Source organism: Solanum dulcamara, chromosome 4 (genome assembly GCF_947179165.1).
Source record: "Solanum dulcamara chromosome 4, daSolDulc1.2, whole genome shotgun sequence".
Taxonomy (NCBI): Eukaryota; Viridiplantae; Streptophyta; class Magnoliopsida; order Solanales; family Solanaceae; genus Solanum; species Solanum dulcamara.
Genome location: NC_077240.1, coordinates 68,288,223 through 68,360,311, shown reverse-complemented (window position 1 = coordinate 68,360,311; position 72,089 = coordinate 68,288,223). Strand labels below are relative to the sequence as shown.

Here is a 72,089-nt window from a genome sequence, read left to right as displayed (position 1 = left end):
AGTAGAGTCTTGTGGATCGGTACGTAGACGTCTGTACTTATCTTTGAGAGGCTACAAGATACTTAATAGGAAGATTTCCTTTATTTTATTCCCTTCATGCGATTTATTCATATAAAATATTGTATACCTCTGATTTATTCCTTTTGTGCAGATGGGGAGGAATAGAGCCATAATTACTGAGGGAGAGGCTGCACCTGCTGCCCGAGCCCCAGTACACGAGTGAGGTAGAAGAAGTGGTGGAGTCAGGGGATGAGGCCGAGCAAAGGGAGCGGCACCTGCTCGTGGATGAGCTATAGATCCATCACCTGAGCCTATGTACGAGCATGAGGATGACTTGGAGCAGAAGACTGAGGAGCAGAGGCCATCCTTGCCTCCTATGGTTCCCGATAGTGCTCCGATGCTTCAAGAGCTACTAGTTTGATTATTGGCTAGACTGGATGGTGCTCCTACCTCTGGTATTCTTCCAAGTAGCGTAGGTTATCCTATCATAGTTGATGCTACACCGCCAGTTTAGGGGCCTAGTGTAGGATTTTGTTTTTAAGGGAACAAACCCTACACGAGGCTCCCACCTCTCATGCACAGTAAGGGTTGAGCATCACCCCCAAGCCTTAACATAAATAATAAACAGAAAGGTACAAGGAGGGGGACATAAAACCTTACCTTCGATCCTATGTTGGTTCATAAGTTGGCCAACCTACTAAGGTCGGCTAACTCATCCCCGATACAGAAGAGGGCTAACTAAAAAATAGAAAGCAGTAAACCTATGAGAGGACTCCTCCTAGTACAAGTTGACTAAGAAAGAATAAATGAGGGTGACTCTCCCCTTCCATGAGAAAACAAGAAAGTAGCCTACACTAGTCCTATTCAACTACGCTACGTATCATACATAGCTAATTAAAGCAGAACAAGTATACGAACCTTCTATCTCGCATGGGGTGAGGAAGCTCTTTTCATCTTTGCCATTTTTAGTCTTGTTGTACCAAGAAAATCCAAAGAAACTATGCAACAATATCCAGAGCATGAATATCAGCTAAGGAGGGTGAAAGGAGGAGAAGTATATGGAATTTGAGCAGTCAGCAACCTTGGGATTTTTGAAGAAGAAAGTGGTGGGCTGAAAAGAAGTATCTTGCAAGTCCTAGCTTGACCAACTGCTTGGATGTTTAACTGTTGGTTCCTTGCACATTGGAGAGATACTTCTGTGCCTGCAATCAAACAAATAAACAAACAAGGAGCTCTAAGAATTTTGGATGCAAGGGGCCTGCTGCAAGTGTGAGACCTCTGCATGTATGGTTGTTATATCCCTTTATTTGAAGCTTTGTTGGCCTTCTCAAACAAGTAACCAAGCAAGGATCTCCAAGAATATTGTTACTAGTAGTGAATGCAGCCTGCTGCATCTCAGCCATGTAGTTGTTGGTGTTGTGATATAGCTTCTACATGTGTTGTCGTTGGGGAGTTGTGAGACTATATGTATTTGTTGGTGTAGGACTTCCAAAACTAGCTGCTGCAAGTCTAACACAAGGCTCAAAGTTGCATGATGCCAGCACAAAGAGATATACAACAGAAAACAAAAGTAGAACTGAAGATTCAGTTTTGATGTCTGCTGAATGGATTTCCATGTGTTGGAAGTTGTCTTGCTGATCTTGAGAGGTATTGCTGGAGGCTCCTGAATATTGTTTAAGGTTTAAGTTCTTGTTCTAGGGAAATGGAGTTTTGTAGAGGAGGAAGAACACAACCAAAAACTAGAGCAATTATTGTGGGGTTGCTGCTATGTGAGCAGCTCCAAGTTGCTCAGCTGGAGATCCATGTTGTTGCCTTTTATTTGCCAAGGTGCTGTGAATAGCACCACTAGTGTTGTTGCACCTACACAAAAACAATCAAACAAAGACAGGCAACCAAACAAACACAAAACCCAAAAGGGGCTTCTAATTCTGCATAATCCTTTTGTAGCACTGTTGGTGAAGATATTTGATTTGGTGGTTGTATCTGTGATGTACTCTATGTAGTTGTTGTTAATGTATGTTGGTGTATCACTCCAGCAACCTGCAACAATACAACAAACAAACAAAAGCAAGAAAGGACTTGCACAAGCTAGCAAAAAGGAAAGGACCTCTAAGAGTGCTTTGGAGCCTGTTAGCTTTTTCAAGGTCGCTCGACTAACGTCTCCAATTATCCGATTGAGATGAAACTTCTTGAACTTTGTACATATATCGTTTTCTTTAGTCCTGCAAGATTTGGAGGCTTTTTTCACAAGTTGTAATTTCCAAATTGCAAATTGCTCCCTCTTTAGGCTTAAGAAGTTGACTTTTTCAAGGTCGCTCGCCTAATGTCTCCAATTATCCATTTGAGCTGAAACTTCTTGGGCCTTGACACTATAGTATTGTCTGCAATCCTGCAAACTTTGGAGGCCTTGGTGCAGGTCCACATAATGCAAATCACCCTGCACATCATACCCTATTGTAGCTTGGTCTTAGTTCTAAATATTGCATAGAGGAAGTTGGCATGAATGGGAGGCTGAAGAATTGGTAAATTCCTAGCATGCCAAGCTGCTGTCTCTCTTCTGTTGAAGTACTTTGAACCTGTATAAACAAGTGGTAAAGAGACAAACAAGGGAGATAGGTACATATGCTGCTGCAGGTCCTTGTGCAGCTCCATGTTACTTCCATAGTAGAGGGGGTTAAGATGCTTGTTGTTGTAAGCTACTCCCAAGAGGATACCCTTCATTGTGAACAGGATCAGCTCCTCAGAGTACCTGCACCCATAAACAAAAAAAGAAAAACACACAAACAAATAATTCTTCAAGTTGTTGTAACTAATACTAATGACTTATAGATGTTCCTTAGGTGTTACAGGTTAGTGGAGCTATTGCTGAAGGATGTTGTTGTTGAGAAAGGTAAGAGGCAAGTTGAAGGTGTTGTACAAAAGAGTCCCTAAGCAGGATCTTGTGTTACTGCAACCCTTAGAGCAAATCCAAGAAGGGCCTACATTAAGTGATGTAGGCAAGCTCCCAATTATAACATGTTGCATCCTGTTACTGCTGCACCATGGAACAAGTAAGGCTATGCCTCCAAGTATAGATTGAAGAGATGCAAGTTTGTATGTACCTGCACAGACAACCAAAAGAGGAAGAGAAAGAAGAACTACCCTATTCCTTACCTCAAGAGGTAAGCTGTTATGTCTAGGAAAGCAATAAGAAGAGAAGACTCTCCCCTTTACAATGGTCCTAATTATAGGATCTTCAAAGTAGCTATAACTATACATAGAGATATCCAAGTTGAAGATCAAATTAGAAAAGCAGTTTGGGGGAGGTCAAGGGGGTTTCTTGATCTTTTTGAGCCTTCTTCTTCTGAAATTTGTCATTCCCAGCATGTCTATTTCCATGTGAGCTCTAGCTTCCCTGGGTAAGGTCCTACTTGGTGAAGTAGAGCTCAGGAGCTGTGCATTTATGACTGTATTTAGAAAGACTATCAGTTGTGGAGTTGGCTTATCTGAAGGCATGATTGCAGCTGAACTCTTGGAATTGGATGATGAGGCTATTGAGTTTGTCTAGAAGTTCCTTGATAGACCAAGAAGGCTTTGCTTCATGTTGCAGCCATCTGATAAGCAGCTGAGAATCAACCTCCAGTACTACCTGTGAATAACCAAGATGAAGACACCAAGAGAGACCAAAGATTGCAGCTTTAATCTCTGCTTGATTGTTAGTTCCAGCACCTAGAGGAATTGCAAAAGCAAAAATGAGCTCACAAGATGCATTTCTAAGGATTCCTCCTCCACCAATGTTGCCAGGATTGTTGAGAGCACTACCATCAGTGTTTAGCTTCACCAAATGATTAGGAGGCTTGGTCCAGCATATAGGGGTAATCTTGATATCATGGTAGCATTGTTCAAATAAGGGGACACGATCTCTCCAGTAGTTAGGCCACATAATATAGGGAAAAACACTGTGAAGCAAGTGGAAAATGTCCTTAAAGACGGAGAATTTGACTCTTGCAAGATTAGACTGCTTCCCTCCATACTTGGAAGCACGTCTATTCTTCCAAAGGTTCCAACATATGAAGATAGGGAGAGCCTGTAACAAGAGCCTGTAGGCCTCATTCTTATACTTAGCATTCCACCACCTCATTAGCAAATTTGTAAGAGGTGTGTACTCCTTGTTAATGCCCAATGAATCAACAAATACACTCCAGGTACTCCTGGCAAAGGCTCCTGCAACAAATATGTGATCTATGGTATCTTGTCTAGGTCTATAGCAGCAGTAGCACTGAGAAGAAAGGTGTCCAAATCTGGTAAGCTTGTCATTGGTGGGAAGCTTCCTTCTAATAGCCCTCCAAATAAGAAAGGAGTATTTGAAAGGGATGTGCTGGTGCCAGACATTGGAGTTAATCTTGGTTTTGGGCCTCTTGTCTCTGATGATATCCCAAGTAGAAGAATAACTAAACTCTCCATTATTGTTTAGTGTCCAACATGGTTGGTATTGCTTGAGAGGCTGATGGTTGATGTGCGTAGCAAGAATAATACACACAAACTATGGAGGAGCCTATTTAATGAGCAAATCAGCATTCCATTGTCCATTGTTCATGAAGGCTGAGACTTGGGTGTTATTGAGCCTGCAGCTGTGAGTGTGCTGAATTGAGCTAAAGGGCTAATTTCTAGCCAGTTATCCCACCAAAAGAAGCAAGAACCAGACTGAATTTACCATTGTATGTGAGCCTTAACATTATGCTTGTTCTTCATCAGATGCTTCCAGATCAGAGATTGTCCAGAATGCTATTTTTTGGTAATGGGATTGGACCTTTGACAATACTTGGCTTTGAGAAACTCCCCCCACAGAGAATGCTTGGTCCTAAATACCCACCACTATTTATATTAAAAGGACTTGGCCACATCAGATATTTGTCTCACACCAATACCTCCTTCATCATAGGGGTAACTAAGGTTCTTCCAGGAGGACCAATGGTACTTCCTCTTGTCATTTTTCCACCCCCAAAAGAAATTTGCAGTGATGCTCTGGATTTGTTTGATAGTGGTTGCAAGAGGGGAACTAGCTGAGAGAAGATAAATAGAAAGGGCTTAAATGACATGATTAATCAATGTGACTCTGCCTCTATAGCTGAGGATCTTAGCCTGCAACCCTATTATTTTATTCACAACTTTGGCAATCAAATCAGAATAATAAATGATCTTCTACCTACCAATATAGAGAGGGCATCCCAAGTAAGTGATAGGGCTGGTCTTTTGCTTGAAGCCAGTCACCCTCTTGATCCTTCTTATAGTATAATTGAAGGCATTAGAGGGGACCATGAAGTGGCTTTTATCTCTATTGATTAACTGACCTTAAGTACTCTCATAAGTGTACAAAGTATCCATAATGAGCTGCAAGGTTTAAGACCTCCCAGAAGAGAAAATAATCACATCATCTGGCTGAGATAATTAATTTGGGGGACCCTCTTTGCCATGAAAAAGCCATAATAGCTGGGATGATGGTGAAGATTATTCATAAGTCTTGACAGCACTTCAGCCCCAATGATGAACAAGGCAGGTGAGAGAGGGTCTCCTTATTTAAGGCCTCTAGTGGAGTGGAAGAAGCCATGTGTTGAGCCATTATTAATGATGTAGTACCAGTTATAGGACATAATCCTCCATACCATATCAATGAACCCTTCCCCAAAGCCCATTCTCCTCAAGAACAAACAGATATAGGACTAAGAAACTCTATCATATGCCTTGGCCATGTCCAACTTAATGACCACATTACCACCCATATTAGGCTTCTTAATCTAATGAATGATCTCTTGAGCAAGCATGATATTCTCAGAAATGCTCCTATTCTTGACAAATCTAGATTAGTTAAGGGAAATAAGATTAGGAAGAATAGGAGCTAATCTAAGGCAAAGAAGCTTGGAGATGATCTTGTTGGTGAAGTTGCTAAGGCTAATAGGCCTAAATTCAGAAAGCTTGTTAGGATGGTTAACTTTTGGGAGAAGAACCAAATAGGTATGAGTAAGGTATTTAGGCAGGTTTTGACCATTAAAGAAAGCAAGGATCACTCTGAACAAGTCCTCCGTAATGATCTCCCAGCATTCCTGAAAACTTTTTCCATTTATCCCATCAGGGCCAGCTGCTGAGTTAGGATTCATAGAGAATATAACATTTCTCAGTTCTTTTAAGGTGGGGAGAGCTTGGATATTCCTGTTCTAGTCATCACTGACTAGCTTAGGGATTCACTGAAGGGTATTTTCCTGGATATAATGCTCCTTACCTATGAAGATGTGCTGAAAATGAGCACAGGCAGCCTTGGCTATATCTTCTTCTCCCTGCAGCTATGTGCCTTCTTCATCTTGAATTCTATGAATGTAAAGCTTCCTCCTCGTTCCTCTGATGACAGCATGGAAGTACTTGGAGTTCATGTCTCCATCTTTGAACCAGTGCAACTGAGTTTTTTGGTTCAGCATAGAGTCCTCCATCTTCAAATATCTAATATACTCAGCATTGATAGCATGCAGGTTAGCTCTACATTCCTCAGAGTTGGATGAAATCAATTCCTCTTTAGCTTGTCTAGCCTTGTCCTCATACTCTTTCACCTTGGCATATATGTCCCCAAACTGCAGATTAGACCACCTACTAAGAGTAGTAGATAATCTCTTCATTTTCTGATGGAAATACCATATGGGATTGCCTTCAATAGGCTTGTTCCAGCAGTTGTTAACAATCTCCATAAAAGAGGGGTGATCAGTCCAGTAGTTCAGAAACTTGAAGTATTTGATATGATGATGATTGTGCTCAGTCATTTCTAACAACAAGGGGCAGTGGTCTGAGCCCATAGTTGAGAGGTGAGTAATGGTAGTCTGAGGCATCACTTCCAGCCATTTTTCATTGACCATATCCCTATCTAATCTCTTCCATATTCTAAAGAATATACCCCTCTGATTAGACCAGGTAAATTTCTGACCAGAGAACCCCAAATCTTGCAAGCCACAAGCTTCTATAATGCTAATAAACTCCAAACTCTTTCTTATATTGTATATGGCTCCCCCTAGTTTCTCTTCAGGATCTGTAATCATATTGAAATCACCTAAGGTGCACCAATGAAGGGAGGTATTGGACTGGTGAAGCATACTATCCCAAAGAGATCTTCTAAGGTAGTCTTTACACTTAACATATACAAAGAATACAATGAACTAATTTGGATTCATTACATGGTTAATTTCACAAGTGATCACCTACTCTCCATTATCCAGAATCCTGTAGTCCACATCTTTGGTCCAAAAAAGCCAAATCTTACCATTTGGATTGCTAAGTGCATGATCCATATTGAGCTGATTTCTGAAATGATGAATCTGAGAGCTATTAGAGAAAGGCTCCAAAATTGCAAAAAGAGAAACCTGATGGATATTCTTGAGAGATTTAAGTCTTTCCATGGCTCCCTAGGTATTAATAACCCTCACATTCCAACAGAGAGTACTAATCATTGGGAGATTTTGGAGGTGTAGGATATAGTTTTTGGTCTACCCTTGGTGGCAGAGTTAACAATATTACTTGGTTTGGAGTTGAACTTTGTCCTGTATGTACCTCTTGGAGATAATCCTTGAGAGTTAGTAACCAGTTGGATCTCATCTTCATAGACATTATCCCTGGATGGGCTGAAAGCTTTGATCAATTGTTCACTCACAGCATCATCCTCATCATACTCATTCATAGGTTGATTATCACTATCCTCTTCATTTTGAAAGACACACATCATACTCATCAATCTCAGGAGGAACTTTATTGTTGGTGTTGAGAGTACAACTGAGTTGGGGGTGAGCAGTAGTTGCTTTAGGAATAAGACCTGCTGAGTGGGGGGAGAAGTGAGGATATAATGGGCCTGAAGAGGGGTTATATCCATTCCCACTTGATCATCATCAATCATAAATTGTTGACAACTCTGATCCACATGCTGTAAAGATATGTTGTCAAGAAACTTACGAATTTCACAGTTCTCAGCATGATTTTTTTCATCTATTTTATTCTTTATAGCATCCTTCTTTTTTTACTCAACTTGTTCTTTTTTGCAGTAGAATGTTGGACACTAGTGCTGGCAATAGACCCCAAATCCTTAGATATAGAACCTTTGGGAGTTGGCATGGTAGGATCCTTTGCAAGATCCTTTTCTTCAGTGGTTGCAAGCTGGGCTGTAGCATTTATATCAATATGATCAGTGGTTACAGGGGCTCTAAGGCCACTCCTAGGGTCAGTGTTTTGGTTCTCATACAAAACATGAGACAAATCCCTTCCCCTTGTGGTTTCCCCTTCCTGCAAGTTAGAATGTTTCTCCTTTCCTTTTCCATCCTGACCCCCAATAGCTTTAGCATCAATAATATTAATACTTGGGGACAATCTGGGGATTGGGAGTATAAAGTTAATACTTGGGGGGCTTAATTCTTTGTTTATATCACTGTTGGTTTTACCTGACCCCTGTTTAGTGGTGCTATCCTGACCTGTTGGTTCCTTCCTGAGAGAAGTCTGTATTTGGCTATATTGTATCCCTACATTTTGGTTAGTGGGTTGATCTTTCTTAACAAGATCAACATAGTTATTGAGAGTAGGACTTGGAATAGAAATCTTACCTGGAACAGCATTGTTTTGCTGAATTGGGACATATTTACCTTTAGATGCTGTACCTATGGGTCTAGTGTCCTAGTTCTGTTGAGCATTGTTATGGCCTTTGTTTTTTTTCTTTTTTGAGTTTGCCAACCATTGTCATCCTTGCTTGCCTTATTTTTTTGGAGCTGTTGTGAAGCATTAGATGTTGGGGGATTGTTGTGCACCTATTAGTTAGCAGGTTGTGGATGATCTTGGTTGTTGTTGTCCCTCTCTTCTTGGTTCTTACTTTTTTTGGCATTTTTAGTTTCCTTCCTTTTGTTTTGTTCTTCATCTCTTTTCCTGATGTTACAGACATGCACCATATGCCCCTGATGCTTGCAGTACATACAATACTCAGGGACATTTTCATATAGGAGTTCTTGCCATCTCCCTAAGGTGGGATCATTTTTGTCATACCCAAGCCAAACATGATGAGGTCTCTCTTGAGTAAGGTTGATTTAGACTCTTAACTTAGCAGTGCTTTCTCTTGTCTTTTGGATAGAGGCTGCATCCATGAATAACACTTTACCAACAGGGGCAAGAAGTGTAGTTACAAACTCCTTCTCATAGCAATTCCATGGGAGTTCTGGAAGTGCTACCCACACAGGGACAATGGGAGTTTCCTCCTCAAGCATAAATATTGGAGTCCATGTCTGTATCCTCATAACTTGGCCTTCAATTATCATCCTTTACTTGGTCCACACAGTTATGTAGTCCATTTCATTATCCAAGTCAATGTACACATGCCTTGCATTGAAATGGGCAATCTTAACACCTCTTACAAGTTGTGATTGGAGGATGAAGCTTTTCCTAATTAGCTCCACTTTAGGCATTGTACTACTGAATTTCCCAACAAGAGTATATTTACACTTTGCAGCAAGTTTAACCATGAAGTCCTCTTTATCATAGATTACATCAGGTAATCCTTGTCTAGTAGTGTAAATAGGAGTGGATAGATCAAGAGGGACATCATTTTTGGCTTGGTTTAGTCATAACTTGGATGCAAAGGTTTGTATAATAGTGTAGGGGGTAGGGTGAGGAACCTGGTCCTTTTTGTGAGTGAATTGATTCCTTTAGGGGTTTTTGTTGGTGTCCTCGAGTTGTTAAGGTTGGCTAGGAATAGATTTAGGACCTTGGTTGTTTGGATTAGGTCTATCAATATTGGAGGATACTTTAGGGAAGTTATTAGGATTACTTGTAGGCTTGTGGTTTTGCTGCAGTTTGGTTGTGGTGGTTTCAGGATTGATAGTTGAATTGTATTGTTATTCTTAATACCCTACATATAGTTATGAAGAGTAGCACCAGGGAGCTCATTTTCTCCACTGGATTTCAACAAAGCAATATCAGTATTTATAAGGTTAGATGGCTGCCCTGCAGCACTAGTCTTACTATTGAGATAATTGTGGTACTTTTCATTAAACTCCAAACTACTTTTCAAATATGTCACAGGGTTATTACAATGATCAATAATAGTTGGATTTAATTGAGTGTCGTTGAAATAACAAGTATACTGACCCTGAGCAATATGATCAAAAGAGAAGGAGGACTTACCTGGTGCTCCTTGATTTGAATTATTGCTGTAAAGATCAGAGGCCTTTTGTAGATGGTCATTGCAATTCGTTTGAGTGTTTTGGGATTGAATGCCCTTGCCATTACACTGAGCTTGATCCTGAGTCAATGTGAATTCCTCAAACTAAAGACTACTGTGTCTGTGCCCATTACCTTTAATGGTATCTTGACGACTTTTAAAATTTGAACTTGTAGATGATGATTCAAGGTCAAGGAGTTGCCTGGGAAGCCTCACTACAGCTTTGGGAACCATTTGGCATTGGTCGTTCATCAAAAGGTTCACTGGAGATCCGGCGACCCCACCATGAATATCGCCTTGACGACTTTTCAAATTTGAATTGTTTGGTGGTGATTTGAGAGTTGCCATATAGCTAGGAGGCATCTCTACACTATCACGAACCTTTTGGCATTGGTCTTGTATCAATTGGTTCACCGGAGCTCTGGCGACCTCATCGCGATCAGTAGACAAAAACATATTCGAATTATTTGGAAGAAATTCGAGCTGATTCTTACTACCTGGGAGGTGCTCCTCATCAAGCTTAACATGTTGGCATTGATTTTGGTAAGAAAGAGTTGCCGGAGCTCCATCACCGATGTCGACCTTTTCGCCGGCGATTGTAACACTAGTGAAACTTATACCATTATGTGCATCTTAACTTAGAGAACAAACCCCAGTAGGTCCGAAGTCTCGAATATTGCCGGAAGTTGTTTGAATTTCAAATTGTTTTTCTGGTGAGACTGTGTTCTTCAGTTCCAAATTTGAAAATTCAGTGCTCTCAATTGGTGATGTATTTTGATCTAATTTTTGGACTGTATGCAGTCCAAGTGATGAGGAATTATATGCACCCACTTTTGTAACTCGAATCAATCCATATTTTTGCAAAGCTATGATTTTGTGTGCTACTCGTAGCTCCTCATTAGTGATGTGTACAGTGATCGCGTCAGTTTTTGGTGAATTGGAGGAGCTGTGGTTGGACTCTCGGGATGTGGTAACTTGCATTTCATTCATCTTGACAGGATCTACGATCCTATCTTTCGAATGAAATATTTCGATATTGGGAGGTGGGTGCCCCCTCATTTCCGTATCTATGACTTTAATGACCTTATTGGGAGCCTTTTCTTAGAGAGATATTGTAGAGAGAGAAAAAATTCATGAAATGAAGTTGTGATCGGCCATCATAATGTACATTAGGATTTCATACTCATGGTTCTTCTTTAGTGCCTTCTATTGCACCTTCGAGATTTGTAGCTCCGCCAGTTTCTGCTAGTGCTGCCATATCGATAGCTGAGCAGAAGAGCTTCAAGAGGTTTGTTCAATTGGCGCCTCCAAGGTTTAATGGTACAGCCAGAGAGAAAGCCTATGACTTTTTGACTGAGTGCCAAGACAGGTTGTTCAACCTAGGCATCTTAGAGGTACATGGAGTAGCTTACACTTCATATCAATTTCAGGAGTAGCCAAGGAGTGGTGGATGTCGGTTCTTGCCCGTGGACCTATTAGTTCTCCTATGATGAGTTGGGAACAGTTTACTGAGATATTTAATGAGAGATTTGTGCCTTATAGCCTCCGTGATCAGTGTAGGGATGAGTTTGACATACTAGAGTAGGGCTCCCTATCTGTATCTGAGTTCGAGACTTGCTTTCATATGTTATCTCATTATGCTATATCGGGTATTCCCACTGAGTTCGAGCAGATTCGCAAGCTAGTAAAGAGATTCGTCGGTTATCTCCAAGAGGCTACAACCTCTCTTGTACTGTCTGGAGGTACGTTTCAGAGTATTATTGATCATGACAGGATGATAGAGAGTATCCGACGTGCTAGATAGGGAAGGGCCAAGAGGTTCTGTTAGTAGGGTCAGTTCAGCAGTTATTCCTCTAAGGGCAGAGAATATTCAGGTTTAGGAACCCATGATTATTAGGGCAGACCAGTCCAGACAGCTATTCAGGGTTCTTCGGGCTCCAGAGGCTATTTTGACACTTCTGGTTATCCCCCACGGGATTTAGGTCCTCGAGGTTGTTATGTGTGTGATAAGTTTGGGCATAAGGCCCATGATTGCCCCAAACGTGCTCCTTCTATTGGGCGGACAAGGGCACTAGTTATTCGTTCTACAATTGCTCCAGCTATTCGGGGTTCTTTGCAGAATACTAGAGGTGGCACCCGTGGTGCTAAGGGTGGCGCACGAGGTGGTGCTCGTGGTGGTTCGCAAGGTAAAGGTGACCGTTAGTTATGCTATGCTATACCAAGTAGATATGAGGTAGAATCCTGTAATTATTATAGGTATTATTCCAGTTTGGCATCCTTCTGCTTCAGTATTATTTGACCCAGGGTCTACCTATTCTTATGTGTCGACTTATTTCGATATGGGTATTGATTATGTGATTGAGTCTCTTATTGTGCCTATTACTATTTCTACCCCAGTAGGTGAATCTTTAGTGGTGGATAGGGTATATAAGGGATGTTTGGTGATATTTTTGGGTAGAGAGACCCGTGCATACTTGATTGTATTAGACATGCTTGATTTTGATGTGATACTGGGTATGGACTGGTTGTCTCCTTATCATGCTATATTAGATTATTATGCAAAGACCGTGACCTTAGCTTATCTCAGTTTACCTAGCTTGGTATGGAAGGGTAATCTGAGTTTGTATCCTAAGGGAGTGATATCCTATATTCGTGCTCGTTGCTTGATGAATAAAGGTTGTTTGTTTTATTTGGCTCGTGTACGTGGTCTCACTGTAGAGTCATCATCTATAGAGACTACGAGGATGGTGAGAGAGTTTATGGATGTATTTCCTATAGACTTACTAGAAGTTCCTCCTGACCGTGATATCGATTTTGTAATTGATTTAGAGCCTGACACTAAACCCATCTCTATTTCTCCTTATCGGATGGCTTCGGTAGAATTGAAGGAGTTGAAAGAATAATTGGAAGATTTATTGAAGAAGGGGTTTATTAGACCTAGTATATCACTATGGGGTGCACCAGTTTTATTTGTAAAGAAGCAAAATGGTACTATGAGGATGAGTATTGATTATCGATAGTTGAACAAAGTCACTATCAAGAACGAGTATCCTCTCCCTCGCATTGATGATTTATTTTACCATCTTTAGGGTGCATCGGTGTTCTTAAAGATTGATTTGAGGTCGAGTTACCATTAGTTGAGAGTTTGGGAATTTGATATCCCGAAGACTACATTCAGGACTCGTTATGGACATTATGAGTTTGTGGTTATGTCCTTCGGGTTGACTAATGCCCCGGCTGCTTTTATGGAGTTGATGAACTGGGTATTTTGACCTTATTTAGACTCGTTTGTGATCGTATTTATTGATGACATCTTGGTTTATTCCAAGAATGAGGCGGATCATATTAGGCACCTAAGGACAATCCTTCAGAGATTGAAAGATGAGAAGTTGTATGCAAAATTCTCCAAATGTGAGTTTTGGTTGAGTCTGTGACATTCTTGGGTCATATAATGACCAAGGATGGTATTATGGTTGATCCAGCAAAAGTTGCAGCAGTTCGTGATTGGGTTAGGCCTACTTCAGTTATTGAGATTTGGAGTTTTATTGGGTTGGCAGGCTACTATTGTCGGTTTGTTCAAGGATTCTCTTTTATTGCAGCCCCATTGACTAGTCTAACTCAAAAGACCATGGCATTTCAGTGGACTGATGAGTGTGAGGCAAGCTTTCAAAAGCTCAAGGAACTATTGACTTCAGCACCTATTCTGGCCTTACCCGAGGAGGGCGTGGCCTTTATTATGTTTTGTGATGCTTTGGGAGTCGGCTTGGGTGGTGTATTGATGCAAAAAAGTAGAGTTATAGCTTATGCTTCTCGGCAGTTGAAGGTACATGAGAAGAACTATCCTACCCATGACTTAGAATTAGCAGCAGTGGTGTTTGTTCTAAAGTTGTGGAGACATCATCTCTATGGAGTGCATTGTGAGGTCTATACTGACCACCGTAGCCTTAAGTATATCTTTTCTCAGCCGAATCTAAACATGCGGCAGCGTAGGTGGTTAGAGTTATTTAAAGACTATGATATCACCATACTTTATCATCCAGGCAAGCTATGTGGTAGCGGATGCCCTGAGTCACAAAGCAGTTAGCATGGGTAGTTTAGCCTTCCTTAAGGCTGTTGAGAAGCCTTTGGCATTGGAGGTTTAGTCATTGGCTAGACAGTTGGTCCGACTTGATATTTCTACACATCATGGTATTTTGGCCTTTGTGGAGGCTAGGTCTACTTTGATGGACCAGATTCATACACACCATTTGAAGATGAAAAGTTAAGGGCCATTCGAGACAAAGTGTTGAGTGGTGAAGCAAAATTAACCTCTCTTGATCCAGAAGGAGTTTTGAGGATTAATGGTCGTATTTGTGTGCCCAAGGTAAGTAAATAGGTACGTATGATATTGGAGGAGGCTCATTGTTCCAAATATTCGATTCACCCGGGAGTGGCAAAGATGTTTCATGACTTGAAACAATACTATTGGTGGTGTGGCATGAAGAGAGACATTATTGATTTTGTGGCTAAGTGTCTAAATTTACAACAAGTGAAGTATGAGCATCAGAAACCGGGTGGTCCTATGCAAAAGATGCCCATTCCCGAGTGGAAATGGGAAAGTATCACTATAGACTTTGTGTCTGGATTACCCATGGCATTGGGTAAGTATGACTCTATTTGGGTGATTATGGATCGATTGACCAAATTAGCCCATTTCCTTCCGGTGAAGACTAGCTACAATGCGGATCTGTTAGTTAGGATCTATCTTTGTGAGATCGTTAGGCTGCATAGGGTGCCTATCTCTATTGTGCCGGATCGGGGTTCAGTGTTCACCTCTCACTTATGGGAGGCACTACAGCATGGTTTGGGTACGTGGCTAGAGATGAGTTCAGCATTTCATCCCCAAACCGATGGTCAGTCCGAGCGGACTATTCAGGTGTTGGAGGATATGCTTAGGGCCTGTGTGATTGATTTTGGTGCCAGATGGGACCAATACTTGCCCTTAGCAGAGTTTTCCTATAATAACAGTTATCACTCCAGCATTCATATGGCACCATTTAAGGCATTGTATAGTCGTAGGTGTCGATCACCCATTAGATGGTTTGATTCTATTGCAGTTGATGCATTAGATACTGACTTACTTAGGGATGCTGTGGAGCGGGTACGTTTGATTTAGGGTCGACTATTGACAGCTTAGAGTTGTCAAAAGAGTTATGCTGACAGGAGGGTTTGTCCCTTAGAGTTCATGGTGGGTGATTGTGTATGGCTTAAAATATCGCCCATGAAGGGTGTGATGAGGTTAGAAAAGAAGGGAAAGCTTAGCCCAAGGTTTGTTGGCCAGTTTTAAATCCTAAGGAGAGTAGGTAGAGTAGCGTATAAGTTGGCATTACCTCCTAAATTGTCAGCTGTCCATCCGGTGTTTCATGTTTCCATGCTTCGCAAGTACATACCGGATGAGTCTCATGTGATTTCTTATGATGCGGTAGAGTTGAGTACGGATTTGACTTATGAGGAGGAGATGACAGTTATTTAGGATAGGTGGCTTCGTAGACTCAGGACCAAGGAGGTCGCTTCAGTTAAGGTGCAGTGGTAGCATCAGCCTACTAAGGAGGCGACTTGGGAGTTAGAGTCTGATATGCAGGCTCGGTACCCTCAGCTTTTTGAGACCCTAGGTACTTTATTTTATCTTATGTTCGAGGACGAATATCCTTTTTACTGGTGGATATTGTAATGACTTGAGGGTGATTTTCAAAAAATTTGTACAAAACAGGCGTGAACAGTAACACGCATGAACAGTAACACGCGTGAACAATAACTTTTTGGGCAGAAAATGTCCCTTTCTTCCCATTTCAATATTTTTCATCATTTGTTTGAGTTCTTGAACTCCTTGAGGTGATTTGAGAAGAGATTTTTAAGGCAAAGTGTTGGGTAAGTGATTTTTGACCTAAAACCTTCCCTTTTCATTAAGTTTTTGATGATTTTAACTCCTAAAGTTTAGTTTCAAACCCCAAAAATCTTTGTTTCTTCCCTAATTCAAATTCAAGGAAAATGGTGATTTTTAACTCATTTTGAGCTCTATTTTTATGGGGTTTTCAACCATGAGTTTATTATTACAAGTAGAATGTGATTGTCAAATAAATTTCCAAATTTGACCTTGTTCAGAAATAATTAAAGTTTAGACCATTTTACCCCCGGTTTCGAAACCTATCAATATAGGTGTCATTGGACTCTTTGTGATGTGTATGTTTTATTGTTGATAGTGGGTTGTCAGTCCGGGCATTGAATTCGAGAGTTGCTTGTTTGGTGGAGGTGTTCGAGTGAGATTTCGACAATTGAGGTAGGTTTGACTATCCTTCTTTGAGATTGAGATGGGGTAATTAGTCATTCATATGTTATAGACTTTATGATGAGGTCGTAGTATGAGTTGAGAATGTTATATATATTATGATGCCGGTGTGGGGGCTTATTTATTAATGTATTGCCATGTGGGGGTTTATTTGTATTACATAGCCTGTGTGGAGGCCTTATTTGTTATCTTATTTGCTTTGAGGGCATGTGATTCATGATTTGCCTAAGAGAGAGGCTTGAGTATATTGTTTGACTTGTGATGCTCTTTTCAGAGGTTGAGTTGGGGGTTTCCAGAATGCTTGAGTATTGAAATATTGTTGAGAAAGGGATGAATATTCTAATTACTATTTATTGAGGGTAAATATCATGTATAGGTTAAGTTTTGAGAACTTTGAACCTTCTACCACATGTAAGTTTAATATTACTTCCATGTTATATGTGTTTTGATGCATTCATCCTCATTCATCATAGAAGTTGAGAAATATAAAAATTCTTTTTGAGAAAGAAAATGAAACACCTTTAAACCTTTGTATCTTGAGTCCCTGTCCGAGGCAGTATTATGGTAGGGTAGTAGATGCATTGTGATCCCTTGACCACGAGGAGGTAGCAAGGATAATGAGATATTGTGATTGAGGTATATGGTCTGCGAGACCCCCATAGGTCCTGCTTGGTAGCACAGCTCGGTAGGTGTATACGACATGTTGTGCGACTGTCTTGATTCCACCGTACCACCACATCATTGCATCATCATATGGCATTGCATTGCATTGATACCTGTGCTGCTTGAATTATCTGATTAATTGTGATTATGAGTTGTTATTATGGGTCTACTTTACTCGCACCACTATTGTCACGCCCCGGGAGGGTAGCCTAGACGTGACCGGCACTTGAAAGCCATTTCTGACCTTCAAGCGAACCACCTAACTCAATCATTCCGTCATTCAATCCTATACGCTCAAAGGAAGGCTCTATTATAACATGCTATTTACAAACATGTTTAACTCAACAAAATAAGTATAATAGGACTCCTCAAAATAACAGTCCAAACTCCCCACACTCTAGTCTATGAAGCCTCTATCAAAGTCTAGAAGGTGCCAATGACAAGCCCATGGCTACCACAATACAAATAAAGGAGACAACATGAAGCTATACAGGGAACTCAAGATCCTCCAGAAGCTAGGAGGACTCACCATGTAGCTGGAAGTGCGTAGATAATCAACGCAGCGCTGGTTGATGATCTCTTGTACCTGTCTCTGCATCATGAAATGATGCAGGCCAAATTGCGTCAGTACGTGGAATGTACGAGCATGTAAAATGGCCAGATGAAACAACATCAAGAAAACATCAATATCAACTCAGGATCTCAACTTATACATATATACATGATAACTCACTCAAATGTCCTAAGTCTAACAAGAATAGTTTAGACGGGACTAACTCATAAGCCACTTAACTCAACAGACTCAGAGCACTATCAAGACCTAAATGGGAGTTTCTCTTATCCGACAACCATCACTTATGAGCTGGTGATAGTACAATAATCAGATGTTGTTTCCACGTCCGTCCATACCTTGCCAGGGCATGAACGCCTCCCTAATCATGGATACCATCGATTAGTCAAGTCCTATCATTTCAAGACAATAAAATGGGAAACATCCGACTTTAACAGTTTGATCCCATGGAAAGCATCCGACTTTAACGGTTCCATCCCTACCTATGTTGGCGGCGTAGTTTCTGGGGTTCGAGTATGGACTATACTCTTACCCGCTTTGGTGCTCGATACCCCTCCCATGACTCAATGCTCATAAGACTCCCTCCAATCATCTCAAACAAGCCCTCACGGCTAGTTTCATGTGGGTCATTGCCAACCCCTCAACTCTATTTTCATTTCAACTTAATTAAGTCATAATGGCAAGTTCCATTTAGGACCTCGTCCACTCTTCAATTCTATCCTCCAATTAACTCAATCAAGCCTCATTTAGATAAGCATTTATGACATATCCTCAAGACTTATCACAACTCTATGACTTTATCTCAACAATTCAAGTAGAATAACACATTTAAGAAATTGACCTATGCAACATAATCACATGGTTAAAGAGATCAACGAAACATAACAACAAGTCATCTCCATCAACTCATACTAACATGAAGGTTTTAGGAACTTCTTAGCTCAACAACATCAACACATATAGCATTTATTAAGTAGGGCACAAAACTCATACAAACATAAACCATACCAAGAAACTCCATTTTCATGGACATCTAACCTCAAAGCAAGAGTAGGGAACATGGGTGTACTCAACCCATGTTTTTGATAGCCTTACATACCTTAGTGAAGACTTGAAGAAAACCTTGATGTTGGGTCTTCAATGGGGAATTAAAATCTTGAAGCTCTTGGAACTCTTATTGTTGGAAATGGAGAAGAAGAACAAGAGAGAGAGAGAGAGAGAGAAGAACTCCTAGGGCTTTTTAGAGAGAGAGTGGGGGCTGAAAATATGATCTCAAAATAGTCTAGGGTGATACATATATAATTTGGGTAAGTTCCCAAATTGCCCCTTCTCAAAAGTTCTAAAAAATGGGCAAAAATGCACCTGGCGCGATAGTGGCGCATCGCGCCATTGCAGCGCCAGGCTGATTACGCCTAAAAACCTGCACACCTCATAGTGGAGCGGTGCGCCAATTACCAAACTACTGAGGTACATTCTTGGCGCGATAGTGGCGCGTCGCGCCCTTACAACTCCAAGGCCAATATTTCCTGGGTTTTGGAAGTTGGCTTGAAAAACCCTGCACACCTTTTAGTGGCGCGCCGCGCCAGAGACCAAACTACTAAGGCATATTTCTGGCGCGATAGTGGCATATCGTGCCGCTGCGGCGCCAAGCCTAGTTTTCCAGCAATTGCAGCCTAGGCCTGGAAATCTTTGCTGTGCTAGTTCATCTTAGGATCGCCATATCTTTTGACTCCTACACTCCAAGATGTACATTCTTGGTGGCGTTGGAAAGAAGACTCGACGACCATTAATTTAATAGGTCGTGGGCCACCCAGATCATCATATATCAAAAGATAGGGTCGTTAGAAGTCAGCCCCTCATGTGAACTCCTCCTCAAACTTAGCCACGATGAATCTTTTGGATTGATTTAGTCCTAGGGGTCCTTCATGACTCCACATCACCTCTAACGCTGCTCAGTTTCTCAGAGACTCATCTTACTCATGCAAATGCCACATAATACTCGAGTTCGATCCTACCCGGATACAAGAAAAGTCCGAATCTTAGGGAAACATTTTGAGGGGTGTTACATTATCTCCCCCTTGGGATTATTCGTCCTCGAATGAAGAGTGATCAAGAATGGACTCGGGGTACAAATCAAAAATCAAAATTCAGTCATTTAATCAATCAAATTCTCAATCAATTATCAATCAAAATTCAAAATGCACAAATGGACTCAAGTCAAGGAAATAGACATTACCTTCAATATTCTCCTCGGTAGACACGAATAGATGTGGATATTTAGTTTTCATGGCTTCCTCCGCTTCCCATGTTGCTTTCTCAACAATTTGGTTCCTCCACAGGACTTTGACTGAGACGATCTCTTTGTTCCTCAGTTTGCAAATTTGATGATCAAGAATTTGGACCGGAACCTCTTCATAGGATAAGCTATCCTTAACTTTGATACTATCAATGGGGACTACCAACGAGGGATCGCCTAAGCACTTCTTCAACATCAAAATGTGGAATACTAGATGAATAGAGGCTAGCTCTAAAGGTAACTCCAACTCATAGGCAACACTCCTAATCCGCCTCAAAATCTGGTAAGGACTAATATATCGAGGACTGAGCTTCCCTTTCCTTCTAAACCTCATGACACCCTTCATGGGTAACACTTTCAAATACACCCAATCACCTACCTCAAATTCTAAGTCTCTCCTCCTCACGTCGGTGTAAGATTTTTGGCGACTTTGGGTTGTCTTTAGCCTATCTTGAATAACCCTCACCTTCTCCATGGCTTGATGAACAAAATCAGGCCCAATTAACTCAACTTCACCAACTTCGAACCATCCAATTGGCGATCTACACCTCCTCCCATACAAAGCTTCATAAGGAGCCATTTGATTGCTTGCATGATAACTATTATTATATGCAAACTCTATGAGAGGTAAGTGATCGTCCCAATTTCCTTTGAAGTCGAGCACACATACCCTCAACATATCTTCCAATATATGAATGGTGCACTCTGCTTGGCCATCTGTCTGGGGGTGGAAAGCCGTACTAAAGTTCACCTTCGAACCTAGTCCCTTCTGAAAGGATTTCCAAAATTGGGAAGTGAATTGAGCTCCTCTATTTGAGATGATAGACAAAGGGACCCCATGCAATCTGACAATCACTCGAATGTACAACCTTGCATAATCTTATGTGGTGTCAGTAGTCTTAACCGCCAAGAAGTGAGCTGATTTCATCATTCTATCCACAATTACCCAAATCGAATCGTGTTGCTTTCGGGACTTCGGCAGGCCTGTGATAAAGTCCATGTTGATCAACTCCCATTTCTATTTCGGAATTTCTATATTTTGAGCTAAACCACATAGCCTTTGATGCTCGACTTTCACCTGTTGGCAATTCAGTCACTTGGAAATGAATTCTGCAATATCTCTCTTCATCCCACTCCACTAATAGATTTCCCTCAAGTCATGGTACATTTTTGTGGAACCTAGATAAATAGAGTATCTAGAACTATGCGCTTCAGCCATAATCCTTTCTCGAATATCATCGACATCAGGTACACATAATCTACTTTGGTACCTCAACACACCATCTCCCCCTTTGGTGAAAACCATCACCCCTTGTTTGTGAACAACTTCCTTCAAATTGAGGAGGACGGGATCTTGGTCTTGTTTCTCCTTTACCTCTGCCACAAGTGAGGATGTAGACCCATCCTGAACGGTAACTCCGCCTTCATTGTTCTCTTCCAGGAGGACTCCCAATCAGGCTAATCTATGTACCTCCTTTGCCAATTCCCTCTTTCCCTCTTCTACATGGGTAGTGCTACCCATAGACAACCTTCTAAGAGCATAAACAACAACATTAGCTTTACCTGGATGGTAGAGGATGCTCATATCATAGTCCTTGAGTAGCTCGAGCCATCTCCTTTGCCTCAGGTTGAGTTCCTTCTGGCTAAAGACATATTGTAAGCTCTTGTGATCGGTGAACACATCAACATGCACTCCATACAAGTAGTGGTGCCAAATTTTAAGCGCAAACACCACAGCTGCCAGCTCGAGGTCATGAGTTGGGTAGTTTCGCTCATGAACCTTAAGTTACCTTGAAGCCTAGGCTATCACCTTCCCCCTCTGCGTCAACACGCAACCCAAACCAATTATGGATTCATCACAGTAGACCACAAAGCCCTCTGTTCCATCGGGCAAGGTCAGGACAGGAGCAGTGGTTAGCTTGGCCTTCAGTTTCTGGAAACTCCCCTCGCAAGCATCGGACTATTGGAACTTAGCCTTCTTTTGGATCAGCTTAGTCAATGGTGATGATATGGATGAGAATCCCTCTACAAACCTTCGATAATAGCCGGCCAAACCCAAAAAGCTTCTTATCTCCATCGGGGATATGGGTTTGGGCCAATTCTTCATCGCTTCAATCTTTTGAGCGTCAACCTGAATGCCATCTCCAGATACAATGTGGCCTAAGAAGGCCACTGATGCAAGCCAAAATTCATATTTAGAGAACTTCGCATATAATACCTGGTCTCTCAAGGTTTGTAAAACGACTCTAAGATGATAGGTGTGCTCCTCTTTATTCTTGGAGTAGACCAGAATATCATCTATGAATACAATCACAAACATATCAAGATACAGTTTAAACACCTGGTTCATGAGATCCATGAAAGCTGCGGGGGCATTAGTCAACCCAAAAGACATGACCAAAAATTCAAAGTGGCCATAATGGGTCTGAAATGCTGTCTTTGGAATATCACACTCCCTCACCTTCAATTGATGGTAGCCAGATCTCAGGTCTATCTTTGAGAAGCAAGTGGCACCCTAAAGTTGATCAAATAAGTCATCTATTCTGGGGAGAGGGTATTTGTTCTTTATGGTGACCTTGTTTAACTGCTTGTAATCAATACACATTCTAAGGGACCCATCTTTCTTCCGCACAAATAGGACCGGAGCTCCCCATGGTGAGACACTTGGCCTAATGAACCCCTTATCTAACAAGTCCTTCAACTGCTCCTTCAACTCCTTTAACTCAGCTGGAGCCATTCTATAGGGAGGAATTGAGATAGGCTGGGTATCAGGAAGAACATCAATCCCAAAGTCGATCTCCCTATCAGGAGGGACTCCAGGCAGATCCTAGGGGAAAAACATCGGGAAACTCATTGACAATCAGAATCGACTCAAGGGATGGAGACTCAACATTGTCTTCTTTCACTCAGACAAGGTGATAGATACACCCTTTTGAGATTAGCTTCCTGGCCCTAAGGTAAGAAATAAACCTACCCTTAGGCGTGATAGGACTTCCTTTCCACTCTATGACTGCCTCATTTGGGAATTTGAACTTGACAATCCGAGTACTACAATCAATGGAGGCGTAATAGATATAAAGCCAGTCCATGCCAAGGATCACATCGAAATCCACCATGTCCAACTCAACCAAGTCAGCCAAGGTATCCTTGTGATGAAGTGATACAGTGCAATCTCTATAGACTCTCTCAGCTAAGAAAGAATCACCGACAGGAGTAGCTACACTAAAAGGCTCAAGAAGACATTCGGGAATTTTATTGAATTTACTAGCCACGTAAGGAGTCACAAAAGATAATGTGGCACCCGGATCCATCAAAACATAGCAATTAAGAGAAGAGACTCAAATCATACCCGTTACGACGTTTGGAGAGTTCTCTTGGTCTCGACGACTACCCATGGCATATAAACGGTTTGTACCTCCGCTGGTGCCTGAAGTAGTGCCCCTCTGATTACCTCTAGCCGGCGGTGTGGTGGCAGAATACTGGACTCTATTTCCCCCTGTTGGACACTCCTTCTGAAAATGGTCTATTTGGCCGCATTTATAACAACCAACCCTTCCTGCTCTGCATTCCCCCAAGTGCAGCCTACCACACTTACCGCATGGTGGCTTCCCCCTCGAACCTTGACTTAAGCTGGCCTGGGATTGAGAACCTAAGGTTCTGAAATTCTGGCGACTCTGTCCCTGTCGATCATACCTGCTCTGTGGCATAGGTGCGCTGGCGGTAGATGAGGCATAATTGGGAGGCCTCTACTGGAAAAAGGACCTGTTGCCCTTGTTTTGCCTTTGCTTATTCTCATGCCCAGCTGATCTTGCCTTTTTGCTCAGATGCTCCTCTCTGTCCTTTTTCTTCTCATTCTCCACCTGTTGAGCATACACCATTAGTCTGGAAATAACCATATCGGAGATTAGATATGCCGCTTTGCACTCCTTCTTCACATGCCTCCCTAACCCGGAGACGAACTTCCTCATCCTTGACCTCATATCCGGGATGATTTCTGGAGCATACCTGGACAGCTGGATGAACTTCAGGCCATACTCCTTAACAGTCATGCCTTCTTATTTCAGATTTACAAATTCCTCCACTTTCGTTTCCCTCAATTCTCGGGGAAAGAAGTGTTCAAGAAAGGCTCCCTCAAATTCATCCCACCTAGCAAGTTCAACATCCTCACCCCTACCTTTCTCCCATTGGTTATACCAGATGTTTGCCACATCCTTGAGTTGATAATACACCAACTCAACCCCCTCAATTTCCGTAGCATGCATAGCTTTCAAAATTTTCCACATCTCATTAATAAAATTTTGGGGGTCTTCATCAACCTTAAAACCCGTGAATGCTGGCGGATTCATCCTCAAAAAGTCTCTAATTCTGGTGGCAGTAGACGGCTCTTGGGGACTAGAGCTAAGAATAGGCGAACTCTGGTTACCATTCCTGGCAGCCATTAATTGAGTGGACATGGCAATTTCCCCTCGAAATTCCTCCTCTGATGTGGGTGCAGGCGGGGTAGCAGGCACTTGAGGCACCTCCACATGCATAATTGGGAGGCCTCTACTAGAAAAAGGACCTGTTGCCCTTGTTTTGCCTTTGCTCATTCTCATGCCCAGCTGATCTTGCCTTTTTGCTCAGATGCTCCTCTCTGTCCTTTTTCTTCTCATTCTCCACCTGTTGAGCATACACCATTAGTCTGGAAATTACCATATCGGAGATTAGATATGCCGCTTTGCACTCCTTCTTCACATGCCTCCCTAACCCGGAGACGAACTTCCTCATCCTTGACCTCATATCCGGGATGATTTCTGGAGCATACCTGGACAGTTGGATGAACTTCAGGCCATACTCCTTAACAGTCATGCCTTCTTATTTCAGATTTACAAATTCCTCCACTTTCGTTTCCCTCAATTCTCGGGGAAAGAAGTGTTCAAGAAAGGCTCCCTCAAATTCATCCCACCTAGCAAGTTCAACATCCTCACCCCTACCTTGCTCCCATTGGTTATACCAGATGTTTGCCACATCCTTAAGTTGATAAGACACCAACTCAACCCCCTCAATTTCCGTAGCATGCATAGCTTTCAAAATTTTCCACATCTCATTAATAAAATTTTGGGGGTCTTCATCAACCTTAAAACCCGTGAATGCTGGCGGATTCATCCTCAGAAAGTCTCTAATTCTGGCGGCAGTAGACGGCTCTTGGGGACTAGAGCTAAGAATAGGCGAACTCTGGTTACCATTCCTGGCAGCCATTAATTGAGTGGACATGGCAATTGCCCCTCGAAATTCCTCCTCTGATGTGGGTGCAGGCGGGGTAGCAGGCACTTGAGGCACCTCCGCATACCTTGCAAGTCGGCCTTGAGACCTTGCTGGGCATACCTCTGACTGGGGAATCTCGGCATTATCAACATTTCTCTGGCTAGTCGTACGCTTAGAAGGCATTATGTGTAACGTATAAATGCACGAATTAAAAAGGGGTCTTATAGAGTTTAACTCTATCGCACGAAGTCAGAGTATGAAAGAAGTGGAACAATTCCTAATGTCCTATAACCTTCTACTTATAAGTATGGTGCACAACACACCCATAAGCAAGACTCTACTAGACACGGCTTCATAGACTCCCTAGGACACTTGAACTCTGGCTCTGATACCATGTTTGTCACGCCCCGGGAGGGTACCCTAGACGTGACCAGCACTTGAAAGCCATTTCTGACCTTCAAGCGAACCAACTAACTCAATCATTCCATAATTCAGTCCTATATGCTCAAAGAAAGGCTCTATTATAACATGCTATATACAATATGGGGGCCGAAGGCCAAACATGTTTAACTCAACAAAATAAGTATAACAGGACTCTTCAAAATAATAGTCCAAACTCCCTACACACTAATCTATGAAGCCTCTATCAAAGTCTGGAAGGTGCCAATGACAAGCCGATGGCTACCACAATTAAAATAAAGCAAACAACATGAAGCTATACAGGGAGCTCAATATCCTCCGGAAGCTAAGAGGACTCACCACGTAGCTGGAAGTGCGTAGATAATCAATGGTGCACTGGTTGATGATCTCTGGTTCCTGTCTCTGCATCATGAAATGATACAGGCCAAATGGCGTCAGTACGTGGAATGTACGAGCATGTAAAATGGCCGGATGAAACAATATCAAGAAAACATCAATATCAACTCAGGATCTCAACTCATACATATATACATAACAACTCACTCAAATGTCCTAAGTCTAATAAGAATAGTTTAAACGGGACTAACTCATAAGCCACTTAACTCAACTGACTTGGAGCACTATCAAGACCTAAATAGTAGTTTCTCTTATCCGACAACCATCACTTATGAGCCGGTGATAGTACAATAATCAGATGTTGTTGCCACATCCGTCCATACTTTGCCAGGGCATGAACGCCTCCCTAATCATGGATACCATCGATTAGTCAAGTCCTATCATTTCAAGACAATAAAATGGGAATCATCCGACTTTAACAGTTCGATCCCATGGGAAGCTTCCGACTTTAATGGTTCCATCCCTACCTACGTTGGCGGTGTAGTTTCTGGGGTTCGAGTATGGACTATACTCTTACCCGCTTCGGTGCTCGATACTCCTCCCATGACACCATGCTCATAAGACTCCCTCCAATCATCTCAAACAAGCCTTCACGGCTAGTTTCATGTGGGTCATTGCCAACCCCTCAACTCTATTCTAATTTCAACTCAATTAAGTCATAATGGCAAGTTCCATTTAGGACCTCGTCCACTCTTCAATTCTATCCTCCAATTAACTCAATCAAGCCTCATTTAGATAAGCATTTATGACATCTCCTCAAGACTTATCACAACTCTATGACTTTAGCTCAACAATTCAAGTAGAATAACACATTTAAGAAATTGACCTATGCAACATAATCACATGGTTAAAGAGATCAACGAAACATAACAACAAGTCATCTCCATCAACTCATACTAACATGAAGGTTTTAGGAACTTCTTAGATCAATAACATCAACACATATAGCATTTATTAAGTAGGGCACAAAACTCATACAAACATAAACCGTACCAAGAAACTCAATTTTCATGGACATCTAACCTCAAAGCAAGAGCAGGGCACATGGGTAGACTCAACCCATGTTTTGGATAGCCTTACATACCTTAGTGAAGACTTGAAGAAAACCTTGATGTTGGGTCTTCAATGGAGAACTCAAATCTTGAAGCTCTTGGAACTCTTATTGTTGGAAATGGAGAAGAAAAAGAAGAGAGAGAGAGAGAAGAACTCCTAGGGCTTTTTAGACAGAGAGTGGGGGCTGAAAATATGATCTAAAAATAGTCTAGGGTGATACATATATAATTTGGGTAAGTTCCCAAATTGCCCCTTCTCAAAAGTTCTGAAAAATAGGTAAAAATGCACCTGGCGCGATAGTGGCACATTGCGCCATTGCAGTGCTAGGCTGATTATGCCTAAAAACGTGCACACCTCGCAGTGGTGCGCCGCGCCAAGGACCAAACTACTGAGGCACATTCTTGGTGCGATAGTGGCGCGTCGCGCCCTTACAACGCCAAGGCCAATATTTTCTGGGTTCTAGAAATTGGCTTGAAAAACCCTGCACACCTTTTAGTGGCGCGCAGCGCCATAGACCAAAGTACTGAGGCATATTTCTAGCGCGATAGTGGCGCGTTGCGCCACTGCGGCGCCAAGCCCAGTTTTCCAAAAATTGCAGCCTAGGTCTGAAAATCTCTGCTGTGCTAGTTCATCTTAGGATCGTCATATCTTTTGACTCCCAAACTCTAAGATGTACATTCTTGGTGGCGTTGGAAAGAAGACTCGACGACCATTAATTTAATAGGTCATGGCCCACCTAGATCATCATATATCAAAATATAGGGTCGTTAAAAGTCAACCCCTCATGCGAACTCCTCCTCAAACTTAGCCACAATGAATCTTTTGGATTGATTTGGTCCTAGGGGTCCTTCATGACTCCATATCACCTTTAACGCTGCTCAGTTTCTCAGAGACTCATCTTACTTATGCAAATGCCCCACAATACTCGAGTTCGATCCTACCCAAATATAAGAAAAGTCCGAACCTTAGGGAAAATTTTTGAGGGGTGTTACAACTATATATATAAACTGGCGGCACTGATGCCGAAGTGGGACTTTTCTGTATGCATGTGGAAGCGTTCCTTAGTTTATTTCATAGGTTTGATAAATTCCTTATACTCAGTCACCTAAAACCTACTAAGTACATGTGAATTGTACTCACCCCTATTTCTGTATCTCTTTTTTATGCAGATACTAGTCGGGGTACCTCACATGGCAGTTGATATTCTAGCGGATTGTATATTCTCAGATTAGTGGTGAGGTCCTAGAATTCGGATCGTCACTAGTCTATCCTTATTTTTCAATCTTTTGAATCATTCAGAGACTTATGTTGTATCTTCAGATTCGCACCTTGTATTAGATGCTCTTTATACTTATGACACCAAGTTTTGGGATAATTTTCTCTTTATTATTTTTCTTTCTATTTAAATTGTGGCATCACTTTCCCCTTTGGGAGTCTTGTATGAGTTTTATTTTTAGGGTTACACATCAAATTGGGTTTTGAGATGTGTGCCATCATGACCTCAATTTTTGTGTCGTGACAATTCATGTTCATATGATTCACGATAATAACATGACAACAATAATAATTTTTTCCTATCTCACATCAACATAGTCATTTCACATGTTCAAAATAAACCCATAATCACAACATATCAATTCCGTCAATACATGTCTTTGGATCACCATTTTATACCCCTCATCTCTATTTTTAAGGCCAATCATATAGTCAATAACCCACTCCAATTCTCATTACTCTCCAGTAAACATAACACAGAAATACAAGTATCTACAAACTGAAACTGAGGTTTAGAAATTCACTTGCCTTAATTAATCAAGCAATCACTTCGGGACTTGAGCCTTCCCTTTTCATTGGGCCTCTAAATCAACATAATCTAGTCAAATAAATAATCACAATAAGATTTCGAAACTAACAAACCCTTATTAGCATATTTCTAGCCTAGACCCAAAAATTTAAGCAAATATATAAACACATTCCTAATCTTGATGCCACTTAACATGTCACTCCCATATTTTCTGAATTTTAAACTAGGGTTAAACTCAATTAAATTGAATAATCACTTTAAAACTTGAGCCTTTCGTAACGCTTATGAACGATCAAAATCTGTTCAAATACATAATCTTCATAAGAATACGAATCCAATGACACTCATATTGCTATATTTATCTTGCTGATCAAAAATTGGGTAAAAAAGTCATTCCGAGTCATTGAAGTCAAATCTGAAATTTTCTTTCCGATTATGTTCACTCATGATAAAATAAACTCATATGTCCAATTTCAGCTAAAACGGATCGTTATTCGACTCCCAAATCAAGATTTTATGTGAAAAACCCAAGGGTCATATTTTCTTATTTCAGTGTTATTTCTCCACCAATATACCCTAAAAATATGTTCATAACCACATAAAAATTATGAAAAGGATAAGATTAATTACCTTGACGCTTTGGAATGAAAATCCCTAATTTTCTCTTCTCCTTTATTTTTCTTTTTCCCTTTCATTTCTTTCTTCCTCTGTATTTTTGTTTCCCAGTTTCTACTGATGGCTGCGCTTTCTCGCTGTTCTCCTTTTTTTTTTCTCAAACTAATTATGTATTAAAATTTAAAAACCCTACTAACCTATTTTAATAAATATAAGAAAAGTGGTATATGATATTAAATAAATTAACACTTTAGCCCACTAATTAAATCACAACAACAACAACAACAACGACCCAGTAAATTAAATTAATTCTCTAAAATTATTCCTCAACTAATTAACCGAAGTTACCTAAAGGTCTCAAAATTACCTAACGGGTCATTACAGTCCTACTAGTTTGTTAACTAGTTTGTTTACTTTGAAAAATAGAGGAAGAAGAGTCGTTTCTTCTTTTCTTCCTTTTACTAGTAGATAGAGGGTCATTGTCAAGGCACTATTAAACATATGTAAATGTAAGTTCAAAGTCCATAATTGAAGTCCGTCTCCTTCGTCTATAAAAGGAGATAGTTTGTAAATAAAAAGGATCATCGATCGAAACTCAAATCCTCTCTTCTCCATCCTTGTAAAAAATCAATTATGAATAAAAACTAATTTTCTGAGTTTCTTTCTTGAGAATCAATATTATTACTTTATAATTCCTTTCCTTTTATAAAAAGAAAAGAACTCCTCATCCATATTACTCTTACGCTTAGAAGTAGAAAAAATGAAGCTAGGTTATGTTGTAGTATTCTGAAGGAACGCCAACGGAAGTTACCTGATGATAGGTGGACTGAAACATCCAGCAAAAGTCTCAGTGGATACCCAGAGTATTTGCGGTCAAAGTGGGATAGGTATGGAAGCGTGTTGGACCCTTGACATTTTATTTAAGTTAAGATGTTATGCTGTTATAATATTATTTTGCTCAGGAAAGTTACTCAATTTTTGATATCACAATTTCTTTTATTATTATTATTATTATTATTATTATTATTATTATTACTATTATTATTATTATTACTATTATTATTACTATTATTATTATTATTATTATTATTATTATTATTATTAGCATTATTATTACTATTATTATTATTACTATTATTACTATTACTATTATTATTATTATTACTATTATTATTTTTATTATTATTATTATTATTAATAGTATTCTTATAATAATAATAATAATAATAATAATAATAATAATAATAGTAATAGTAATAGTAATAGTAATAGTAATAGTAATAATAGTAATAGTAATAATAATAGTAATAATAATAATAATAATAATAATAATAATAATAATAGTAATAATAGTAATAGTAATAATAATAATAATAGTAATAGTAATAATAATAATAATAATAATAATAGTAATAATAATAATAATAATAATAAAAATACACAAGATAACCTCCAATATCTGGTTGTTGTTGTTGTTATTGTTGTTATTTTCTTTTTTCCTTTCACTTGTGACCATCTGTTGCCTATGGTGTCGGTGTTCGGGTTACCCATTGATTGGTGATAGTAGATGCCATCGTGATTTGAGAAATCAAGTCGTGATAGAGTGGTATCAGAGCTTAGGTATGCCGGTATCATTGTTAGAAGAGCAAGTGCCTAGAAGAGTCATGCGGATTGGTGGAGAGAAGTTTGTATCCTATCTTTCGGAGGCTATAGTGCGCAATAGGGAAATTCTATTATTGATTCCTTATCGTGTGACATTTCTTTGATCACCTCTAAATACTTTTTTTTAATTCATTGCTACTTTGATGGATAGTACAAGCTTTTTGATGGGCATGGCTAGAACATCAGCACAGACTACTTAGGCTTCGATAGTATCTATGACCATCTTAGCTCCTTGGGATCCAGAGTTGGAGATTCTGCATCTCAATGAGCATACACTACAAGCAGGAGTAGTTTTGGGTGCATTGAGTGGTTCGCAGCCTAGGGTTGGACTTGTAGGTCCTCGACAGGGTTCTTTATTGGTCTCTGAGTATGTGATAGAGTTTCTAGAGTGGACAGGGCATGCTCCTATATTGTTTCCTATAGAGCGATTCATAACTCAGTGATTTTTTGAGGGACTAATTTTGTCTCTCCGTCTAGCATCAGAATATTTAATAACAGTTGGGTTGGCTTTTCCCAAGTGGTCAGTTAGGTGAGGTCTATGTAGCATGCATGTATGGAGACTTACAGAGGTAGAAGTAGGAGATCCCATCATTAGTGCAGCAGAGGTAGCACCTAGCTCTGAGGTAGGCATCATCCTTGTAAGGGTAACCCTTCCTCTTGACCTACCAAACCTATGGAAGGAGCACCTCAAGTTCCACGTTATCCTATGATGGGTTATGGTACCCACGGTGGACAGAGATCATGAGAGACTTCTCAAGGTGTACCTTTTGAGCATCCAGGTTCTGGGTTCATTCTATGCCAGCCAGACCATCTCAGTGGGTTGTAGTTAGTAGGAGATGTTATACATGCAATGAGTCACGACATTTGGTTAGGGATTATCCTACAGTTACGTATAGAAGGTAATAGGCTTGACAAGATCAGGTTAGGGCCTAGGGACAGTCAGTTAGAGGTTGTGCCTCGAGTGTTGTAGTTAGTGGTACATGTATTTCGTTCAAAGCTAGGTGCATTCCATCCCATATTTCTACAAGCCACATAGAGGATTCATCTTGTGACTCTGGTAAATTTTATTTCTAGGACCTTTCTTTCTTGTAGTGCTTGGGTGTTGGCATCTTCGTACCCATCGGTGATTACTTAACTCATTGGATTCATCTTGTGACTCTGGTAATTTCTTTACTTGGATTTGTATGGGCGTGCTTACTTAGCCTGATTACTTCCTTATTGTTTTCTATGAAATTTTTTCTTGAAACTATGTGTAGGTGTTTATCTTTCGTAGGTTATTTCTTTTAGTAGTGGATCATATTAGTTTTACTATGATATTTATTTAGTGGTAGAGTTATACCTTATGGGTGTTGAGCTTATCTAATTACTCTAGTGGATTTCTGTTGAGACATTCTTGAGTTTTGTTTGGTTGGTCCTTTCCCCTTCCTAGTTTGCCCTCCCCCCAGCATGCTTAGCTGGTGTGAGGTTGCTGCCGATAGAAGGGTGTGTAAGTAGTTGTTGCCCTTATGGTCTACTGTAGATCTTGTTCATCGATTCTTTCTTTGTTTGACCTCAATTCTTTGTTCCTAAGGGGGCGAAGCTAAGATTTTCCCTTCGAATTGACTGGGTTGTCTCTTCATGGTAAGTTTGATGGCTTAATTATCAGTTCAGCTAGTTAAGTGATATAGTGTCATATAGCTATGTTTGAGTTGGGAAGACTAGAATGAATTGTCTATGATTATTCTAAGTATAGTGATTCTTTAACTTGAAGCATCTTGTAAAGAAGTTTCTATTAGGTTCATGGAAATGATGGTCTTCTTATGCTTGTGACCGACCAACAATTAGCTAGAAGAGGTGATTCTGGAGCAAGAGCGTTCATTTTGATGAGTCATGGTTTATCAGACTTGCCTTGGTATACTCTTATGATTATGGATTTCCAGGTGGTTAGTCAATATATTTCAAAAATTTTATTCACAGGCTTGTTTTACCTTGCAACCAAGACTACCCTCGATCTCGGTAATTCCATTTTGTGCCTTAATTCTACCGATAAACTACAGTAGGTGTGTCAATGGTTCAAAAAGCCAGATTAATTATTTAGGTCTTCTATTGCGGTGTGCTTTAACTAATTCAAACTTTGGCTTCCATGGGAGAATGAAATTTCTCCTAGAAGGATTAGCTTTAGGATAGAGTCAAAGTAGTCCGTGGAATTATCTCTTAGTTTCTTGCTCAAGGTACGAGGTTCGTGTGTGTCATTCTAGTTAGATAGTGGAGTTCCTTGTGGTGTTCCTTGCGGTGGTTCAGTTTTACTTATGGTCACTCCTGAAAAAAGGGATTATATGCTTGTTTGCTATTTACCAGTAAAGGTTTTGTTGGATTTTGGTGGTTTGCTTAGATTTGCACTCGGGGAGTGGTACATAGACTCAAGGCATCAATTTTAATTGCTTTTGGCTTAGATTCTCATATTGGTTCATTTTTCTAGAAGTCCCATTGGTAGTAGAGTGACATCGGAGTTGGTCTTAGTGCAGTTTTTCTTTCCACCTGTGGATTTGTTTGGCCCTTAGAGTAGCCTTTTAAGTTTTAAAAGCTAGGTTTCAGACTGAAGTTATGGATTTTGGGAGCCATTGGGTTAGAACTTTGGGCTTGTACGCTGGGCTGAGTTGTTTATTTTGAGTTCTTGCCATTCGTTAATGTTCACGTGGTGTTTGCATGTCCTTTGTGGTTATTTGGACAGTGTTCAGATTATGCTAGGAATTGTTATGGTGGTTTAGGATGGGTAGGACACCCATGATGACTAAAGAGTCTTGAGTTTGGAGTATAAAGCAAAGAATTTGACTTTGGAGTTATTCAGCAGCTCCTCTTGTCCGTTGGTCCCCTAATTCTGAGAAATCTATGTGGTTTTGGTTTATCTCGAGTTACTTTATTGAATTCAGTTGAGTTTGTCCTTGTTCGATGGAAGTTAGTATCGAAAGAGAGGAATAGGAAGTTGGGTTGAGCTATGAATGAGAAAAGTAAATTTGAGAGTTTTCCGATGGCTGAATTCTAGGTTGGCGTTGCCTGACCCAAGAAGGTATCTATAGGTCTGGCATACCTTGCAAGCCTAGATTTCTAATCTTTTCATGCCCTTGGATTCTTTTCTACCCTTTGACTTTTGAGAACGAAAGTCCTTTTAGTAGTGGATGACTTACTGGCACTAATAGTTCGGTTGTTTGGTCATTTATTTGGGTTTTACGCCTATTTCCCTATTGTGGAGCTCTTGGAGTTTGAATGGTTGACTTTGGTCAAAACTCTAGAAAGAAGACCTCAGAATGGAATTTTGATAGTTTCATCCGCTCTAAAATGGCTAAATTAGGCTAGTAGCATGTTCGGCATGAGTATCAGGGCAATCAGTGTGAGTTTGGGGCCATTTGTTTTAGCCTTCAAGCTTTAGCTTAAGGTTGACTCTGGTCAACATTCTTGGAAAACATGGTTAGATTAAAATTTTATCAGCGTGGTAAGCTCTGGAATGTCGAGTTTGGTTTAGAACGACCTTTCATTCGTGTTTCAAGGCTTCTAGTCTCATTTTAAGCCTCTTTATAGAATTGGCAAAAAAAAAATATTTTGAGGGGGGACCACATTTTGTTGAAACAACCTTGGATGGAAATTTCGACTACGCAACTGAGTCTGAAACATCAAATTTAATGGGGTAACATAATTTGTTTGCTCGCACGGGATTCTGAATGAATTTTGACTACCCCACCAGAGTTGTGAAAGTTGCCAAAACCAGCTGATGTGCATCAGCTAGCGTAGACCCATTTTGGTGTTTGCGTTCTCCCCACCTAGGCCGCATTTGCGGAAGCCATGGTCCTTAGTCTCCGCATTCGTGGGCATGAGGTCGCGTCGAGAAAGCTTAACGAATTGTCCACCACATTTACGAGGTCCCTACCATATTTGCAGTGTTTTGGGGCTTAGCCTCGATGTTCGCGGACCTCTTCCTTCGCGTTCACAGAGAGCAATTCCTTGGTCTTTTAATTAAGACTAGTGACGCAAGCTAGCACGAACCCCATTTCCTTTTCTTCGATTTTAGGAGCTAGGGAAATCCGATTTGAGTGATTTCAAGTCCTGTAAGTTCGTATTTATTGTCGCTAAATGTTGGTGTGTTTAAGGGAGTGTGAAAGGAGACGTTTTGAGGTAAATTCCTCCCCAAAGGGGCTTTCCTAGCTTACTTCAAACTTTAATGGTGTTTTATTATGTTGGGATATTTTCTCTCATTTTGGGCATTGATTTTGCCCCATTTATGGGTACAAGCTTAATAGTGCATTTAGAACCTTTTTACAACATTGATTTTGGGATTCTCGGTGCAGGTCCCACAATCCTGTTTTGACCCAATTTTGGATCATCCTCCAAAAAATGCAATTTTTGTGTTAAAACGTCTGTGTTGATGAGGTGATTGATATTTTGATAGCATGGAGGCAATTGTTGTGGCTCCAATTGCACAAGCAAGTGTACGTAGTCTCTCAAGTAGTAAAGCGGCTCTTTCAAGCCAGATATCGAACCCAAAGTGACCTTGATAAGACAAACAGTTTCTTTCAAATGCCTACACTAATTATAGTTATGCAATGAGTTTAAGATTGTTTGTTACTGATTTTTGGAAGTATAAAAACTTTCTCGAAGTGAAGACAATGCAATAGTTATGTATATTAATCAGACTTTAAGAGATTCCAGGGCTATAGCATAACGTGAAATCAAGTTTACTATTATTCAATCTTAGTTTCCGATGGGTTATTTAATTACTGATTCAAAGGGTTAATAATCCAATTATGGTTTTCTGACCTATAATTGCCTATCTTCATTGCCAACCTAACTACATCATTGATCGATAATAGGTATGAAACAATAAAAACGCATTTAACTATTATCCTTTATCATAACCAAATGTGGTAAATAGGTATGTGTCATAAGCATCCTATCTACTAATCACGCTAACATATATTAGTATGAACACATTCCTTCCATTCTTTGTTCTATCTACTTGACCTCTTCAGAATTCAAGATAAACAACACATATATCTAAATGCTGGCCAAACATCAAAATCATAACCACAAGACTGGAAGAGTAATTAGAATCAAAAACCCATCTTCCACCAAGTTTAAATGCTATTAAACCATGTTTCGTAGCTATAGCCCCAAAATTTGGGTGTTTAGCTACTCATATGTAAATAACAACATCAAGGAATCAATTCCATACACATTAAAATACAATAAAGGAAGAAAGGAACCTAAGATGTTTTTGTGCTTCTCTTATTCTTTCTTCTTTCTTCTCTTCTTTTTCCGCCTCCAAAAACGTCTTCTTGTCTTGCCCTAGCACAAGAAACTATTTAAAGTGCTCTACTCTTTCAATTATTAAAGGGTAGAATAATAAATAATTGGAAAGTTGATGGCACAGCAGTGGGGCATCACGCCACTATCGTGCCCAAAGTATATCTGAAGAATTTCACTTGGCACTGCAGTGAGGCATCGCGCCACTATCGCGCCCAGAGTATTTCTGAAGAATTTCGCTTGGCGCTGCAGTGAGAGATCGTGCCACTATCGCGCCCAAAACATGCCTCAGTAGTTTGCATCCTGGTGTATCGCCCCACTAGAATCTGTGCAGGTTTTGACGCTGCAGTGGCGCATCGCGCCACTATAGCGCCAGGACCATTTTTCCTGCCTTTTGCTTTGCAAACTTCCTGCATATGTTGGAACTCATACCTTATTGCACACTTGCTTGATATTTCATCCAAAACACATCATTTGACTTCAATAACTTCTCAGAATGCCACACAACAATGGCCAAACATAGTGCATGGGCTTATAAATGCGCCCAAGATCACCACCCCCCACTTAGACTTTTGTTCGTCCTCGAATAAACACCTGAATTGAGAGTAGACGTTGATCCTAGCATGAACATAAGGCATTCTGTCTCAGATATATCTTGAGCACCTGGCTACACATGTTCAATCATCTTAATTAGTTCAACACCTCTTAAACTCAAGAATTGACTCTATAATATAGCAAACCCATATGCATCATTTAATTGGACATTCTATAGATTATCAAATCCTTACAATTTAACATGTGCTTCTCACTACATCGAAATGCCCCCAAGCACTAGAGTATATTTGTGTGTATATTGCAAAGATAAAAAAAATCACTCACTCTCTCGAACGATTTCATGTGCAACACAAGGATTTCCATAGGCTTGCCCTTCGTGTTTCGCTCTACTAATACAAGAATGCAATAGTTTTAGGATTGCATAGGTCTTCATAGGTTGTGATTTAAAATGGTGGGACGATAAGAATCATTATTTGGTACCTTTCTTAAACACTTCAATACATCACCCTTCTCACCATTTTTTTTGTAGGATTGATTAAACTGCAAAGTGAGGCTCGGGATAAGAGAGTATTGAAAGCTTGGGTTTAGTATAAAGCAAGGGAAAATAACCAAGTCTATCTAAGAAATGCCTAGTTTCTTTCCTAAACTATACAATATTTATTTTGTTTTGCATACACCCCGGGCAAGTTCTAGCTCTCGATATGTCTGCACTAAATACATACAATCCTCACTCCCACATAGCACATGTACAATTGAAGGATGATAACTATTGAATGCCAACTACACAATCATATGAATTAAAATTAAGCATGCATCACCTAAGTCAAATACAAGAATTTAAGTGTCTTAAACTAGTCATTTCATTTCATAACATGCCTTCCCTCACATGCATAGCCTAGTCAGACATTTTCCATACAAACAGACTGAAACACATTATTTTTTGTACGGTTCAAAAGGGACTATCCTTGGCTAAAGAACCGAAAACAACTACCAAGAAACCCAAAATGAAAAATGCACTAAAATAAAGTTTCTACAAAGGTACAATAATCAATTCCAACTCTCAATAAAGTTTCTACAAAGGTACAATAATCAATTCCAACTCTCACCCCACACTTAAACAAAGCACTGTCCCCAGTGCTCTATAACAATGCATAGTTTTAAGAGTGAAAGAAAGAACTCCCTGCATAGCTCAGTCATCATCTCCTCCAGTTATGGTGGCTGTGTTATCTACCACCATAAGAGCAGTGGTAGCCGTATCCTCTGGTTCTTCATCTTCCTCGCCTTCTCCCACCTCTTCCATGGTGTGTTCATCATCATCCAGAGGCTCTTGAAAAGCTGGCCCTACCCTGCACATATGCATAGCACTATCCGTTAGAGGATGGCGCTCTGCTAATTTTGTCATATCATTGTCCGTTGCCGGACAACCACCAATACGCAATTGTAATTCTGCCATTCCAAACATGCGACCCATCCAACTTTCATCGCGAGCTTGTCGTTCTACAGCAGATAACATTTATCCCTGTGCTGCGTCATAACTCCTTGTTTTGGTTATGTCAACCACCTTACAAATCAAATGCGGCACCCTTGGTGCACTTAGATCGTGACTTTCTTCCTCAACTCCTTGAGCCCTCAACATTTGGGTTATTGTGCTTCCATAACAGAAATGCCACCTCTTATTGTTTCTGAATTTCAGCATATTGCGACGGATCACCGACCCTGCATTTACCTGCAACCCTTTCATCAAACGGTAAACTAGGACAACCCTTTCCTTAGTCACTTCTGACACATGCTTGCATGGTAATAAGACACTGCACACGATTTTCAACCACACCTTGGCTTCACTATTCAAATGTGAATAATGCAGCGTACTGTTCCTACCGGTGTCTTTTGCCCTCTCCCATCGTGCAATGGAGTTAGTACCACAAAGAGTATGACGAATATCTCTGTATAGTGGCTGTTCTTTCATATCTATAAATTCATTAAAATCACAATGTGGTGTCCTCAAAAACTCATTTAAACTTCTAGTTAAAAATGGATAACTTTACCCCGAACCTCTACCTTATTGGTACTGGACTGATCAGTGTTCTAATTTGCATAAAATTCACGGACAAGAGTTAAATTGCACTCACCTTGGTCTTCAAAAATGAATTGAAGACCTAGATTATAGACCATCTCGTGAATTCGGGGAAACTCCGTCTGTAGCTTTCCTTCATTCACATATTCATCTCCCATGTATTTAGCTTCTTTCTGGGAGTCAAACCAATCTAGTCCATACTGCTCCACTGCTTGCCTACCAAATCGATGTGGTGGTATCCCTGAGCTTATTTGTCTAGTGGTTGAAGAAGTCCCAGTTTTTCAGGACCTCTTGTTACCAACTCCTTAGGCCACTTGTTTTCCTTTGTATGCCATTAGAAATGAGAAGGGTAATTTGGAATAAAGAAATCGGATTCTTGGTAATATGGTTGTTTGGAAAAGTTCAAAGAGGAGAGAAAGAAGATTTAGTGATGGTTTGGTGAGGCAAATGTTTTGTGGTATAATATGTGTGTGGAGGAAGGTGATTTATAGTATAAATTAGAGTGGAAGTTGAAGGGGAAGGGTTGTGGGAGTTTTAGGGTCGGCTAGTGGAGGAGAAAAAATGGAGATAATGGAGGCAATTGAGGGAATGGAGGGTTTTGGTCTGTTTTAAACCTGATATTTAGGGTTTTGGCCCGACCCTGCTAGTGGCGCTGCAGTGGGGCATCGCGCCACTATCGCGCCTAGAGAATTTCTGAAGAATTTCGCTTGGCACTGTAGTGAGGCACCGCGCCACTATCGCGCCAAAAACATGCCTCAGTAGTTTGCCTTTTGGCGCGTCGCGCCACTAGAATCTGTGCAGGTTTTGGTGCTGCAGTGGCGCATCGCGCCAGTGTAGCGCCAAGAGCTGTTTTTCTACATATGTTTCTCCAAACTCCAGCTTGTTCTACACTGCTACCTGTTTTTTTGCACATGAAATTTTCATAATTATATAAATAACTGGGTGGGTTGCCTCCCACCTAGCGCCTTATTTTTGGTCATGGCTCGACGAAATATATATATATATATATACATATAATTGCAACATCAAACTCTATTTTTAAAGAAAATAAAATTACAAACTATAAGTCCTAAGTTACGATACACATCACGGGTTGCCTCCCGTGCAGCGCCTTATTTTCCGTCGTGGCACGACCCAGCTGTTGCCTCACTCATTTTCCAGTTCGATGGCTTCCTCTTCCCAGTTAATATCTTTACCAAAGTAATATTTTACTCTTTGTTCGTTTACCAAGAATGTAGATGTTTTCATTATATTCCACAATTCCACAGCTCCATGTGACGTTTTACGCACTACCTCAAAAGGTCCACTCCATTTGGATCGCAATTTTCCAGGGAAGAGCTTGAGTCTAGAATTGAAGAGGAGTACCTTTTGCCTAGGTTTGAAAGTGCGAGTGATGATGTGCTTGTCATTCCATCTCTTTGTTTACTCCTTGTAGAGCTTGGCATTTTCATAAGCATGGAGCCTAAACTCTTCCAACTCGTGCAATTGATTCAACCTCTTCTGGCCTGCTAGCTCTTGATTCAAATTAAGCTTCTTGATTGCCTAGTAAGCTTGATGTTCTAACTCCACTGGTAGGTGACACGCTTTACCGAATACCATTTGGTATGGGGAGGTTCCAATGGGTGTTTTGTATGCTGTTCGGTATGCCCAAAGAGCTTCATCTAATTTTTCCGACCATTCTTTCCTTTGAGCATTCACAGTCTTTTATAATATCTATTTTACCTCTCTGTTCGATACCTCAACTTGCCCACTAGTTTGAGGATGATATGTTATAGCAACTTTATTCCTCACCCCATACTTAGCCAAGAGATTCTTTACTATTTGATTTATGAAGTGTGACCCTCCATCACTGATAATTGCCCTTGGAGTGCCAAATCGAGTGAAGATGTGCTTTTTCAAAAACTTGCTCACCACTTTCGAATCATTTGTAGGAAGGGCCACGGCTTCAACCCATTTGGACACGTAATCCACTGCCACTAATATATATTAATTTCCACATGAGGGCGGAAAAGGACCCATGAAGTCCATTCCCCATACATCAAAGATTTCAACCTCTAGATTGTTGTTCAAAGGCATTTCATGTCTTCGTGATATGGTGTCCGTTCTTTGACATTGGTCACTGTTCTTCACATAACTTACAGCGTCCTTAAACAACGTAGGCCAAAAGAAACCCGATTAAAGTACCTTATGTGTAGTGCACTCTCCTCCATGATGGCCGTCATATGGTGATGAGTGGCATGCAACAAATACTTGGTGTACCTCTGCTTCTGGCACACATCTCCTCACCATTAGATCAACACCTCGCTTGAATAAATAAGGCTCGTCCCATATATAGAGGCGAGCATCATGCATAAGCTTCTTCTTTTATTGTGAGGTAGCATTAGGAGGGAACACTCCACTAACAAGGTAGTTCACAATATCTGCATACCATGAGAGATCTTGTACCTCTATTTCCAGCAGTTGCTCATCCGAAAATTCCTCTTTTATCGGCTCCTGCTCAGCCACATGGGGCAAACCCTCTAATCTTGATAGATGGTCTGCTATTTGATTTTCGCATCCCTTCCTATCTTTGATTTCAATATCGAATTTTTGTAACAACAGAATCCATATGATGAACCTTGGCTTGGCATCCTTCTTGTTGAATAGGTACCTAAGATCGGAATTTATCAAACGCATAGACCAATGCCAGCATTTCCTTCTCCGTGACCGTGTAATTGGCCTGAGCAGAGTCAAGAGTTTTGCTTGCATAATAAATGGAATGAAATTTTTCTCTTTCTTTTATCTTAGAACTGCACCCACTGCTGTGTCGCTTGCGTCACATATCAGCACAAAAGGTAACTCCCAGTTAGGAGCTAGTAGGATAGGGGCTTCAATCAGCTTTTTCTTCAAGAGTTCAAATGCCTACAAACATTCATTATCAAAAACAAATTTTACCTCTTTTTTGAGCAACCCACACATTGGTTTGGCTATCTTTGAAAAATCATTGATGAAACGCCGGTAGAATCTGGCATGACCTGAAAAACTGCGAACTCCTTTTATTGAGATTGGTGGTGGAAGTTTCTCAATCACTTCAATTTTTACTTTGTCCACTTCCAACCCATCTTTTGACACTTTATGTCCCAACACAATACCCTCTTTTACCAAGAAATGACACTTCTCCCAGTTTAAGACAAGGTTTGTTTCTTCACACCTTGCAAGTACTTTCTGTAGATAAGTACTTTCTCTAGATTTTTCAAGCAAAGATCAAAAGACTCTCCGAAAACTGAAAAGTCATCCATGAAAACCTCTACAAACTCTTCCACCATATCATGAAATATTGCAATCATACACCTCTAAAAAGTGGCAGGAGCATTGCAAAGGCCAAATGGCATACGCTTGAATGCGTAAGTCCCATAAGGGCATGTGAATGTTGTCTTTTCTTGATCCTCTGGTGCAATGGTGATTTGATTATAACCTGAATATCCGTCTAAGAAACAGTAGTATTCTTGGCCTGCTAACTTATCAAGAATTTGGTCAATGAACAGCACAGGGTAGTGATCTTTTCTTGTTGCATCATTCAACTTTCTGTAGTCCATGCATATGCGCTACCCAGTCACTGTTCTTGTAGGTATTAACTCAATTTTTTCATTGGTTATCACAGTCATTCCCCCTTTCTTTGATACACACTGAACTGGGCTTACTCACTTACTGTCAGAAATTGGGTATATAATGCCTGCATCTAGACACTTAATTATCTCTTTCTTCACAACCTCTTTTATGATGGGGTTCAACCGGCGTTGTGGTTGTGTACTAGCCTTATGTCCTACTTCCATGAAAATTCTGTGCATGCATAAAGCAGGGCTGATGCCATGAAGATCAGCCATTTGCCACCCAATGGCCTTTTTGTGCCTCTTCAGTACCTCCAGTGGTGCCTTAGACAAAGCAGATATAAGGATTACAGGTAAAGTGTTATTTATTCCAAGAAAAACATACCTGAGATGTGCTGGCAGTTTTTTTAACTCCAATTTAGGGGCTTCCTCGAGAGAAGGCTTGGGTGAAGGACCCAATTCTCTATTCAAGGGTTATACATTCTTCTTCCACATGCTAATATTTGGAATATCAAGCACATTTGCTAGCTGTTTAGCTTCCATGTCCGCTTCAATATCTTGACCCATTATGACTTTCGCCAACAGGTCATTTGAAGTAGTACATTGAGCTGATATTTCCTCATCAATAATGGTTACAGCAAACAGCTCCTCATAAATTGTAGGCAATTTCAGTGCATGATATACATCAAACACTTCCACTTTATCATGTGCTCTCATAGTCAATCTACCTGAAGCCACATCAATTAGTGCCCCGCCTGTTGCTAAGAACGGGCATCCTAAGATAAAAGGAACATCGAGGTTCGGCTCAAAATCTAAAACGACAAAATCAACAAGAAAGATGAGGGATCCTACTTGTACCAAAACATCTTCAATGATACCATCAAGTCTAGGTACAGAATGATCCACTAATTGTAGCAAAATAGTTGTTGCTTTAAGTTCTCCCAGGCCTAATTTCTTAAGCATGGATCTAGGCATTAAGTTGATACTAGCACCCAGATCACAGAAACCTCTTGCATTACTATATTTACCAATGGTTACCTGCACCGTGAAACTACCTAGATCTTTTAGTTTGGCTGGAAGCTTGCTTTTGTTCAAGATTCTTGAACTACACTCTTCAGTGAGTGCCACAGTTGCAAATTCAGCTAACTTGCTTTTATTGGCCACAATATCCTTGACGAATTTAGCATACTTTGGGATTCCATGTAAAACATCAATCAAAGGCAAATTAATTTGCACATGTTTCAACAAATCTATAAACTTTGCAAAATATTCCTCTTCTTTCTTCTTTTTAAATTTTTGAGGAAATGGAGGAGGAGGTTTTTTCTTTTGTTCCTCTATTGCTTTTGAACTGCTAAGTTCACCTTCTTGACCGACTTGCTCTTTTCCTTTTTCCTCTGCCGATTGTGCTTTGGGAGCCAATTCAGTGAGTGGACGACCACTACGAGTACTCAAGACATTCACCTGTTTGGGATTGGGATCAGTGTTACCTAGTAAGCCCTCTTGTTGGCAAGAACTATGTGCACTTGCCAATTGCCCAAGCTGTTTCTCTAAATTTTGGGTAGCCAGTTGATTTTGTCGGACATAGGAAGCTAGCTTGGCTTGGTCTATCATAATTTGTTTTAACATGTCCTCAACACTCATGCTTCCCGATTTTCTTGATCCTTGATCACCTTGACTTTGAGCATTGTATCCTTGACTAGGATTATTGTATTGGTGTCCACCTCCTTGTGGTCTGTATTGAGTTGGCCCTTGATGATGATTTTGTTGATTTCCACCCCATAAGAAGTTAGGATGGTTTCTCCAATTTGGGTTGTAAGCATTTCCATAGTTTTGGTTGCCAACACCCTTAGGTGCATTACCTATAAAATTTATTAATTCTGGATTTTCTCACAATATTCGGCCACATGCTCACTGTTTCCACATGACTTCGCACCACATATGTTGTTGTTGAACTATGCTCACTGAAGCCTGCTGCTGTCCTTTTGCTAGCGTGTTGAAATATGTTGTCATCATATTTTGCATTGCTGCAATTTATGCTGTCAATGCAGTTACTGCATCAACCTTTAACATGCCTGCTTGTTTTTGGGTGACAGATCTAGCATTTCCTCTGTTCCACTCCGGATTTCCTTGGGATATGCGATTTAACAATGTGTATAACGCATTATATGTTTTCTCCAAGGCTTGCCCACCTGCAGCTGAATCAAGAAGAATTTTGGTGTTGGGTTCCAACCCTTGCATGAAGGTATGGACCAATACTTTGTTAGCTTGATAATGATAAGGGCAACTAATGAGTAATGATTTAAATTTGTCCCACGATTGGTACAAATTTTCTCCTAACTTTTGCTTGAAGCTCAAAATTTCAGCCCTCAACTTAGCCGTCTTCCCCGAAGGGAAGAACCTTATAAGAAACTTGCGGGCCAAATCATTCCATGAAGTGATTGAATTTGGTGGTTCTGACTTCAACCACCTCTTGGCTTCTCCTATCAAAGAAAAAGGAAACAATGTTAGTCTCACATAACTAGGAGATACCCCAATTGGCCTGTAAGTGTCGCTGATCTCCAAAAAATTTTGGATGTGAACTTGAGGATCTTTATGAGGAAATCCCGTGAATTGTCCATTAGAGTGCAACAATTGCACCATGTTCTGTTTTAATTCAAATCTCCCTCCAGGTGGCGGTTTCTGAATGCTGGAGGTAACATTTGCAATGAGTGGGACTGCCACATCACGTACTATCCTAGCTGCCATGGCTACAGGGAGCTCCTCTAGCAAGACCTCTCCTTCTAAATCGTGATTTTCCGCCAGATTTAGTTTATGTATTAAGTTTTGCGAAGCCGCTGTTCGCCTTTTCTGATGAAAGAATCGTTAAGGCTCGGATAACGGATCTACAAGCTCTTTGTCTCTATCCAGTGTAATGTTTAAGTTACCTGAGAAAATTTACAACTAAGACCAAGTTGTTAACACTAGCACAATCAACATAGAAAGTCAATTTTCCTAATTTCTAAGGTCTCTGGCAGCGGCGCCAAAAACTTGTTGTGGCTACAATTGCACACGCAAGTGTACGTAGTCTCTCAAGTAGTAAAGTGGCTTTTTCAAGACAGATATCGAACCCACAGGGACCTTAATAAGGCAAACAGTTTCTTTCAAATGCCTACACTAATTATAGTTATGCAATGAGTTTAAGATTGTTTGTTACTGATTTTTGGAAGTATAAAAACTTTCTCGAAGTGAAGACAATGCAATATTTATGTATATTAATCAGGCTTCAAGAGATTCCATGGCTATAGCATAACGTGAAATCAAGTTTACTATTATTCAATCTTAGTTTCCGATGGGTTATTTAATTACTGATACAAAGGGTTAATAATCCAATTATGGTTTTCCAACCTATAATTGCCTATCTTCATTGCCAACCTAACTACATTATTGAGCGGTGATAGGTATGAAACAATAAAAACGCATTTAACTATCATCCTTTATCATAACCAAATGTGGTAAATAGGTATGTGTCACAAGCATCCTATCTACTAATCACGCTAACATATATTAGTATGAACACATTCCTTCTATTCATTGTTCTATATACCTGTCCTCTTCCGAATTCAATATAAACAACACATATATCTTAATGCTGGCCAAACATCAAAATCATAACCACAAGACTGGAAGAGTAATTAGAATCAACAACCCATCTTCCACCAAGTTTAAATGCTATTAAACCATGTTTCGTAGCTATAGCCCCAAAATTTGGGTGTTTAGCTACTCATATGTAAATAACAACATCAAGGAATCAATTCCATACACATTAAAATACAATAAAGGAAGAAAGGAACCTAAGATGTTTTTGTGCTTCTCTTATTCTTTCTTCTTTCTTCTCTTCTTTTTACGCCTCCAAAAACGTCTTCTTGTCTTGCCCTAGCACAAGAAACTATTTAAAGTGCTCTACTCTTTCAATTATTAAAGGGTAGAATAATAAATAATTGGAAAGTTGATGGCACTGCAGTGGGGCATCACGCCACTATCGTGCCCAAAGTATATCTGAAGAATTTCACTTGGCACTGCAGTGAGGCATCGCGCCACTATCGCGCCCAAAACATGCCTCAGTAGTTTGCATCCTAGCACATCGCACTACTAGAATCTGTGCAGGTTTTGACTCTGTAGTGGTGCATCGCGCCACTATAGCGCCAACACCATTTTTCCTTCCTTTTGCTTTACAAACTTCCTACATATGTTGGAACTCATACCTTATTGCACACTTTCTTGATATTCCATCCAAAACACATCATTTGGCTTCAATAACTTCTCAGAATGCCACACAACAATGGCCAAACATAGTGCATGGGCTTATAAATGCGCCCAAAGATCAGCAATAGGAATTGATTTTAGAGAGGAAAGCTATAGAGAAGTGAACTTGTAGTGCGTGTGTTCGCCTTTGAGGTAGGCTACGATCTCCTTCCTTTTGATTGAACTTTACAAGGTAGTGTATAGTATAAATTACTTATGGTTTGGATTATTTGTGATGGGTTAGTCTCGATTCTTAGTTTATTATTTCTTTATCTCGATATTAGCCTTAGGCTAGGTTGCTTTTACGAGACTTCCAGTCCAGTTGGTAAGATTATTGATTATGCCTTAGTTTGGCCTTAATTAACCTATTTTAGGTGAATTGCTCAATGTTTATGGTGGTTGGAAGAATTGTGTGCCTTAAAATTGAGTTTAGGTTGAGCATTAGTAGATGTAGCCATTGTTGGTGGAAGTTTCTGAGACTTAGTGTCTTTCTCTATTATAGCACCTATTTTAAAGCCTTTATGCAAAAGTTTTCACCCAATTAGGCTTGTGAATTAGGTTAGAGCTAGAATTCTCTATGCTTTTCTTTTTTTGTTGGGCGGGGTTATCTGTGTTGAAATCTCAAGGTTGTATTCCCAGATGAATCTGGATGTATTGATTGACTAGCTGATCACTTGTTTCCTCATTTCCTACTCCTTTTTACCCAGTTAGGATTGAGTTCCCTTTTGGGATTTTTGTTGATTTAGAGGAGTAGATTTGAGCCCTAGGCCTTGGTTAGAGGTTAGTTTCATATGCTAGTCCTATTTCTATGCTCTAGAGGGTAAGGTGATTATGGCGTCATTATTATATGTGATTGTGCTTATTGTTTGGATGCTGGTGATGGAATGCATTGCATTGAATCATTGTTTTCTCACCGATGTAGTCGAACCCAGTGTATGCATTGGTTCTTGGCAATAATTTGAAAAAGCTTAGTTGTAACCCAAACTATTTTATACCAATTTTCGAATGGGGCATCGTACTACCTTTATTACTACTATTCTTCAGTTAATAAGAGGCATTGAGCATGCGTTCATTCTATGATTTTGGTTCAGTAGGAGAGAGTTCCCGACCATTTCTATATTAATTTGACTATTAATCTCTGGTCACCGCGAGAGAGCGAATTTTTGATGATCAGCCATACAAATAAATACATATCTATATTTATATAAGATCTGGATTGAGAACAAACAGGTATAAAGGGCATTCGCAAGCCATCCATGGCAATTCCAAAGAGGCACATGGATCCTACTTTCTGGCTGAGACCAGAAGTAGGAGTATATATCTTTGTATGAGGCTCTTGGAATTAATGGTACTACTAGGTTTACTACATGACTTTTATTCATACATGCATTGCCTATCACCAGCATAGTTGTTTGTACTTGTCGACAGTATCGGATGTCGTGCGAGTTTACTTGTTTGTGAGTGAATCTCCACGACATATAGGGACTCGAGAGGTATTATCTGACTATTTATGAAATTGTGTCGGTGTAAAGGGTGGTCTCTTGTTTGAAGGTAGTTACTGCCCTTGTTCTTATTTATCTAATGTTTTTGTGTAGGGATTTAGTTGATGCGGTCTTTTTGGGCCTTTATGTGATATCTGTGTTTACTTTTGTTAGTAGGTTGTCACTTTTTTTCCTCCTTCATAGAGTGTTGTCGTGTTTAGGTTCTGGGTTGGGCCACCAGGTACATCCTTTTGTTCCTTGCTCGCTCCTTGTCCTCTCCCTTCCTTATATCATATGTTCCTTATTGTAGGCTTCTGTATTATTCTTTTTAGTTACTTGTGATACATAATCATTGCTTACATGTTCTTTATACTTGCTTTATCTTTGGAGCTCAGTCAGCCGATGCCTGTTGAGTTCTACTTGTTGGTACTCATACTACACTTCTGCACTCTACAGATCATAGTACGGGTTTTCACTACTAATTTAGATATCATGCGGAGAAGCTCTTAGATTTTAGGGACTTAGGTGAGCTCTTGGCGTTTGGAGTTGCATATCTCCCTCTATTTCAACTTGAACTAATCTTTATTTCGCACTCGAAGATAATTTTTCTATTATTGTATTTGTATGAACCTTGTACTTCTTTATTTAGTTTAGTGGCTCGACTACGACCGATACCAAGTCTAGGGGGTTATCTTATGTATTGTTATCATTCTTCTTCTTCTCCTACAGTAATGACCGGTTTGGTCATTTTGAGAATGACTCATCTCTCTTTCGTAAAATACTCTCCCCGTAAATTTAAATTAAAAATTTGGATTTTTCGGTAACTACAATTATTTAATTGAGGGGTGAATTTAGATAACCTATTTAATTAATGGGTTAAAGTGGTAATATATTTAATACCCTATAATTTTTGTCTCATATTTATTAAAATAATTTAGAATAGGTTTGATATTTTTCTTGGTGAACTGGTACACACGAATACGAATTAGGAAGAAATGTTATTTTCAGATAAAAACTAATTGAGCCTCGAATTATTAAACTTGATACTGAGATTTGTGACACCATGCATACAATTGTATATTATAATTTAAATTAAAAGGGTCTAAAACTATTTCTTGGTTGCTATTCATAGAGTTGGCCAGTGTCTCGCCCATTATAGCTAATGATAATAAGGTTATGGAATCTTTTAGTTAATAGTTAATAATGACAACAACCCTGAGGAATTATTTATTAGGTATTATATCTATTATGATATATGAATATGTTTGCAGAAAGATGATGTCTAGAATGCCTCTTTGAAGCTAAGGTATTGGGCGTATAGTTTGGTTAAAAGAAATTTCTCGTTGTTTATCACATTATACTGCAAATTTTGGTATAATTATATAGGTAATTTAATATTAGGTGTATTGTATTACATGAATATTATTAGATTTATGTTGTTTGGATAAATTGAGGCTTAACCCTAAACTTGAAATTTAGAAAATATAATATTTGATATATTAATTGACATCAAGATTTGCAACTTGATTATAGATTTGTGTGAGTTTTGGGTCTAAGTTAGAAATAGGTATTGCTAGTTTCGAAATCTTATTATGATTATTTATTTGATTAGATTATACTTATTTGGAGGCCCAACGAAAAGGGAAGGCTCAAGTTCCGGAGTGATTGCTTGATTAATTAAGGAAAATAAATTTCTAAACCTCAGTTTAAGCTTATAGATGCTTGTATTTCCGTGTTATGTGTACTGGAGAGTAATGAAAATTGGACTGGGTTATTGACTGTATGATTGGCCTTAAAAATAAAGAAGAGGGGTATAAAATAGTGATCTAATGACATGAATTGGTAGAATTGATATGTTGTTATTATGGATTTATTTTTGACATGTCAAATTACTATGTTGATGTGAGATAGGAAAAAAATTTATTGTTGTTGTCATTTTATTATCGTGAATTATATGAACATGAATTGATTTTATTAGTTCTGACATATTGTGTTGAGACTAAAAATGATATAAAATAAAAAGGGGTCAGGCCACACGCTCCGTGGAAAGTATTATGAGACAAAGGGGTCGCTCCGTGGGAAGATTGAGGAAGCACACGAGTTCTTAACCATGTGCCGAGAGTTGGTGAAGGCAGTAGGGTTAGCTAAGACTCACGGAGTTCATTATACTACACTCCAGTTACGTGGACCAGCCAGAGAGTGGTGGAGAGTGTATACGATTTCCAAGCCAGTTGGGTTACCCTAGATGACTTGGGATGAGTTTGCTAGTGCCTTTTATGACCATTTCGTCACCTGGAGTGTGAAGGAAGAGAGACGATTATGGTTTGAGAATTTGAGGTAGGAGATTCTTATAGTTGTTGAGTATGAGACTCATTTCTACCAGTTGTCCAGATATACCATGGTCGTTCTTCCTGATGAGATAGAGTGGATTCACAGATTCGTATAAGGACTGAACTATACTATTCGTACAACAGTCGTTCGACCCACTCGTGAGAGAGATTTCTTTCAGTCCATTGTAGGTGCCTCCAAGGAGGCGGAGTTGATGGAGAGAGAGGAGTTCGGGGACCCTAAGAGGGCTCGTGCTTCTGGTCAGTTTTTGGGTACCTCATCTAGAGGTAGAGGGTCCTATAGAGGAGGTGGTTTCTTCTAGCATAGAGAACCAGTTCATACATCTATGCCAGCTTTTGAGGATGGTCAGACACCTCGTGGGTCCTACAGTACAAGTCAGAGTTACCAGGGGTCACAGCAGAGGCAGGTTAGCTGGGGTAGTTATATAAGTTCTTCAGGTTTATCGCAGAGGTTTTCGCACGGGAGAGAATTTTATACTTGTGGTGATCTAGATCATCTTTCATGGCAGTTTACATCTCAGGGTTGAGGGGTAACCCAACCTAGTTCTTCAGTCTTAGTTAGAGGAATAGCACCGCTGATCAGAGGTCGAGGTAGAGCATAGACTAGTAGAGGTTGTTGTACTCCTGGTAGGGGTGTTGATGGTGCTATAGTTCCTCAGGGAGGATGTAGAGGTGGTGGGCAGTTCAGAGGTAGTAGGGGAGCTCAGTGTTATGCTTTTCCAGAGAGACCTGAGGCTGAGGCTTCCAACGCAGTTATCACAGGTATTGTCCTAGTTTGCCATCGACCTGCATCTGTATTATTTGATCCAGGGTCTACATTTTCCTATGTGTGCCTATTTTGCATCTGATTTTGATTTGACATGTGATCATATGTCCGTGTCTGTTCATATTTCTAGACCCGTAGGTGAACCCTTATCGGTGGATCGAGTATATCAATCATGTCTTGTTTCCTTGGCCTAATATAATACTTGGGTAGATATAATTATTCTGGGATAGTAGATTTTGATGTGATATTGGGTATGGATTGGCTTTCTCCCCATCGCGCTATTCTTGATTGTTATGCTAAAATTGTTACCTTAGCAATACCTGGTGCCCCGCGGATTAAGTGGAAGGATACTAGTGGCTCCTATCCAAGTAAGGTTATGTCATATATTCGTGTGCAGAGGTTTATTAATAGAGGGTGTATGTTTTATTTGGCCTTTATTCGGGATACCAGTATTGAGTCACCTCTTATAGAGATGGTTCTAGTGGTTAAGGAGTTTTCTGATATATTTCCTACTGATCTTCCTGGTATTCCTCCGGATAAGGACATTGATTTTGCTATTGACTTAGAGCCTGGTACTAAACCCATTTCTATTCCTCCATATCGCATGGCTCTAGTTGAATTGAAGGAGTTGAAGGATCAGTTGCAAGACTTGTTGAGTAAAGAGTTTATTCTCCCTAGTGTGTCTCCTTGGGGTGCACTGGTTCTGTTTGTAAAGAAGAAAGATGGGACTATGAGGATATGTATCGATTACAGGCAGTTGAATAAGGTAACTATTAAAAATAAGTATCCTCTTCCCCATATTGATGATTTATTTGATTAGATACAGGGAGCGGCATTGTTTTCCAAAATAGACTTGAGGTCCGGTTATCATCAATTGAAGATTAGGGCGTCAGATATCCCTAAGACAACTTTTTGGACTCGTTATAGTCACTACGTGTTTTTGGTGATGTCATTTGGTTTGACGAATAACCCCACAGCATTTATGAAGTTGATGAATGGAGTGTTTCGCCCGTACTTAGATTCTTTTATGATAGTATTCATTGATGACATCTTGGTGTATTCCAAGACTGAGGCAGATCATGTCCGTCATTTGAGGTTGGTACTTTAGAAGTTGAGGGAAGAAAAGTGGTATGCAAAGTTCTCCAAATGTGAATTTTGGGTTGATTCTATTACATTCTTAGGACACGTGGTGTCCAAAGAGGGGATTAGAGTGGATCCAGCTAAGATTGAGGCAGTTAGAGGTTGGACAAGGCCTACTTCTTCTACTGAGATTCATAGTTTTATGGGGTTAGCCAGTTATTATAGATGGTTTGTGCAGGGCTTCTCCACTATTGCAGCTCCATTGACTAAATTGACTCAGAAGGCTATAGATTATCATTGGTTCGACGAGTGTGAAACGAGCTTCCAAAAGCTAAAGACTTTATTGACTTCGGCTCCTATATTGACACTACCCAAAGAAGGTGTGGTATTTACTATATACTATGATACTTTCGGTGTTGGTTTAGGCGGTGTGTTGATGCAGAATGGAAAAGTGGTTGCCTATGCCTTCAGACAGTTGAAAGCCCATGAGAAAAACTATCCCACTCATGATTTGGAGTTAGCGGCTGTGGTTTTCGTGCTTAAGTTATGGCATCATTACCTATACGGTGTGCATTACGAGGTCTTCACTGATTATAGGAGTCTTTAGTATATATTCAGTTAGAGGCATCTAAACTTGAGGCAACATAGATGGCTTGAGTTGCTGAAGGAGTACGACGTGACTATTTTGTATCACCTAGGAAAAGCCAATGTGGTGGAGGATGCCTTGAGTAGGAAGTCCTCTATTATGGGGAGTCTTGCCATGGTACGAGTTGAGGAGCGACCATTGGCTAGAGATATTCAGAGGCTGGCTATTAGCCTTGTCCGATTGCAGATTTTAGAAGATGGTGGTATTCTTACCTTTGTGAAGGCACGTTCTTACTTAGTTTAGCAGATTCGGGAGAGACAGTTTGAGGATGAGAAGTTATGTATCATTCAAGACAAGGTGTTAAGAGGTGAAGCTAAGGAGGCGATACTTGATTCAGAAGGAGTATTGAGGATTGGCGGTAGAATTTTTGTGCCTAAGGTAGGTGACCTGACTAGACTTATTTTGGAAGAGACCCATTGTTCAAGGTATTCCATCCATCTGGGAGCAGCCAAGATGTATCATGATCTAGGCCAATACTATTGGTGGTGTGGGATGAAGAAAGATATCGTAGAGTTCGTGTCCAAGTGTTTGACTTGCCAACAGGTAAAGTGTGAGCACCAGCGACCTTAGGCTATGAGTCAGAGGATGCCTATTCCCACTTGGAAGTGGGAAATGATCACCATGGACTTCGTTGTAGGTTTAGCTCCCACCGTAGGTGGTTATGATTCTATATGGGTGGTTGTTGACAGACTGACAAAATCTGCCCATTTTATTCTAGTTAAGGTAAGGTACACAGCAGATAAGCTAGCCCAGTTGTATATTAGCTATATCATTCGGCTTCATGGTGTCCCAGTATCCATTGTTTCGGATCGAGGTTCAGTATTTACTTCACACTTTTGGCAGGCATTACAGTATGGTTTAGGTACTAGACTTGATATGATTACAGTTTTTCACCCATAGACCGATGGTCAGTCCGAGCGGATGATCCAGGTGTTGGAGGACATGCTCTAAGCTTGTGTTATTAATTTTGGTGCCATATGGGATCAACACTTGCTTATAGCGGAGTTTGCCTATAACAACAGCTATCACTCCAGTATCTAGATGGCTCCATTTGAGGCTTTGTATGGTAGGCGGTGTCGATCCCCTATTAGATGGTTTGACTTAGTTTAGATGGACTCCTTAGATACAGACTTTCTTAGAGATGCTATAGAACAGGTTCATAGGATTCAATGTAGACTCTTGATAGCCCAGAGTAGGCAGAAGAGTTATACAGATCGGGGAGTTTGACCATTGGAGTTCATGGTGGGTGATTACATTTGGCTTCGAGTGTCACCCATGAAGGGTGTGATGTGGTTTGGGAGGAAGGACAAGCTCAGCCCTCAATTCATTGGCCCATTTGAGATTTTGGTGCGAGTTGGAGAGGTGGCCTATAGATTGGCCTTACCACCTAGCTGATCGACTGTGCATAATGTGTTTCATGTTTCCATGCTCTGGAAGTATGTTCTGGATGAGTCCCATGTGTTATCACTCGATTCATTGGAGTTGAGTCCAGACCTGATATTTGAGAAGGAGCCCATAGCTATTCTAGATAGGCAGGTTCGTAAGCTTAGAACCAAGGAGATAGCTTCAGTGAAGGTACAATAGAAGAACCGTTCAGTCGGAGAGGCGACTTGAGAAACAGAGGTTGATATACGCACTAGATATCCCCAGCATTTTGAAGCTTCAGGTACTTTCTTCTACTTTATGTTTGAGGACGAAGATGATTTTAAGTGGTGGATAATGTAATGACCTATTTGGTCATTTTGAGAATGTGTCATCTTTCTTTCATAAAATACTCTCCCCGTAAATTTAAATTAAACATTTGGACTTTTTGGTAACTACAATTATTTTATTAAGGGGTGAATTTAGATAACCTATTTAATTAATGGGCTAAAGTGGTAGTATGTTTAATATCCTAAAGGAGTACGATGTGACTATTTTGTATCACCTAGGAAAAGCCAATGTGGTGGAGGATGCCTTGAGTAGGAAGTCCTCTAGTATGGGGAGTCTTGTCGTGGTCCGAGTTAAGGAGAGACCATTGGCTAGAGATATTCAGAGGCTGGCTAATAGCCTTGTCCGATTGCAGATTTCAGAGGATGGTGGTGTTTTTGCCTTTGTGAAGGCACGTTCTTCCTTAGTTTAGCAGATTCGGGAGAGACAGTTTGAGGATGAGAAGTTATGTATCATTCAAGACAAGGTGTTAAGAGGTGAAGCTAAGGAGGCGGTACTTGATTCAGAAAGAGTATTGAGGATTGGCGGTAGAATTTGTGTGCCTAAGGTAGGTGACCTGACTAGACTTATTTTGGAAGAGGCCTATTGTTAAGGTATTCCATCCATCCGGGAGCAGCCAAGATGTATCATGATCTGGGCCAACACTATTGGTGGTATGGGATGAAGAAAGATATCGTAGAGTTCATGTCCAAGTGTTTGACTTTCCAGCAGGTAAAGTGTGAGCACCAGCGACCTTGGGCTATGAGTCAGAGGATGCCTATTCCCACTTGGAAGTGGGAAATGATCACCATGGACTTCGTTGTGGGTTTAGCTCCCACCGTAGGTGGTTATGATTCTATATGGGTGGTTGTTGATAGACTGACAAAATCTGCCTATTTTATTCTAGTTAAGGTAAGGTACACAGCAGATAAGCTAGCTCAGTTGTATATTAGCCATATCGTTCGGCTTCATGGTGTCCCAGTATTCATTGTTTCGGATCGAGGTTCAGTATTTACTTCACACTTTTGGCAGGCATTACAGTATGGTTTGGGTACTAGACTTGATATGATTACAGTTTTTCACCCATAGACCAATGGTCAGTCCGAGCGGATGATCCAGGTGTTGGAGGACATGCTCCGAGCTTGTGTTATTAATTTTGGTGCCAGATGGGATCAACACTTGCTCCTAGCAGAGTTTTCCTACAACAACAGCTATCACTCCAGTATCTAGATGGCTCCATTTGAGGCTTTGTATGGTAGGCGGTGTCGATCCCCTATTAGATGGTTTGACTTAGTTGAGATGGACTCCTTAGACACAGACTTGCTTAGAGATGCTATGGAGTAGGTTCGTAGGATTCAAGGTAGACTCTTGATAGCCCAGAGTAGGCAGAAGAGTTATGCAGATCGGGGAGTTTGACCATTGGAGTGCATGGTGGGTGATCACGTTTGGCTTCGAGTGTCTCCCATGAAGGGTGTGATGCGGTTTGGGAGGAAGGACAAGCTCAGCCCTCGATTCATTGGCCCATTTGAGATTTTGGCGCGAGTTGGAGAGGTAGCCTATAGATTGGCCTTACCACCTAGCTTATTGACTGTGCATAATGTGTTTCATGTTTCCATGCTCTGGAAGTATGTTCCGGATGAGTCCCATGTGTTATCACTCGATTCATTGGGGTTGGGTCCAGACCTGATATTTGAGAAGGAGCCTATAGCTATTCTAGATAGGCAGGTTCGTAAGCTTAGAACCAAGGAGATAGCTTCTGTGAAGGTACAATGGAAGAACTGTTCAGCCGGAGAGGCGACTTGAGAAACAGAGGTTGATATACGCACTAGATATCCCCAACATTTTGAAGCTTCAGGTACTTTCTTTTACTTTATGTTTGAGGACGAAGATGATTTTTAGTGGTGGATAATGTAATGACCTGTTTGGTCATTTTGAGAATGAGTCATCTTTCTTTCATAAAATACTCTCCCCGTAAATTTAAATTAAACATTTGGACTTTTCGGTAACTACAATTATTTAATTAAGGGGTGAATTTAGATAATCTATTTAATTAATGGGCTAAAGTGGTAATATATTTAATATCCTATATTTTTTGTCTCATATTTATTAAAATAAATTAGAATAGGGTTTGATATTTTTCTTGGTGAACTGGTACGCACGAATACGAATTAGGAAGAAATGTTGTTATTAGATAAAAACTAATTGAGCCTCGAATTATTAAACTTGATAATGAGATTTGTGACACCATGCATACAATTGTATATTATAATTTCAATTCAAAGGGTCTAAAACTATTTCTTGGTTGCTATTCATAGAGTTGGCCAGTGTGTCGCCCATTATAGCTAATGATAATAAGGTTATGGAATCTTTTAGTTAATAGTTAATGATGACAACAACCCTTAGGAATTATTTATTAGGTATTATATCTATTTTCATATATGAATATGTTTGCAGAAATATAATGTCTAGAATGTCTCTTTGGAGCTAAGGTATTGGGAGTATAGTTTGGTTAAAAGAAATTTCTCGTTGTTTATCACATTATACTGCAAATTTTGGTATAATTTTATAGGTAATTAAATATTAGGTGTATTGTATTACATGAATATCATTAGATTTATGTTATTTGGATAAATTGAGGCTTAACCCTAGACTTGAAATTTACAAAATATAATATTTAATTTATTAATTGACATCAAGATTTGGAACTTGATTACAGATTTGTGTTAGTTTTGGGTCTAAGCTAACATAGGTGTTGCTAGTTTCAAAATCTTATTATGGTTATTTATTTGATTAGATTATACTTATTTGGAGGCCCAACGGAAAGGGAAGGCTCAAGGTCCGGAGTGATTGCTTGATTAATTAAGGCAAGTGACTTTCTAAACCTCAGTTTAAGCTTATAGATGCTTGTATTTCCGTGTTATGTGTACTGGAGAGTAATGAGAATTGGACTGGGTTATTGACTGTATGACTGGCCTTAAAAATAGAGATGAGGGGTATAAAATGGTGATCTAATGACATGAATTGGTAGAATTGATATGTTGTTATTATGGATTAATTTTAGACATGTCAAATTACTATGTTGATGTGAGGTAGGAAAAAAATTTATTATTGTTGTCATTTTATTATCGTGAATTATATGAACATGAATTAATTTTATTAGTTCTAAAATATTGTGTTGAGACTGAAAATTATATGAAACAAAAAGGGGTCGGGCCACACGCTCCATGGAAGGTATTATGAAATAAAGTAGTCGGGCCACATGCTCCGTGGCAAGATATATATATTGAGGGGACGGGCCACACATTCCGTGGCAGGTTACATGGACAGAAATGTCCCCCATGGGTTCCGGACTGTGATTCATCGGATGTTTACCGATAGGACAGACATGCATCATTTTATTGCATTTCATTGCACCTTTCTGATATTTGTGAATCTGTGTTTACCCCTATATTGCTATGTATATGCTGAATTGACTTGATATGATTCATTAATGAGGTTATTTATGAGTATTCGTGGACTATATTGCTGTTGTTCTTGTACAAGTGTAGACTTGGGCTGGTTTTATGCAGGTTGTAGTTAAGGAGGTTCGGTTGGGAGGACAGGAGTACTTGTATCTATTAAGTTTGGCTTAGTTTTAGTTATCCACTTGCTGAGTACCGTATTATTTGGTACTCACTCCGTGCTTGTACACTTGTGTAGGTGGTGAGCCCGAACCTGCTTAATCTCCTACTATTTTCTACTACATCCGAGGCTATCATTCCAAGTGTTGAGGTAGCTGTTACATCTATCTAGCAGATACCTCTTACTCTTTTATTATGTTTTAGTCCTATCCTAGAGACAAAGACATGGTGACTGTATTCTTTTTTGTATTTCGGTAATGTATTAGTGGCTTGTATATACGTGACAACCAGTTTTGGGGGATTTTGAGATTTTTCTTATTTGTTTTTAACTAAGTTAAACCTTTTTTTATTTCAATTACTTCCGCATTTACTTTCTGTTGAATTTTAGGCTGACTTATTTCAGTGGGTTGAGATGAGTGTCATTACACACGGATTCGGGTCGTGACACCTTCTTCTCCTTCTCCTTCTCCTCCTCCTCCTCCTCCTCCTCCTTCTTTTTCTTCTTTTTATTCTTCTTCTTCTTCTTCTTCTTCTTCTTATTATTATTATTATTATTATTATTATTATTATTATTATTATTATTATTATTATTGTTATTGTTATTATTATTATTATTATTATTATTATTATTGTTATTATTATTATTATTGTTATTATTATTAATGTTATTATTGCTATTATTGTTATTATTGTTATTATTGTTATTGTTATTGTTCTTATTATTATTGTTGTTGTTGTTATTATTGTTATTATTATTATTGTTATTATTATTATTGTTATTATTATTGTTATTATTATTATTGTTATTATTGTTATTGTTATTGTTATTGTTATTATTATTATTATTATTATTATTATTGTTATTGTTATTATTATTGTTATCATTATTGTTATTATTATTGTTATCATTATTACTATTATTACTATTACTATTATTACTATTACTATTATTAGAATTACTATTACTATTATTACTATTATTATTATTATTATTATTATTACTACTACTACTATTATTATTATTAATATTATTATTATTACTATTATTATTGTTACTATTACTACTATTACTATTATTACTATTGCTGAAAAACTATATTATTACTATTCGTTATCACCAAGAAAAGCTAATGTTGTGGTTGTCGCCTTGCGCAGAAAAGTAGGGAGCATGGGGAGTTTAGCCTATTTGCAGGTTTTTATTCGCCTAATGGTTAGAGAGGTTCAAACTCTAGCTAATGAATTTAAAGGTTGGAAGTAACTGAGAAAGGAGGATTCTTGGCATGTTTGGAGGCAAGATCTAATTTTCTTGACAAGATTAAAGGAAAGTAGTTTGATGATAAGAAGTTGAGCCAGATTCATGATCCGCCTGGTCTTGCAGAGAGAGACCAAGGAGGTTATGATTGATGAGGAAGGCGTCCTGAGGATTAAAAGTTGGGTATGTGTGGCCCGTGTTGATAACTTGATTCAGACTATTCTTACATAGACTCACACTTTGAGGTACTCTATACATCCTGATGCGCCCAAGATGTATCGTGGTCTAAGACAACATTATTGGTAGACCAGAATAAAGCATAACATTATTGATTTTGTTGCCCAGTGTTCGAATTATCAACAAGTAAAGTATGAGCAGCAAAGACCTGGAGGGACAATTCAGAGAATGCCTACTCCTGAATGGAAGTGGGAAAGGATTGCAATGGACTTTATGGTTGTTCTTCCAAAGACATTGGGTAAGTTTGATTTGATATGGGTGATTGTTGACAGGTTGACTAAGTATGCTCACTTCATTCCGGTCAAGATGACTTATTATGCAGAGAAGTTAGCCAAACTTTATATTCTCGAGATTGTTCGATTGCATGGAGTTTCGATTTCCATTATATCAGATAGAGATAGGCAATTTACTTCTAACTTGTAGAGGGCCTTGCAGGTTGAGCTAGGTACTAGATTGGATCTTAGTACCGCATTTCATGCTCAAACCGATAGGCAGTCTGAGCGGATAATTCAAGTGCTCGAGGGCTTCATACGTGCGTGATAGATTTTGGTGCTCATTCGGATCAGTTCTTACCCTTGGCAGAGTTTACGTACAACAATAGCTATTACTCAAGTATTGATATGGCTCTATTTGAGGCATTGTATGGGAGGAGATGTAGGTCCCCCATTAGTTAGTTTGGTGTATTTAAGGTGAGACCTTGGGGTTCAGATCTTTTGAGAGAGTCATTAGAGAAGATGAAATTCATTCAAGAGAAGTTTCTTGTCACGACCCAAAAATTGAAGTCATGATGGCACACATCCCAAAACTTAACCTGATGTGTAAGCCTAAAAATAAAACTCATACGAGACTCCTAAAGGGAAAATCATGTCATAATTTAAGTGAAAAGAAAAACAATGAAGAAAATATCCCAAAACTTGGTGTCATAAGTATAAAGAGCAACTAATACAAGGTTCGAATCTGAAGATACAACATAAGTCTCTGAATGATACAAAAGACTGAAAAATAAAGACAGACTAGTGACGATCCGAATTCTGGGACCTCACCACTAATATGAGAATACACAATCCGCTAGAATATTAACTGCCACATGAGGTACCCCGATTAGTATCTGTATCAAAAAGGGACACAAAAGTAAAGGTGAGTACAATTCACATGTACTAAATAGGTTTTAGCTGACTGAGTATAAGGATTTAATCAAACCTATAAAATAAACTAAGGAACGCTTCCACCTGCATACAGAAAAGTCCCATTTTGGCATCGGTGCTGCCAGTTTATATATATATTGGTGTGAGTAAATTAAACCCATAATAACAGCTCATAATCACAATTAATCAGATAATTCAAGCAGCACAGATATCAATGCAATGCAATGCAATATGATGATGCAATGATGTAGTGGTACAGTGGAATCAAGACTATCGCACAGCCTGTCGTATACACCTGCTGAGCTGTGCTACCAAGCAGGACCCATGGGGGTCTCGCAGACCATATACCTCAATCACAATATCTCATTATCCTTGCCACCTCCTCGTGGTCAAGGGATCACAATGCATCCATTACCCTACCGGAAAACTACCTCAGTCAGAGACTCAAGCTACAAAGGTTAGGATCACAATGCATCCACTACCCTGCCGGAAAACTGCCTCGGTCAGGGACTCAAGATAAAAAAGTTGGGATCACAATGCATCCACTACCCTGCCGGAAAACTGCCTCGGTCAGGGACTCAAGATACAAAGGTTTAAAGGTGTTTTATTTTCTTTCTCAAAAAGAATTTCCATATTTCTCAACTTCCCATGTTTCATGATATGATGAATGAGGATGAATGCATCAAAACATATATACATGGAAGTAATAATCAACTCACATGTGGTATAAGGTTCAAAGTTCTCAAAACTTAACCTACACATGATATTCACCCTCAATAAATAGTAATGGGAAGAACACACTTTCATTTAAATATTCACCCCTTTCTCAACAATATTTCAATACTCAAGTATGCTCAAAACCCCCAACTCAATCTCTCAGGTGACATCACAAGTCATATAATATACTCAAGCCTCTCTCTTAGGCAAATCATAATTCATATGCTCTCAAAGCAAATAAGATAACAAATAAGGCTCTCACACGGACTATGTAGTATAAATAAACCCCGTCATGGCAACACATTAATAAATAAGCCTCTACACAGACATCACAATATATATAACATTCTCAACTCATACTAAAACCCCATCCCAAAGTTTATAACATATGAATTACTAATTACCCCATCTCAATCTCAAAGAAAGATAGCCAAACCTACCTCAATTGCCGAAACAGCACTCGAATACCTCCACCGCATAAGCAACTCTCGAATTCAGCATCCGGATTGACAATCCACTATCAACAATGAAACATACACATCAGAAGGAGTCCAATGACACCCATATTGATAGATTTCGAAATTGGGGGTAAAATTGTTCAAAAAAAATATTTATTTTTGAAAAGGGTTAAATCTGGAATTTTATTTGAAAATTATGTTCTACACATCGAGTAGGATTCGTGGCTGAAAATCCCATAAAAATTGAGCAAGAATCGAGTTCCTAATCATGAAAATACAATTTTTTTAAAATCACCACAATTTCATTACGAAAATGGCAAAACACAGCAACTTTGAACAGCGATTTATCAGAAATGAAACCTCTACAGCTAAAACGGATCACACCACAATGATCCTTACGAAAAACTCAGCAATTTAGCCTTAAGAATCACCTAAAACGGACTCAAAATGCTCAAGATATCAAATCTCAAAGTTCATCAAAAATCTAATCCGAAAATAAAAAAGACAGCTGCTATAACGCGAATCTTACCTAAAAAAATCTTCTCCATCACTTTATGATTACACCAATGTATTCCTATGGAAAAACTACACAATTTAGATCTTTGAATCACTGAATTCGGATCTAAGATGACCAAGAAATCATCTTCCAAAGTTTACAAAAATCTGAATTCAAAAATGGTCGAGGCAGCATCTAAAACATTAAATCTTACCTAAAACGAAGCTTCTAATCAAGATTCCGAGCTCACCAATGGATTCCTCGCAAAAAATTCTTGAAGATAGACTCTTGAATCACTAGATTTGGACTTGAAATACTCAAGAAATGAGGGTTCAAAGTTGAGAGAAAAGTCTGAAAAATCTGGTGCAAAATCTGCACTTTTGCACCAGATTTTTCTGGTTTTGCATTATTTAAAGTCTCCGAACGGATCCTCGGAATTCGTTCGGAACCCGATAAAAATAAACCAGATATGCTACCCCACTAAATTTGATATTCCGGACTCAATGACGCATTCAAAATTATCATATGAGATCCTTTGAATAAAAAGTGAATCTCACATCAAGGTATCATTTTAAGGCAAATTCCACAATCGGCCTCGGGATTAGACTGGAAACTTCGGGAAGCAAACGAGGGGTCGTTCTAGATTAAACTCGACATTCCGAAACTAACCGCGCTATCAGAATTTTCATCCGAGTGCGTTTTCCAAGAATATTGACCAAAGTCAACCATAGGCTAACTTTCAAAGTCAAAAGCGCCAAATGACCCCAAACTCGTATCGATTGTCTCAATAGTTATGCCGACAATGCTACTAGCCTAATTTGGACATTACGGAGCTGATGGAATCATAAAAATATGAATTCGAGGTCTTCTTGACCTGAAACTCAAAAAGTCGCAACTAAACCAACTTAGGCCTTCAAAATATCAAAATGGGCTCGGGACCTCTAAAAATTCAGCCAATACTTCTTCTAGACCAAAAACCATCCCCCGAATCTAACGGAGTCGTCGGAATTTTATTCCAAGTATCGAAACTTCAAAAGTTGACCAAAGTCAAATCTTGGCCTAAAATTCCTTAAATTCCCAACTCAAGACCTCAAATCTTTGTTACAACTCCAAAACTAATTTCGTAAACTCTCCTAGATCAATTTCCACATTTCGGAGTTGCTAGAATTGAAAAAATTCAGTTCCGATACCCGTAGCTCTGGTTGGTCCCAAAAATCAGTTTTTTCACCTCTTAACTCTATAAAACTCAAGAATTTGCACAATTTACAAACCATTAAGATTTTGACACTTTCAACTAAACAAACCAATCAAATAATACTCGGGGGAACTAATGATAAGGGTAAATGGTAATTTCACACAAATTTTAAAAAAATAACTCTCAAGGTCATTACATTTCTAGTCACTTAGAGTAGGCCGAAGGAGTATGTAGACCAAAAGGTTAGGGACATGGAGTTTATGGAGGGAGATCAAGTGTTGTTGATGTTTTCACGCATGAAAGGTGTAGTGACGTTTGATAAGCGAGGTAAGCTCAGTCTGAGGTCTATTGGATTGTTTGAAGTTCTTAAGTGTGTGGTAGAAGTGGCCTATGAATTAGCTTTGCCTCCATGTTTTTCTAGAATGCATCTGGTGTTTTATGTGTCTATGCTGAAGAAATATCATGGTGATGGGAAACTACATTATTCACTTGGATTCGGTCCTGCTTGATGAGAATATGTCTTATGAGGAGGATTATGTAGCTATTCTAGATAGGGAGGTCCGCAAGTTGAGGTCAAAGGAGATTACATCTGTGAAGGTCTAGTGAAAGAATCATCCGGTTGAGGAGTCCATTTGGGAGACTGAGGCTGATCTACATGAACGATATCCACATCTTTTCATCGAGTTCGGGTGCCCTTTCTTACCATTGCTTTTATTTTGACCCTTCAGGAACAAACATAAATTACTATCTGATTTAATGACCCGTTAGGTCGTCTTGAGTACTAGAGCTTCTTATTCCATAAAAGACTCTTTCGGTAGATTCTAAATAGGTATTTTAGACTATTCGATATCTACGGTTATTTAGTTGACGGGTAATTTTAGATAATTAATTTGTTAAATTAATAATTTATTTAATATCCTATACCAATTTTTCCATATTTATTAAAATAAAATTAATAGGGTTTAATTTTTGTAAATCATAATTTATTGAGGAACAAAACAAATTACCTCTCCAAGAGGACTTCCGCGACAACCAACTCAGCTGCACCAGTTAACCATGCCTAAATTATTATATGGTATATATGGGTAGAGATTATATTATCATTATTATGTTGGGTTGTGAAATAGAAAGATGAGAATTTGAGTTGTAAGTTAAAGTAGTAATTTGTATATGTTGCAGTGTTCTTGGACTTAGGAAAGTAAGATTTTAGAGGCTAATAATAAAAAATGATTGCTCAAATAGATAAGGGTAGGTGATTTTACAATGATGAGGTGATGATTGGATGATAATAATGGGCTAATCATTGGTGAGGATATAAAATGAATTAGTGAATTCTAAGATAACTTTCTGCAGATGTATTAGTGAATTCTAAGATAACTTTCTGCAGATGTATAGTCATTGTGTATTTACTGATATTCATGCTTAGATCTTAGTTGTGTAACTCACTTCGGTTTCTGATTTCTTTTTTTTATATATAGTTATCACATTATGAATCAAGTTTTAATATATTGAGATAGGTAATTAAATAGTATGTGTATTGTATTATATGAATATCATCAAATTTATGATATTTGGAGGAAATTGAGACTTAGCCCTAGGTTTGAGATTTAGGAAATTGATTGTAGAATTGAGTGAGTTTTTGGGTCTAGGTTAGACATATAGTAATATGGGTGTCTACAGACTCATTTGCGTATGAATATTGTACATTTGATAGATTGGAAACATTTTGAGGCATTAAAGAAAGGAAAAGCATTGGTGAATTAGCTTGCTTGACTTCGGTTTTTCGATTGAGGTAGGTTATGATTTATTCTATATCATAAAGATACTCTTAATCGTGATTGATAATCATTGAGTAATGTTGTAAAGTTTTATATGCATTTAATTATTGTGGTTTGGATGTTAATATGTTATTGTGATTATTTTGCAATCCTAAGACTGTGAAATTCAAAATCTTGAAATTGCCCTAACAAAATCGATGCCTTAAAAGAAGAAGGCTTGATAAAATATTATTAATAAAGTAGAATTTAATAATAAAGAATGATGAATCAATTATATTATGGCATCCGATGCCATGAGACTACACGATAATATTGGATTGGGTGTCACATCCGACAAGGTAATATTAAAGAAAATCAAATAAAAATAATTTAATACTACCCATTTTCAGATAACTCATTTCCAAAAGACCGTGGTGTGGAGGCCTGAGTCCTCATGTATAGTCTTGATATTTTTGACTAATTACGCAATTATTTCATTATGTTGTTACTTGATCTTGATCTTGATCTTGTTGTTTCATACACGTTAAGTGTTATAATTGATTTCCTGAAATTACTTTATGCATATTGATTTCTATTTCAGTCGGCTGGTGATACCTATTTTGTACATGTTGCCATGTACTGATCCTTACTTGTATTTTTCTTGGTTTTATTTTATGGACTGCAACGAGTGTACCATCGACTTCGACTCGCCCTCAGCTTTAGCCAGTCTCTTGTATATCAGATTTCAGGGTTAGTTATCCTCCTAGCTCGTGTTGGATTCTCTTAGTCATGACATGATGTCCTTAGTTTTCAGACACAAACTATTTTATTTATCTATTGTAGTGTTTGATACTCTTAGACTTGATATTTCAGATTAGATTTCCTTGATGTGATGACTTTCAGATTTTGGGGAATGTTACTTAATAGACTTTAGTGACTTTTGTTATTTTTTACTTTCATAAGTTGAACTTCCACATTATTGTCATATTTTATAAGTTGAATCGCTAATATCAATTGGGGTTTGTATCATTGCTTCTCCCACCTAGGAGATTAAGTGTTTACACACGATAAAATTACCAAAATACCCCTAGATGAAAGAACACTCGCACAATGCATTATCCTTAATGTTTTCGACCAATCCAAGTCCAGAATATCGATCAGGGGAAAAATTATGTGGGAAAGTTGTTCGGTTGAAGTTTTGGCCAACCAAATCAAAAGATAATTGTTTGGGGAAAGATTCCATTTCCAGTGATCTGTGCGACTAGTCCGCGTTGTGGACTTGGTCCAGTTTAGTTCAATTTTCACCGTCGAAGATTTTGAAAAAATTTGCACTGTGAGGGAACCAGTCCACGTTGCAGACCTGCTCCCCCCCACAGGTCAAATTATTTTGCTCGATGTCATTATTAAGGAAGGGCATTCTGATTTTTTTCCACCCCTCATATACTTAACCCACGACTATTATAGGTCGTTTTCGACCTTAAAAAACTTTCTAAACATTCCTAAGTCACTTTTACACTTTCAAGCAAAAGAAACTAGGGCTAAGGAGAGGAGAAAGGGTTAGGGTTCAAGGATTTCAAGCCAAAATCTTGCTAGTTTGATTGTTTGTCTTCACCCCAAGTATGTAAGGCTAAACTAAAGCATGGATACTATCTTTCATGTGCCCCATGATTGATTTAGATTGATTTGTGAATGAATTGAGTCCCCATGATTGTGTTTCTTGAGAATATTCCTTAAGCTTAACATATTTTTACACAATATTGCGTAATTGATGATTTCTATGGACTTGTTGTTCAACAAATGATTTTTGACTATTTACCTTATAAAATCTAATGATATTTTGACTAATATTGGATATATATGATTAAGTATTGAGCCTAGAGCCTAGAACTTGTGAATGTATAATTGTGATTGAGATATGAGTATGATGATAGTCTTGATGAAAATTGATTGTCTTTGTATCTTTATTATTGAACTCAATTGAATGGTCTCAACTAAATGTTGTCATAAATGATTATCCCAGCTACTCATAAATGAATGATTTGAGAATGATTGAAAGATTGATTGGTTGAAAAGATTAATTGGATATAAGTGATGAACTGATAAAAGTCCGTATGAGACTTATTCATTAGTTGATTAGAATTAATTATATCATGAGAATTGAGTCTTGGGAGCAGTATCGAGTACCAAATTAGGTAAGAGTAATTAATAACACGAATTCAATAACTACGTAGTGAGTGTAGGGAAGGATTAAACCGTTAAAGTTGGATGTTTCTTTTTATTTTAATGTCCTGAAAGATAGGACTTGATTGCTTGATTGAATTATTTGCCCTTTACCCTAGAAAAGTACTAGAGGGTTGTGAAAACAACAATGGGCTTATTGTGTGATCATTGTCTCATAAGTAATTGTTGTTAGATAAGAGAAACTCCCATATAGCTCTAGATAGCACTCTGATTGGATTGGATTTGATTGGAATGGAATGTTTATGATTGGTCTCTGAAACCTTACTCTTGCTTCAAACATATGACATCCTGATTGAATTCCTTATCTTTCTAATTGAGATATATGAATTGGTATTATTCTACCTTATGCATATTTCATTCTATCATATTACATACTCGTACATTCCATGTACTGATATTCATTTGGTCTTGCATTATTTTATAATGCAGAGACAGCTACTAGAGATCATTAACAGGTGCACCATTGAGGATCTATTCGTATCTAGCTTATTGGTGAGCCCTCCTTGCAGAGGATGCCACATCATTTAGATTTAGAGTTTAGACTTTTACTTTTATTTGATTTGAGGTAGTCATGAACCTGTCATTGGCACTACTTAGATAGTTGATAGAAGCTTCATAGACTAGATTGTTGACTTATTGGTTTGATATTGTCTTTTGTCTAGTTTCATTCATACTAGTCTTATTGATTCGATTAGATAGATTGTTGGCTCTTGGCCTTAATCTATAATCTATTTTCTTGATGAGTAAGTTTTCCGCTGATACAGAGTTGATTGAATAATTGTGTGAACACGGTAAGTGGTTCTCTTGAGGACTCGCAAAAGTTTTTGATTGTCTATCACGCCTAGGGTACCCACCCAGGGCTTGACAAACTTGGTATTAGAGCACAAAGCTTAAGAGTCTTAAGGAGTCTATAAAGCTATGTCTAGTAGATTCTTTCTTATGGGTGTGCCATGCACCATACTTATAATTAGGAGGTTATAGGACATTAGGAATTATTTCACCTCTTTCATATTGTATGATATAGTTTAACTCTATAAATGTTCCCTTCTAATTTGTGCGTTGCTCAAATCCATTCCACTAACCCTCAAACTCAAGGTGGTTGGAATAGTAAAAATCAGATCTTTATTGATGAGTTACTTTCAGATAAAGTATTCAGAGGATAAAGACACTGCACCAAGCTTGAGAGGAGCCAAATAGTGTGAACAAGTCTATTAATTTGAAAGAATGCACCCTTATTCATATGAATCATACATCGAGCCAGAGAAAGATGTATCTTCATACTCTCTTCTCTAAAACCTTACTTCAGATATTACCCTCAAGAGGAAAGTTATGTATCTAAATGATTAGTTTCACCACCTGATGGAATGTGAGTTGAGGCATGGTAAGCTATGATTCATAGAATGATCCTAGAGCTAGAAAAATAGAGTTATAGGAGTAGAAAATAAATAGTAAGAATGATCGTTGATTGAGGAATGTGCCTAGAGTTAGGTATTTATAAGGAAAGCAATGGGGTTAGAAGTCAATTCCCTTTGACTTTGACTAAAGATGTAGTAAGTATCATCTACCTTTCATGATAGAAGGTAGAGGAAGAGTTGTTGGATAGAATGAGTTAGAGTATACTTGAACCATGAGAGGATTTTTATGTTGAGGTGTTTTTGTGTTAGTAAGGACCTAGTATAGGTGCTGAATAAAAGGGAGGAATAGTCATGAGATGATCGATCTAAGCTAGACTTATAATTTTGAAGAGAGAGCCCCATGTTATTTAGAGGGATATGAATATAACTAGGCAATGAGGTGTAATGAATGGGTAAATAGTACTTAGGTTAAGAAAGGAGACTAGGTGATAAATTGTAATTAGACAGATAGTGAGACGAAGATCAATTACTTATCGTGAGGTCTTAGTAGGATAGTGTTTCTTAATTTCACTTAGTAGTTGTAAGTTGATATAGTATATGAGCAGTATGTGATGTGCATGGTAGTACTAGATCCTAAGCTTGAATTTAAGATAAGTATTATGAAGAAAGAAGAGATAGCATTATGAGTATGATAGTATTGGTTTTAAGATTTAATTTAGTAGGGTTGACATGGTGTATGTGAGAGATTAAGATATTAACTTGCAAGGATTGTGTGTTACGAATGGGGGGTATGTGACCATCAGATGTAAATAGTGAATTGAGACTAAGTTATTTGGTAAGAAGAGGCTTAAGATGTGTATGTGAGATAGTATAGAGTTGTATGAGACTCTAATTTTATGAGTTGCTTTGGGTGACTAGTTAGTATTCTTTAGCTTCTAATGTGGAGAAGGTTGGATGTGAGTTTGTCTTTCTATTTAGTATCCTTAAGAATTATGTTGAAGAGAGTTGTATATAGATAATGATGACTCCCCTGTTATAGTTCAAGTTTCCTTCAACTAAGTTAGGAATATGTGAACCTAGAAAATGAGAGTTATCAGGCTAAAGAGAAGAGATTATATCATAAGAGATAGAGAAAGTGGATGTGTACACCAATAAGAGTAGCAAGTATGGAAGGATACCTAAAAGATAAAAGAAAGTTAAGAGAAGTATCTTAGAATGAGGCTCCAATAGCAGTTTGGTATCTTCGGGTATAGTATAACTAGAGAGTTTAAGTTTTCTTGTGAATAGAAATATTCTATCATGTGGAGCAGTGTGCTTATAACTAAGTGTAGAGAATTGGTTCGCAGACTTAAGAAGGTGACCTTTTAGCTAAGAGGGATATGATAAGGTAATAAAATAAAGTAAGTCTTAAGATTTCGATAGTGATGAGTTGATCAGGATGAGATATTGATGTTTTTCCATCTCGCATATTCCTAACACTTCAGTCAAGGTGATACTATATTCATGCCATGTGTATGAGCACCTTGCCCATGGCCTAGACCCATGCACCCCCTAAGTTGATGTATGTCCATGATGAGTTCGAAGATGAAAATTTATAATTTTATTTAGCAATCCTGATTTTATCTCATGAATCTAAGGCTTTTCAGTCTTATGTTACATGAGACATAACTTGAGTTTCACAATATGTACAGTTCCATGAACCCATGATAGGCCTTGAAAGACTAGAGAGATCACATTAGTTATGAATGTTCTCATATCAAACTTTCTTTAATGAATCATGCTTATGACCTTTTGCTATAAACTTTTTCAGTGATTTTTCCTTTCCAGTCCTGATAGCGATGTTGATGATAGTAGACTGAGTTGAGTGAGAGTAGATGGGCGAGAGTGAGTGTTTATTTTTTGTTAAAGTTGTGTTTTACTTGTCTAGTTAAGGATAAAGGTGTGGAAGAGGAGCGAGATGAGATCCTGTGATGTGTAATAGATAGGTAAGAGTATGTTACTGTGTCTTTAGTGTGTGGTTGTCACTATAAGAGTGATGGTAGTGGGCTATTGATGACTTTTGGGTTATGATTGTGAGTGTTTATATGAAGTGGTGAGGAGGAGGAGTATTCTATAAGTAAAAGGTCTCTATAGAGGTATAGAATATGAATTCGAGGGTAGATTTGTTTAAGTATGATCATGTTAGGACTAGGACCTTGGGACTTAGAGCTAGGCTTGAACTTGGTAAGAGGAATGTTGAGGGGAGCATTCGAGGTTGTAGCTCTTTTCTCATCCCTAGTATGATGTCTTCTAGTGAGTGAGTTCCCTATCTTTGAGTGGGTTAGACTAGACTTAGTTCACCAAGTTATAGAGGAAGTGAAAACTATTTTAGAGAGTGTGAACATTGAGGTGAGGGAAAAAGACTTAGAGTTTGAGGTGAATGATTGGATGTACGTGAAGGGTGTTATGAGGCTTGGAAAGAAGGGGAAGCTTGGGCACCGATATATTGGCCTTACAAAATTGTGAAGAGGATTGGAGATGTCGCTCATGAATTGGAGTTACCTTTTGAGTTAGCCGCTATTCATTTGGTTCTTTATGTT

The 72,089-nt window shown here is 39.0% G+C and overlaps 1 protein-coding gene across 1 annotated transcript; it reads left to right on the top strand.

Annotated features, from left to right (window-relative positions):
• The first annotated feature begins 53,447 nt into the window (after window positions 1–53,447).
• LOC129884331 (uncharacterized) lies at window positions 53,448–60,569 on the top strand. The gene is made up of 7 exons (XM_055958647.1): window positions 53,448–53,550; window positions 53,986–54,167; window positions 54,786–54,884; window positions 55,474–55,605; window positions 60,036–60,092; window positions 60,255–60,384; window positions 60,469–60,569. Exons 1-7 carry the CDS (start codon window positions 53,448–53,450, stop codon window positions 60,567–60,569), a joined length of 804 nt encoding a protein of 267 aa, XP_055814622.1.
• Window positions 60,570–72,089: the final 11,520 nt, after the last annotated feature.

Coding starts and splice junctions, on each gene's coding strand:
- LOC129884331 (XM_055958647.1), top strand. CDS start 53,448: ATGGGGAGTCTTGCCATGGTACGAGTTGAGGAGCGACCATTGGCTAGA. Junction 53,551..53,985: donor GCAGATTTTAGAAGATGGTG/GTATTCTTACCT, acceptor ACTTCGTTGTAG/GTTTAGCTCCCACCGTAGGT. Junction 60,093..60,254: donor TCCTGAGGATTAAAAGTTGG/GTATGTGTGGCC, acceptor TTTGTTGCCCAG/TGTTCGAATTATCAACAAGT.